The sequence below is a fragment of the Bufo gargarizans genome, chromosome 8, assembly GCF_014858855.1.
Source record: "Bufo gargarizans isolate SCDJY-AF-19 chromosome 8, ASM1485885v1, whole genome shotgun sequence".
Classification (NCBI taxonomy): Eukaryota; Metazoa; Chordata; class Amphibia; order Anura; family Bufonidae; genus Bufo; species Bufo gargarizans.
The window spans coordinates 3,466,425-3,538,513 of record NC_058087.1 but is presented as its reverse complement, the minus strand read 5'-3'; the positions used below and the strand labels follow the sequence as shown (position 1 = coordinate 3,538,513).

The 72,089-nt window shown below is 45.8% G+C and overlaps 1 protein-coding gene across 1 annotated transcript; it reads right to left on the bottom strand.

The window, feature by feature from the left end:
• Positions 1–32,366: 32,366 nt before the first annotated feature.
• MMADHC (metabolism of cobalamin associated D) lies at positions 32,367–67,548 on the bottom strand. The gene is made up of 8 exons (XM_044304879.1): positions 67,440–67,548; positions 64,533–64,574; positions 56,921–57,065; positions 52,357–52,574; positions 50,341–50,449; positions 45,416–45,546; positions 35,053–35,139; positions 32,367–32,841 (listed from the first exon to the last, which is right to left on the bottom strand). The coding sequence occupies exons 2-8, from the start codon at positions 64,539–64,541 to the stop codon at positions 32,647–32,649; spliced, it is 894 nt and encodes a 297-aa protein (XP_044160814.1). The 5' UTR covers positions 64,542–64,574; positions 67,440–67,548; the 3' UTR covers positions 32,367–32,646.
• Between the last annotated feature and the right edge of the window lie 4,541 nt (positions 67,549–72,089).

Genomic DNA, 72,089 nt, shown 5'->3' with positions numbered 1-72,089 from the left:
GGCCAGTTTGCCGTGTTCACCCGCGAACAGATGCGGGCTGCCATCTTAACTCACAAGTCCGGCGAGGCACAGTTAAGTCCTTACCTGTGCCTGTGCTGTGAGCCGGTCTGAAACAAATGCAGTCACCGGGAGCAGGCAGTTCCGAGAACAGCCGCCGGGGGACTTCATCGGGTTGTTCTCGGAACCTCGCCGGACTTGTGATTTAAGATGGCAGCCCGCATGTGTTCGCGGGCGAACACGGCAAACTGGCCATCACTGTTGTGGGGTGCTGTATACTGTGAGGTGCTGTATTCTGTATAGTTTGGGGTGCTGTATTCTGTATACTGTGAGGTGCTGTATATTGTGGATTGCTATACTGCTCTAATGTATACTGTGGGGTGCTGTTTATTATGGGGGTCTGTATACTGTGGGATGCTGTATACTGCGGGGTGCTATACTGCTCTACTGTATACTGTGGGGTGCTGTATATTGTGGGGGGCTGTATACTGTGGGGTGCTATACTGCTCTACTATATACTGTGGGGTGCTGTATACTGTATAGTGTGGGGTGCTGTGTATTGTGGGGGGCTGTATACTGTGGGGTGTAATACTGCTCTACTATATACTGTGGGGTGCTGTATACTGTATAGTGTAGGGTGCTGTATACTGTATAGTGTGGGGTGCTATACTGCGGGTTTCTGTATACTATAGGGTGCTATACTGCATACTGTGGGGTGCTGTATACTATAGGGTGCTATACTGCATACTGTGGGGTGCTGTATACTAGGCCTGCATGATATATCGCAAAAGCAATCGTATCGCGATAATCGTCGATTGCGATATGGCGATTTGGCCGACCCAAAAATGCTGTGATTATTTTTCGCTTTATAAGACACACTGTGCGTCTCATAAAGCGATGGTTGACTTTTTACGTGGCTGACACTGATGTATCACCGGCCGCTATGCTGCACAGCGCGGCCGGCGATACATCAGTTACAGTGCGGGGAGGGGCTGGAGGCAAGTCGCGGCGGGCCCCGCGCACATAACTGTCTTTGTATGCAAAGTCTTTCTTTACTGCTGAAGGTATTACAAAAATTTTAAATAAAATAAACAAAAAATACAAAATAAAAAGTTCACCACTGCGTTTCCTGATGTCAGATCGGCTTAGCTGACCTCCGTGTGATGCAGTTAAAATCACAATAAACCAGTCTTTATACAAAAAGGTGGTCGCGCTGCCGGGTATACGTCCCAGTCCACAAGCTCAAGAGAAGCGGCTATCTTCTTTGACACAACCAGCACACCTGAGTCCCGTGGGTAGTAGCCTTTCCTCAAAGCAACCTTCAATAAAATCGTGATTAACACGCCTTATAAAATCATACAATCAAGTCCATCAGGTCCATCAAATTCAATACCCGACCTAGGTTTCGCTGATAAGGCGATCGCCCCTGAGGAAGCCTTATCGGCGAAACCTAGGTCGGGTATTGAATTTGATGGACCTGATGGACTTGATTGTATGATTTTATAAGGCGTGTTAATCACGATTTTATTGAAGGTTGCTTTGAGGAAAGGCTACTACCCACGGGACTCAGGTGTGCTGGTTGTGTCAAAGAAGATAGCCGCTTCTCTTGAGCTTGTGGACTGGGACGTATACCCGGCAGCGCGACCACCTTTTTGTATAAAAAAAAAATGTCTTTACTGCTGAAACAATCGCTCTCCTATTGAAACTCCTATTGATAAAATCGCCAGCCTCTGTACTCACTATGAATGCACTGCAGCGGGCGGGCCGGCCGGCGCATGACTTCAGTCAGTCGCACTCCTGCTTCATTAATGAAGTGGGAGGAGCGTGACTGACTGACTGACTGAAGTCATGCCCCGGCCGGCCCGCCCGCTGCAGTGCATTCATAGTGAGTACAGAGGCTGGCGATTTCATCCATAGGAGTTTCAATAGGAGAGCGATTGTTTCAGCAGTAAAGAAAGACTTTGCATACAAAGACAGTTATGTGCGTGATTTAGGACACATGAGGGGACATTAATAAAGTAATGCTGTGACACATAGGGCCATGAGGGGGACCAGCATAATATGCTATATGTGTGTCATAGCACATATCCCCCATAACAGTGCATCATCCACAGATCAGCCCCATAACAGTGCATCATCCATAGGTCCCCCATAACAGTGCCATCCAAAGAATCCCTCATAACAGTGCCAACCACAGATCCCCATAACAGTGCCATCTACAGATCCCCATAACAGTGCCATCCACAGAGCCTTCATAACAGTGTCATCCACAGATCCTCCATAACAGTGTCATCAACAGATCCCCCATAACAGTGTCATCCACAGATCCCCCACATAAGTGTCATCCACAGATCCCCCCCATAACAGTGTCATCCACAGATCCCCATAATAGTGTCATCCACAGATCCCCATAACAGTGCCATCCACAGATCCTCCATAACAGTGTCATCAACAGATCCTTCATAACAGTGCCATCCACAGATCCTCCATAACAGTGTCATCAACAGATCTTTCATAACAGTGCCATCCACAGATCCTTCATAAGTGTCATCCAAAGAATCCCTCATAACAGTGCCAACCACAGATCCCCCATAACAGTGCCATCCACAGATCCCCATAACAGTGCCATCCACAGAACCTTCATAACAGTGTCATCAACAGATCCTTCATAACAGTGCCATCCACAGATCCTCCATAACAGTGTCATCAATAGATCCTTCATAACAGTGCATCATCCATAGGTCCCCCATAACTGTGCCATCCAAAGAATCCCTCATAACAGTGCCAACCACAGATCCCCATAACAGTGCCATCCACAGAGCCTTCATAACAGTGTCATCAACAGATCCTTCATAACAGTGCCATCCACAGATCCTCCATAACGGTGTCATCAACAGATCCTTCATAACAGTGCCATCCACAGATCCTTCATAAGTGTCATCCACAGATCCTTCATAACTGTGTCATCCACAGATTCTTCATAACAGTGTCATCCACAGATCCTTCATAACAGTGTCATCCACAGATCCCCATAACAGTCTCATCCACAGATCCCCCATAACAGTCTCATCCACAGATCCCCCCATAACAGTGTCAGCCACAGATCCCCATAACAGTGTCATCCACAGATCCCCCATAACAGTGTCATCCACAGATCCCCCATAACAGTGTCATCCACAGATCCCCACATAAGTGTCATCCACAGATCCCCCCATAACAGTGTCATCCACAGATCCCCATAACAGTGTCATCCACAGATCCCCATAACAGTGCCATCCACAGATCCCCATAACAGTGTCATCCACAGGTCCCCCATAACAGTGCATCATCCATAGGTCCCCCATAACAGTGCATCATCCAAAGAATCCCTCATAACAGTGCCAACCACAGAACCCCATACCAGTGCCATCCACAGATCCCCATAACAGTGTCATCCACAGATCCCCCATAACAGTGTCATCCACAGATCCTTCATAACAGTGTCATCCACAGATCCTTCATAACAGTGTCATCCACAGATCCTTCATAACAGTGCCATCCACAGATCCTTCATAACAGTGCCATCCACAGATCCCCATAACAGTGTCATCCACAGGTCCCCCATAAGAGTGTCATCCACAGATCCCCATAATAGTGTCATCCACAGATCCCCATAACAGTGTCATCCACAGATCCCCATAATAGTGTCATCCACAGATCCCCATAACAGTGTCATCCACAGATCCTTCATAACAGTGTCATCCACAGATCCTTCATAACAGTGCCATCCACAGATCCCCATAACAGTGTCATCCACAGATCCCCCCATAACAGTGTCATCCACAGATCCCCATAATAGTGTCATCCACAGATCCCCATAACAGTGTCATCCACAGATCCCCATAATAGTGTCATCCACAGATCCCCATAACAGTGTCATCCACAGATCCCCATAACAGTGTCATCCACAGATCCCCATAACAGTGTCATCCACAGGTCCCCATAACAGTGTTATCCACAGGTCCCCATAACAGTGTCATCCAAAGAATCCCCCATAACAGTGCCAACCACCGATCTGAGGCAGGATCCTTACCTTGAAAAATATCTCCCCAATATACCTACGATCACATACAGAAGAGCACCTACAATAAAAAGTGTTCTAGCCCCGAGTAAACAGAAAAAACAAACAAAAATTAAAAACATAACTAGAAAGGAACGCGTGGGTAGCTACAAATGCGCCACGAAACGATGCTTGTGTTGTGACATCATCACACACAATAAGACCTCCTTCAGTTCCACAAAAAACGGCACTAGCTTCCCAATAAAATACCATCTAACTTGCAAAAGTAGTTACGTCATATACCTAATCGAATGTGAATGTGGCCTCCAGTATATAGGCCGTACAACACAGGAACTACACTGCAGAGCCAACCAGCATAGGCATAACATCCAAAAACTATCCATCAAACATAGCATCTCCCGACACTGCGCTACCACACGAGACAAAAATAGACATCAACTAACAATCACTCCTATAGACCATATACCACCCAACCCATATAATAGATTCAGCATCCTCCAAAGAAGAGAGGTCTATTGGATTTACCAATTGGATACCCTGAGGCCATATGGACTAAATGAAATGAGCGAAACCATACTTTAATAAGGAAACTATATTTATTACCCCAATATGTGTGACCAAAGTAAGATCATTAACCCTAACGCGTGCGGCTAGAGATGACCCACTGTATATGAGTGTCCACGGATACACATGCCCGTGACGGCCGCCCTGCACCAACATGCATATTTATACCACAATCACCTAGAACAGTGATGGTGAACCTTTTAGAGACCGAGTGCCCAAACTGCAACCCAAAAACCACTTATTTAACGCAAAGTGCCAACACGGCAATGTAACCTGAATACTACAGTCCAGTATAGTATATCCTCCATGTACTTTATCGTTAGCTATAATAGCCTGCCTACATTCAGTGCGCTGCCTGTGCTGTTCATAGTGCTGCCTGCGCTGATGAATGGCAGGAAAAATCTAAGGCATACTGGTACACCATAGATTTTTCCAGGGTGCGGGTGCCCACGGAGAGGGCTCTGAGTGCCACCTCTGGCACCAGTGCCATAGGTTCGCCATCACTGACCTAGAAGGACATGCATATACATATACCACCACCATATATCTATTTATTTAACATACGACCGTATGCGTATATCCATTTATTTATTTATTATTTTTTTAACTCATTCAATTCATTTATTTAACTCATTCAATTCATGTATCCCAATTACTTCTTATTCCCTGTGCATACACGTGCGTACATATTTATGTGTATACAAGCACATAGGAGTAAACTTTTATGTCTTTCCATAATTCCTTTTATCATATATTTATATATATATATCTGTATTTTTATCTTTTACTATATATTTTACTATATTTTATAAATGCAAAAATATCCCTTTGCATTTCTACCCTCAATAAAACTTGCATACCTTACCCCCGCAGTCAAATATGCCGGTTACTAATGTCACAAATACAAGTTAAGGACACTGTCATGTGATCGGGGCTATGAACACCGCCCCCTGTACGTCATTCCCAGCCTCTACGCCCCTTATACGTCACACAAGTACTTAGCAACGAAAGCTACGCAAAGCCAGATAACCCAGCCTCTCCCCTGTCACTAGCCAGTACTCCTCCCATGTCCCGCCCTCCAATCCGTCTGTCCGGCAGTCACTATACTGTCGACCAGCGGATCGAAATGCCTTAGATCGGCACAAAAAACCTCCGGTCAGCACCTCTCGTCTACCAACACTTTTTCCTTACAGACATCGCTGCGTACAATCAGCGCTTAAGTTTCAGTGCCACGACATCACAAACATCTTCCCCCCGCTTTGTAACCCGCCCCATCCCCGCCCTCTATGCTAATCTCCCCTATTCACTGCTCTGAGAACACAGATACCGGCCGTAGGGGAGGTCACAGTAGCTTAGCAACACCAGACTCTTCCACACCCACAAACCCGCCCCCCTCACGCCCCCTATGTCACTGCACATCGCGCCCAAACAGAGTTTATATAGTAAAGCACACCAGAACACATGTTTTATTCCAATAAGTTTTATTGTCCTGATGAAGGGGGCAGTCCGCCCCTGAAACGCGTAGACCTTTGAATAAAAGATTACCTATATGGTAACATTGCAACACGAAGTCTTTCTTCTGCATCAGCGCCGTTTAAATTTGGTCCGACCTTCCTCTTTCAACTAAACCTGCTTTATCTTTTTGACCGTGAGCGACGGAAAAAGAGCATAGACCAAGGCAGCAGATGCAGACCCATCCCCCGCAGACTGGACGGGAATATATTCCAGCAAAGTGAAACATAGGTGTTGTGACTCTTCACAACACTACATGGTAAGCATAATCAGTGTATTTCTGTATTATTGTCTGTAAGGTTCTACACAAGAGGCGCTGCCTCTTTCTGGTTTTTTCTTTTTTATATATAACCACAGATCCCCATAACAGTGCCAACCACAGATCCCCATAACAGTGCCAACCACAGATCCCCATAACAGTGCCATCCACAGATCCCCATAACAGTGCCAACCACAGATCCCCCATAACAGTGCCAACCACAGATCCCCCATAACAGTGTCATCCACAGATCCCCATAACAGTGTCATCCACAGATCCCCCATAACAGTGTCATCCACAGATCCCCATAACAGTGCCAACCACAGATCCCCATAACAGTGCCAACCACAGATCCCCCATAACAGTGCCAACCACAGATCCCCATAACAGTGTCATCCACAGATCCCCATAACAGTGTCATCCACAGATCCCCCATAACAGTGTCATCCACAGATCCTTCATAACAGTGTCATGCACAGATCCTCCATAACAGTGTCATCCACAGATCCCCCATAACAGTGTCATCCACAGATCCCCATAACAGTGCCATCCATAGATCCTCATAACAGTGTCATCCACAGGTCCCCCATAACAGTGTCATCCACAGGTCCCCCATAACAGTGCATCATCCATAGGTCCCCATAACAGTGCATCATCCATAGGTCCCTCATAACAGTGTCATCCAAAGAATCCCTCATAACAGTGCCAACCACAGAACCCCATAACAGTGCCATCCACAGATCCCTATAACAGTGCCAACTACAGATCCCCATAACAGTGTCATCCACAGATCTCCATAATAGTGCCAACCACAGATCCCCCATAACAGTGCCAACCACAGATCCCCCATAACAGTGCCATCCACAGATCCGCATAACAGTGCCATCCACAGATCCCCCATAACAGTGTCATCCACAGATCCCCATAACAGTGTCATCCACAGATCCCCATAACAGTGTCATCCACAGGTCCCCATAACAGTGTTATCCACAGGTCCCCCATAACAGTGTGTCATCAATAGGTCCCCCATAACAGTGTCATCCACAGATCCCCCATAACAGTGCCATCCACAGATCCCCCATAACAGTGCCATCCACAGATCCCCATAACAGTTCCAACCACAGATCCCCATAACAGTGCCAACCACAGGTCCCCATAACAGTGTTATCCACAGGTCCCCCATAACAGTGTGTCATCAATAGGTCCCCCATAACAGTGTCATCCACAGATCCCCCATAACAGTGCCATCCACAGATCCCCCATAACAGTGCCATCCACAGATCCCCATAACAGTGCCAACCACAGATCCCCATAACAGTGCCAACCACAGATCCCCCATAACAATGTCATACCCAGACCACAATTAGTTCAAAATCCACCAAAAGCACACCTACCGGTTCAAAATCATTTTTTTCTTATTTTCCTCCTCAAAAACCTAGGTGCGTGTTATAAAGCAAAAAATACGGTACCTGGGTGACGGGCTCCTGTGACAGCGGCAGTGGCTCATACGGGAAAATCCAAGCAAATAGACCTCTAGCACAATTCCCTTAAAATATTGCATATCTTTATCGCAATTTTTAGGGCCCTAATCGCAATCGCACAAAGTTCCCATATTGTGCAGCCCCACTGTATACTATAGGGTGCTATACTGCATACTGTGGAGTGCTGTATACTATAGGGTGCTATACTGCTTGCATACTGTGGGGTGCTGTATACTATAGGGTTCTATACTACTTGCATACTGTGGGTTGCTGTATACTATAGGGTGCTATACTGCATACTGTGGGGTGCTGGGGTGCACTGTAACACTAGGGTGAGCCGAGCCCTGGTCTCCTTCCTGCAGAGCGGTGCCCACTTCCAGCCTGAGCCCAGCTGCCCAGAGCACTGATCCTGAGCCGCTGGAGTCTTCAGAACTGGAAGTATTTACAGTCATTCACTGGACTCTACCAGCTGTGTGGACTTTTTTTTGTGTGTGTGTTGTGATGGAGGGCGTAATTGCATGCTAGGGTGTGGGAAGGCGGGATTCAGGGGGCCCAAGTAAATTTTTGCCCAGGGTCCAATCAATAGTAAAGACGGCCCTTCAAGACAGGCACAGAAAGCACCAGTCTTGATAAATCTTCCCCACTGACTTTAATGGGTCCGTGGTCCACATTTTGTGTCCACGTATAGGACATGGATCTGTGTGCTTTTTGCATCTAGATATCCATTCCACAAAAAGATAGTTGATGGGTCAGCAATAAAAAATTTGGACGGCACATGGACCACATCCATATTTTGTGGTTCCGCCATTTGCTGACTGCAAAACAGATACGGTCGTGTGCATGAGGCCTAAAGGTAGGCCCTGTGGGGGCTGCTGAGCCTATAAAATTTGGGTTCACCTAATATTGGTTTCACCCCCTTTCTCATGGGCAGTGTGACAGGACTGGAATGTACTTGCTATGCCCAAAACTGGCGTACTGACCTTTGTAAATGACCCCCAATGTATATATATAACATAGTAACATAGTAACATAGTACATAAGGCCGAAAAAAGACATTTGTCCATCCAGTTCGGCCTGTCATCCTGCAAGTTGATCCAGAGGAAGGCAAAAAAACCTGTGAGGTAGAAGCCAATTTTCCTCACTTTAGGGGAATAAAAATTCCTTCCCGACTCCAATCAGGCATCAGAATAACTCCCTGGATCAGCGACCCCTCTCTAGTAGCTATAGCCTGTAATATTATTACGCTCCAGAAATACATCCAGGCCCCTCCTGAATTCCTTTATTGTACTCACCATCACCACCTCCTCAGGCAGAGAGCTCCATAGTCTCACTGCTCTTACCGTAAAGAATCCTCTTCTATGTTTGTGTACAAACCTTCTTTCCTCCAGACGCAGAGGATGTCCCCTCGTCACAGTCACCGTCCTGGGAATGAATAGATGATGGGAGTGATCTCTGTACTGACCCCTGATATATTTATACATATTAATTAGATCTCCCCTCAGTCGTCTTTTTTCTATAGTGAATAACCCTAATTTTGATAATCTTTCAGGGAACTGTAGTTGCCCCATTCCAGTTATTACTTTAGTTGCCCTCCTCTGGACCCTCTCCAGCTCTGCTATGTCTGCTTTGTTCACTGGAGCCCAGAACTGTACACAGTCCTCCATGTGTGGTCTGACTAATGATTTGTAAAGTGGTAGGACTATGTTCTCATCACGGGCATCTATGCCCCTTTTGATGCAACCCATTATCTTATTGGCCTTGGCAGCAGCTGCCTGACACTGTTTTTTGCAGCTTAGTTTGCTGTTTATTAAAATTCCTAGATCTTTTTCCATGTCAGTGTTACCGAGTGTTTTACCATTTAATAAGTACGGGTGACTTGCATTATTCCTTCCCATGTGCATAACTTTACATTTGTCAGTGTTAATCCTCATCTGCCACTTATCTGCCCAAGCCTCCAATCTGTCCAGATCCCTCTGTAGTAGTATACTGTTCACTGTAGTATATATACAGTATACTGCCCTCTGTAGTATATATACAGTATACTGTCCTCTGTAGTATATATAGATACAGTATACTGTCCTCATCAGTGTTAATTACTTTACACAGTTTAGTGTCATCTGCGAAAATTGATATTTTACTATGCAAGCCTTCTACAAGATCATTAATAAATATATTGAAGAGAATAGGGCCCAATACTGACCCCTGTGGTACCCCACTAGTGACAGTGACCCAATCTGAGTATTTACCATTAATAACCACCCTCTGTTTTCTATCATTGAGCCAGTTACTTACCCACATACAGACGTTTTCTCCCAGTCCGAGCATTCTCATTTTATATACCAACCTTTTATGCGGTACAGTGTCAAATGCTTTGGAGAAGTCCAGATACACGACATCCATTGATTCGCCGCTGTCAAGTCTAGAACTTACCTCCTCATAGAAACTGATTAAATTAGTCTGACATGACCGATCCCTCATGAAGCCATGCTGATATGGCGTTATTTGCTTATTTCCGTTGAGATGCTCTAATATAGCATCTCTCAGAAAACCTTCAAACAGTTTACCCACAACAGATGTTAAACTTACCGGCCTATAGTTTCCAGGCTCTGTTTTTGGACCCTTTTTGAATATTGGCACCACATTTGCCATGCGCCAATCCTGTGGGACATTCCCTGTCAGTATAGAATCTGCAAATATTAGAAATAAGGGTCTGGCTATGACATTACTTAATTCCCTTAGGATACGGGGGTGTATGCCATCTGGTCCTGGCGATTTTTAAGTCGCTGTTGCACTTCTTCCTGGGTCAGACAGGGCACTTTTAATGGGGAATTTATTTCAACATTCGGCATGTCATCTGACAGTTTATTTTCCTCAGTGAATACATTGGAGAAAAAAATATTTAACAGCTTTCTCCTCATAGTTCTCTGCGACTCTCCCCTCATTACTCTTTAAAGGGCCGACACCTTCAGATTTATACTTTTTAACATTTATATAATTGAAGAACATTTTAGGGTTAGTTTTACTCTCTTTGGCAATTAATCTCTCGGTCTCTAGTTTGGCCGCTTTTATTTGTTTTTTACATGTTCTATTTTTTTCCTTATAGTTTTTCAGTGCTTCCATGCTACCTTCCTGTTTTAGTGATTTATATGCTTTCTTTTTGTCATTTATTGCTTTCTTTACAGTTCTGTTTATCCACATTGGTTTCTTTTTGTTCCTTAACCTTTTATTCCCATACGGTATGTACCTCTCACAATGAGATTTTAGGATGCTTTTAAAGATTTCCCATTTTGTGGCTGTATTTTTATTTGTGAGGACTTTATCCCATTTAGTTAGGCCTATGGCCTCTCTTAGTTGGCTAAATTTAGCTTTTTTGAAGTTTGGTATTTTTGTTCCTCCCTGTAGAAACGCTCTTTTGAATGATAATTGGAAGGTTATTACTTTGTGGTCACTATTTCCCAGGTGTCCCCCGACCTGCACGTCTGTTGTTCTGTCAGGCCTATTGGTTAATACTAAGTCCAGTATGGCCGTCCCTCTAGTCGGGTCCTGAACCAGTTGGGAGAGGTAATTGTCTTTGGTTATTGCCAAGAACCTGTTTCCTTTATGAGATACACAAGGTTCAGTTTCCCAGTCTATATCTGGGTAGTTGAAGTCCCCATAATAACCACCTCATTATGATTTGCCGCCTCGTCTATCTCGTTTAGTAATAGATTTTCTGTGGACTCTGGTGTATTAGGTGGTTTATAGTAAACTCCTATTAGTAATTTATTATTGTTTTTAGCGCCATGTATCTCTACCCACAGTGACTCCACATGTTCATGTCCCTCACTTATATCTTCCCGGAGTGTGGGCTTTAGACAGGACTTTACATAAAGGCAGACCCCCCCCCCTCTCCGGTTTTGGCGATCCTTTCTAAACAGACTGTAACCCTGTACATTAACTGCCCAGTCATAGCTATCATCCAGCCATGTCTCAGTTATTCCCCCTGTCATAGCTATCATCCAGCCGTGTCTCAGTTATTCCCCCTGTCATAGCTATCATCCAGCAGTGTCTCAGTTATTCCCACTATGTCATAGTCCTCCTCACACATCACTAATTCCAGTTCACCAGTTTTATTAGTCAGGCTTCTGGCATTAGTATACATACATTTGAGAGGTTTATGTATATTTTTTACTCTACACCTTTCCTTCTGAACTGTTCTAGTCCCTCCTTCCATTCCTCCCCCAGTCTCACTACCTTGCCCCCGGTCTCTATCTGCCCTATCTTCCCATTCTATAACATAATTACCCTCCCCCCCAGTCCCTAGTTTAAACACTCCTCCAACCTTCTAGCCATCTTCTTCCCCAACACAGCTGCCCCTTCCCCATTGAGGTGCAGCCCGTCCCTACGATAGAGCCTGTAGCCGACAGAGAAGTCGGCCCAGTTCTCCAGGAACCCAAACCCCTCCTTCCTGCACCAGTTCTTGAGCCACTTGTTAATTTCCCTAATCTCCCGCTGCCTCTCTTGTGTGGCCCGTGGTACAGGTAGTATTTCGGAAAATACTACCTTTGAGGTCCTTGCCCTCAGCTTTTGACCTAAATCCCTGAAATCATTTTTAAGGACTCTCCACCTACCCCTAACTTTGTCATTGGTTCCGATATGGACCATGACCGCTGGATCTTCTCCAGCCCCTCCCAGTAATCTGTCAACCCGATCCGCGATGTGTCGAACTCTAGCGCCAGGAAGACAGCACACTGTTCGGCGATCACGGACAGGACTGGAATGTACCTGCTATGCCAAAAACTGGTGTACTGACCTTTGTAAATGACCCCCAATGTATATATATAACATAATGCTAGACCACCCTTCCCTTAATAGGTGGAAGTCCCAAAGGTGGGCCCTTCATTTATCGACACGCCATTAATGTGTATGATCTGAGTAGCCCCCACCCAAAATAAAAGAGCAGATGCACCCTACTCGGCTCACGAAACCTAACTCTCTTGCCTCCAGAAGAGGAAGTAATATGGTGGAGGAGATTTATTAAAAGTGGCGCAAGTTTTGCTATAAGGCCCCCTCCACCCCTCAGGCCCTGCGTATACAAACAATAGTAAACTAATCTGAGGAGACTGTCTAAACAAGACACTGTCTTTGTTGTCCATAGCAACCAATCACAGCACAGCTTTCATTTTTCAAGAGCAGAGTACGAAATTAAATCTACTCTGTGATTGGTTGCCATGGGCAACAAAGAGTTTTCATACAGCTTCCCACATAATGGTGATGATAATTAACCCTAGCATTGCCTACAGGGGTTTCTTATGTCCAGCACTGCATACAGCGCAGCAGTCTGACAGAATACTCCTCATGCCGCGCTTCAGACATCTGTAAAGATGTGCTCCAGAAAGTCAAGATGCTGTAAAGAGGACACTTTACCTCTAGTGGAGGAATTGTTCCTTCTCCTATCACCTCGTTTATTTAGATTGCTTTAACCCCTTCAGGACTGGGCCAATGTTCATTTTTGCGTATTCATTTTTTTCCTCCCCGCTTTTCAAGAGCCATAACTTTTCAACATTTTGGTTCACATAATTGTGGCAGGCCTCATTGCATTCAGGAGGCCCGAGGACACAGAAAGCAACCAGCTCCCCTAATCTCAGCGCAGGGAAGCCGTTCCAGACCCAGGAATACAGCGCACTGGGCGAAAGGTCTCATAGATGCCGTGGTCACAATTGACTATGGCATCGGAGGCGTTAAATATCCACCATCAGCGATCATACACAATGGGGCACAAATACTTAGACCGGATTTTTACGCTGGTCTTAGTTTCCTCCTCTGTGCTGCCGTTAGATTCATCTAATTTATGATGAGGCGTGCGCATCTGTGGCAGTCCTTGCGCCCTGGCATAAAAACTACGCCAGCCCCTTGCCAGTAGAAAGTTTTATTGTGCCACCATATAATTTGTACCACCACTGAAATCTACGCCAGCCAGGGAGTGGTGTAGATATCAGTATAGGCCCAGACTGTTGGATGCTATGCCTAAATTATGAAGAGGCATGTGTCGACGGTCTATGATAAATCAGGTCCTCTGTCTGTATCTTGGGAGAACCCTTTCAAGCTGGTTGTCTGCTTTTTTTCTGTTGAGGACCTATCCTCAGGATAGGTCATCAATATCAGATCAGCGGGTGTCCGACTCCCGACACCCCCGCTGATCAGCTGTTCGTACGAGCGCTGCCTTCTCTTCTTTGTTTACCTGCTCGTCATCGCAACGGCGAGCAGTGTAATTACAACTATGCCGTCCCATTCACTTCAATAGGACAAATCCCATCTGTTCAAGCAAATAGGACGGAGCCGACCCATATGTGTCACCACCAGACATCTGAGAAGCTCTGACAGACGTTCTTCAGAACCTTCTGCTTGAGGTTATTTTGTTTTGCTTTCGTTTTGTCATCTCGTTAGCCTCTCTCAGCTGTCATGTAGTTGCACTGATTGCATCCCTTTAAATCCCTTCCCATACTACATCAGTTTGCGGTTTATACAACTTCCTGGAGTCTGTACATGCTGGATGCTACAACTGATGCTTCTACAGATAAGTCTTTTCATTGATTTGTGTTTTCCTGTTTGCTTGATCCTAGGTGACCCCGACTCCCTCCGTATTAAGTGTAGGGAGCCGGTGGTCGTGTCCCCTCACTATTATAGGGTGTTCAGGTGTTATACAGTCGAGGCACGAGGGCATGCAATTATCTATCATAAAGATCTTTGCATGGGCTGAGAAGACAGGGAGAGTTTCAGGGCTTAAATAGGGGTCACCCTTTTGTTCCTTAGTTTCGGATCAAGCCAGTCGGATCCTTATTTGTAACTTCTTGTTTTCTGTTACACCATCCGTGACAATATGATGTGAATGGGATGATGTAGTTGTAATTACTCTGCTCCCTGTTGCAGTGTCAATGACAAGCAGGTAAACAGAGCAGACGGGATGAACGCTGCTTTCTCTTCAAACAGCTGATTGGCGGGGTGCCGGGAGTCGGACCCCCACCGATCTGATATGGATGTCCTTTTCCCGAGGAAAGGACATCAATAGAAAAAAGCGTACAACCCCTTTAACTCATGACCATAGAGATGCATAGGTCTCCTTAGGAACACTGTATATTGTGATAGATAATTAAAGGGGTTATTCAACCCCTATAATGATCCCCCCAATGCCAGGGCCCCTCATATAGATAATACTTACCTCCTCGCTCCCTGGCACCCTGGCACTGATGCCCGCACGGCTGCTGCTGCATCTCCCCGTCGCACGGATCAAAACATTCGTCGACTGGGGGAGCAGCCAATAGCAGGCTGCAACGGGGATGAGCCTCCCTAGCAGCGGCGGCCGTGTGGGGCATCAGCAGCGACGTGGGTGCCGGGGAGCGGGATAAGTATAATCTATATGAGGGGTCTGGGCATTGGGTGGGGTGGGGGGTCATTATGGGGTTAGATAACCCCTTTAAAGGGAACCTGTCATCAACTTTATGCTGTCCATACTATCGGCAGAATAAAGTAGACACAGGCGAGTTGATTTCAGCGGTCGGTCATTTATAAGATAAAAGTAAGTGGTTGCCGAGAACCAACATCACAATAATTGCAGACTGGGCCTGGAGAAGAGTCCCGGCCACCTGAGAAGAGTCCTGGTTATTCATGATCTCCTGCTCTCCCGCCCGCCTGCTGATGGCTGACCGGCTTCTACAGAGTTTTCTCCCTTTCTCTCTAGGAGAGAACTGCCAATCATCAGCAGATGGGAGGGAGAGCAGGAGATTAGGAATAACCAGGACTCTTCTCAGGTAGATTTGACTCTTTTCCCGGGTGCAATGATTATGATGCTGGTTCTCAGCAACCACTGACTTTTAGCTGATGAGTGACACACCGCTGAGATCAGCATTTCTGTCACTAATTTATGATGCCCTCAGTGAGGTCACCATAGAGTTGATGACAGGTTTCCTTTATACTGCTGCACAAGGCACTTGTCAAAAGCAAAACCTAAAATAGCGCACAAACTTCTAAAAAAAACAAAAAACAAACCCACGTAATTCTGATGCCTGGAATCCACTGAATTTACTGAACACGACAGACTGTAGATGGGCCTCAGGCAGCGGCCTTGCGTTCTCCAGCTCTGCCCTGCAGTCTCTGGTTTGAGGATTTTGGGGAGGGAGAGAATTTTTACAGGTGCTTATCATAGTGTCCTCCATTCACAGGTCTTTCTTTCTAGGTGTTTGCTTTTAGAAAAAAAAATTTTTAATTCTTAAGTAATGAATTTCTGCGGTCAGGAATGTCACCTCTGATCTGGTGTAGCTCTCACTCTCGACACCTTTTGAACGGCTGCTGTCAGTCCGCACCTCGGCAGCAGTGTAGCCTCCAGGCTGACATAAATTTCGATTGTTTTCACAAATATCTCTTTTTGTTTCAGCCCGATCCTTCACTGTCCTCCACTCACCGTGGCAGGCGACACACTTCACGTGCACAATAAACGCACACAACACTCAGTACACATTGAACAGGCACTTCACAAAAACACCTCATTTACAGCGAGACACTTCACAAAGACTCTGGACACTTTGGAAATACTTCTACCGGCCTTTGGAGAGAGGCGTCCTGCGACATGAAGGCCGCAATGTCAATGGGGTCGTGATGCAGCATGTCACAGCTGCAACATGACAGTCGCAAAGAGTCCAACACTTTCCTATCATGGACCACTATGTGAATTGTGCGCAACAGAAACTTGCCAGTGTTTTTTCAGCTAATTCATTGCTATAAAATAATTGCCCCCACCATTTCCTTCTCCACCGTCTAGAGGAGATACAGCTGTATAATCCTATGAATTTAGAAGCAGGGATGAATGAATGAAAGGTGTCTGGTCCACTTCGCTAGGACACTGAGGGGAGGAAGGGAGCAAACCAGTCGACCTCTGAATGCAGGAGAAGGCAGACCACAAGGATAAACAGCAGGGGGCGCAACCAGGGAGTAAAAAGTAATGTACATCGAAAAAAAAAAAACTATGGGGGTCATTTACTAAGATAAATAAATCCTTGTTTTGGAACTTTTTAACTCTTTCAACGTCCGTGCTACAATATTTTGTCAAATTGGCGTTTTTATGCCTTTCTTGTAACTGGGTAGTTGCCAAATTCAATAACATTTGCTCTAAGGGTAAATGACGTCTGAAATTTACTCCAGTCAGGGACTGGAGTCGATTTCAAACTAGGAGCCTATGCCTAATTTAAGACAAGGCGTTCTTCTCCTTGCAATTAAGGCGCATCGTTCTGCAGCGCGGGGAGCAATCAAGGACTGGTGTAAAACATCAGTCTTTGATAAATGCCCTATTCCCTTTAAGATTGGGTGTATGGATGACATCGGTGTGATGTCCAAGTTGCATCTGTTTTGTGGCCAAGTATAGGACATATTCTTCTTTTTGTGCTCTGGAAGGCACACGGATGATCACAGAAACATTGACAATAATGGGTCTCCATAAAAAATGGATACAACATGGACGTCACACAAATGTCATCTGTATTTTGCGGATCCGCGTTTTGTGGACAGCACAATACATACCGCCTTGTGCATAAGGCCTTAAAAACATCAAGAGTCCAACATTTTGTTTCTAGAGGTTGATTCTTCTTTGTTTCTAATACAGTGAACAGAGCTTAGCCACACCCAGGCCAGTTCTACTAGTTGTGACATCACTGGGCCTGTGGGAAACAAGAGAGAAGGCCACGGCGCTACAGGAGCGCCGCTGCCTTCTCAAACAGCTGATCGGTGGGGTCCCGGTTGTTGGACCCTCGCCGATCAGCTGATGATGATCTATCCAGAGTAGGGCTGCACCGATTAATCGACTTTATTGATAATATTCGATAACGGGATTCATTGTCGACTAATCCCGTTATTGGATAATCGACGATTCGTTGCTATGCGGGCGGTCGGTTTACTTTAAATCAGCGCATCTTTATTTTACCTTACAATGAAGCTCCAGTAACAGGCAGAGCGGGCGGCGGCGTAACGTCACTTACTCACGTGACGCGCCTGCTCCGCCTGTGTCATTCATAAAGTGGGCGGAGCAGGCACGTCACGTGAGTGACGTAACGCCGCCGCCCCCTCTGCCTGTTGCCGGAGCTTCATTGTATTTGATTTTGTAAGGTATTAAAGATCAATTCATAGAGCTGATTTAAAGTTTAAGTAGAAGTTACTGCAGGGTAACGGTTAAGGAATACTCTTTAGATATTGCTGTGAGTGGCGGGGCCGGTGTATTGGGACTCGGGAGACACTGTTATGGGGAGATCTGTGGATGACACATATAGCATAAGATGCTATATGGTGTCATCCACAGATACCCCCCATAGCAGTGTCATCCACAGATCCCCCTCCCCATAACAGTGCCATTCACAGATCCCCCTCCCAATAACAGTGCCATCCACAGATCCCCCTCCCAATAACAGTGCCATCCACAGATCCCCCTCCCAATAACAGTGCCATCCACAGTCCCCCCTCCCATAGCAGTGCACAGATCCCGCTCCCCATAGCAGTGCCATCCACAGTCCTCCCTCCCATAGCAGTGCACAGATCCCCCTCCCCATAGCAGTGTCATCCACAGATCCCCCTCCCCATAACAGTGCCATACACAGATCCCCCTCCCAATAACAGTGCCATCCACAGATCCCCCTCCCAATAACAGTGCCATCCACAGATCCCCCTCCCAATAACAGTGCCATCCACAGTCCCCCCTCCCATAGCAGTGCACAGATCCCGCTCCCCATAGCAGTGCCATCCACAGTCCTCCCTCCCATAGCAGTGCACAGATCCCCCTCCCCATAGCAGTGTCATCCACAGATCCCCTCCATAACAGCGCCATCCACAGATCCCCCATAATAGTGCCATCCACAGATCCCCCTCCCAATAACAGTGCCATCCACAGTCCCCCCTCCCAATAACAGTGCCATCCACAGTCCCCCCTCCCATAGCAGTGCACAGATCCCGCTCCCCATAGCAGTGCCATCCACAGTCCTCCCTCCCATAGCAGTGCACAGATCCCCCTCCCCATAGCAGTGCCATCCACAGATCCCCTCCATAACCGCGCCATCCACAGATCCCCCATAATAGTGTCATCCACAGATCCCCCTCCCAATAACAGTGCCATCCACAGTCCCCCCTCCCATAGCAGTGCACAGATCCCGCTCCCCATAGCAGTGCCATCCACAGTCCTCCCTCCCATAGCAGTGCACAGATCCCCCTCCCCATAACAGCGCCATCCACAGATCCCCCATAATAGTGTCATCCAGAGATCCCCCATAAAAGTGTGTCATCCACAGATCCCCCATAATAGTGTCATCCACAGATCCCCCATAATAGTGTCATCCACAGATCCCCCATAACAGTGTGTCATCCACAGATCCCCCATAATAGTGTCATCCAGAGATCCCCCATAAAAGTGTGTCATCCACAGATCCCCCATAATAGTGTCATCCACAGATCCCCCATAATAGTGTCATCCACAGATCCCCCATAAAAGTTAAACTTGCAAAATCATGCTTGTCTATCCCAAGCACATCCACACCATTGGAATGCCTCTTCTCTGCTACAGGCAACATAGCGTGTAAGAAGAAAGCTAGCCTCAGCCCTGACCATGTGGACATGTTGTCTTTTTTACATTGTAATGCAATTTTTTTTATAATTATGTAACTCCTAAATTTGTTTTAATATGGCCTTTGAACATAATTTTTCAAGTAAAATCGTATAAACCCCTTTTTTTGTCATTTTGGTGTTTTTTCCCGATTAATCGATGAAATTATTGACAACTTATCGATTATTCAAATAATCGTTAGCTGCAGCTCTAAACCAGAGGGAGTTGAAGATTTAGGCTGGGTTCACACTTGAGCGTTGCGCAAACGCGCGTTTTACGCGCGTTTTTGACGCGCATTTTTATGCGCGTTTTTGTAATAGTAAACGCGCGTTTGACGCGCGTTTGTGTGATTCACTACAGTGTCCTATGGCCACAAACGCCCCAAAAGTCGCTCATGTACTTTTTGGAGCGTCGGGCGTTTTACAGCGCGATCGTACGCGCTGTAAAACGCCCAAGTGTGAACCATTCCCAAAGGGAATCATTGGTTTCTCCTTGTTGAGCGTTTTACAGCGCGTAGGAACGCGCTGTAAAACGCTCAGGTGTGAACCCAGCCTTAAACTCAGCACATGCGACCACCTCAGTGAGGTGGACAGAGAAATAAGGAAAAGAACAAACTGCAGGAGGCGCTATACAGATATTTTATTTTATTATTTTATTAACTCATTTTATTAAATTACATGCAATTAAAAAATAATTCAGATCTAGGTGCTGGTTTAAAAACTGTAGAAAATTTTTCGGGGCAAAACCCCTTTAAAAGGCTTTTTCAAGATGACAAAATAGAAAAAATGCTGATCAGGCACTTCATCTTCTTTAGAACTACAACTCCCAGCATGCACATTTACTCAGCTATTCTTGTAACTACCAATTGAAGTGAAAGGAGGATTGTGGGAGTTGTAGTTTCAGCTAGAGTGCCAGAAGTTGCTGATCCCTGCTCTATACTTTAAGGGCTCATGCACACGACCACATTACAGGTCCACATGACCCGAAGACCACCATTACTTGGCCTGGGAAAACCCACAACACTTATTTTTGAGGAATGTACACTCAAAATAAGCTTCAAATCACTGAACTCTCGAAATGTAAATAATTAAAAGGCGACCAAACAAAACGAAATTGACTTTTTCATGAAGAATGGGGCTTTTGAAGTCGTATATTTATCTATGCTTTATTTTAGTGTCCTATTTATTTTACTTTCTGCTTTTCAAACGTGCATTATTAGACGGTCACGGGTTCACAGGGTAAACGTTATTTTTCAGGGTGTGTAAGGCGACGTGACCTTTTGCACAAAAAGTGACATAAGTAAATATTAGCTCTTTAATGGTACTGTGTAAATCCAGTAGTGTAAGCTTTACATAGCGCAAAATGGTGTCACCCTCAGCACCCTGCTATAACCTGTTATAAAGTGGCTACAAAACTGAGTTCTGCTACATTTATTGCAAAGAGGTCGAGACACATATGCTACATGTACGAGATATATTCCTGCAACAGAGTAGAAACCGATTAAAGGGGTTGTATGAGATTACCAAAACAAGTTCCCAAGAAACAGTGTCATTCTTATTGGGCTGGGTCTGGTATTGCAGGTCAAGTGAATCAGCCAGAATAAACCCAACGGACAATGGTGGCTCAACCTATTTTATACCTTCTCAAAAAGTTGCATACTGAACATATACATGGCGAGGGAACGGTCACTTTCGCAAGTTCTGATGTACATCATAGTAATCACACACAATCACATAATAGCGCATTAGTGACAACTTTGGCAAAGAAAAATGATTTCTACATATGTTAGCGGTTACCATTTCAGACCTGGCATTCACTGAACAACCTGCTCCTAGTTTTAGACTGTCCTCATGTGGAATACGTGTTATATCTGTGTGTCCGTGATGCTGCTGTCTTTACTAGCTCTCATATATCACCACAGCTTCATAACTAGCCTTATTTCTCCATTTACAGTGACTTCTCATCTCACTTGTACTGACAATCATTGATGCTGAGGTCTCAGAGTATGATTTCCTCTCCTGCAGTATGCTGTGGGTGCTCTGGTTTCTCTCTACCCCTGTACATAGCTTATGTGATTTTCCCCCTAAGTGTGCTTTCCCCCTTATTTACAGCCTGTGTGAACCACCCTCCTTGGATGCTTTCTCACCTCTCCACACTGTGATCTGCCATGTACAACACCCCCCACTCCCTCGCTGCTCTAACATTGAGAGAATGGAGGGTGAGATCAGAGAGAGAGACATCAGAAGGTGGAGCAGTGCTTTGATTTATATCAGATTCTACAGCACCAGCAGCTAGGTAAGGGATGTCACACACTCTGCAGAAGCTAAAGAGTAGGGAATGTTTAATGAAGGTTCAGAAGGTCATTTATTAAATATGTTAAGCCAGTTTTGTGGATCAAAAAAGTTGCAAGTGATGCCCGGGTGCAACATTTGGTGCATATTTTTAAGACATTCGATCAACCTTGCCACTTTTGAAAGTGGAGTGAAAAGTAAGTCAGGATTTCATATTAGAACACCTTCAGGTCTAATTTTTTTAAAGTCGTATCTCCATGCCTGGTGTATTTCTACAGACATAGGCGTACACCACATTACACTTGCACCAAATATCCAAATATATTATTATTGTGCACTATTATATAGATTTGGTGTAACCAAAGCAACGACAGACTTAAAACTGACACCAAAACCACAGCAAATAATAAATTCCCCACCTACATTTTTTTATTCTACATTTATAATACAAATCAACAATTCAGTGAAAAGTGGCTATAGCCTTAAAATCATGGAGGTTCCTTATAAATGACAGCAAGCAGAGATCTATAAAACTGGGAGGAATTGATACTGAAAGTGTAGTAACCCAGACATGTTATGTCATCTAAATCCAGCAGGGTAGGTAATGGTTTGCAGGGACAGGGGTAATCACCTTGTTCCTTCTCTCTTGGTAGGAGTGGGCTGGTCCTGTATCCTGCCAGAAGGGGGAAGTCTAGTCTAGAGAGTCAGTGCTAGGAGGAGAGGAGACGTGAGAGGTCTTAGTGATAGTGGGGGAGGTGGAAAGCAGCTCGTAGAGCACTAACTCCCAATAACAGTATTTTTTCCCCTGTGAGGAAAGTTCAGGAACAAGATACCCTTCTCTTGCCAGAACTGCAGCCTCAAGTGTAGCCTTGAGATTCCAGACAGCATAGTGATTGGTGAGATACAGCTCTAAAGACACTGCTGCACAGTGAGGGATGAGAGCCAAGCTACCCTTCAGCAAACAATCAATAGACCAGCATCATCTAAGTGCAGAACTGCAGGCACCCAACCTGCCACCATACCTCCTCACCTGGTGCCAGAGAAGAATTGCACTAAAGCCTGCTGCTACTGTAGGTATATCAAGTTCTACTCTGCACATAGTAAAACGACTTTGTTACGTTCAACTCTGGCCCCATTCTTCAGTACTATAACTTTCACTGCACTGATCCCCAGGGAGCGATGGCCTGAGGTAGGACTTTGTGACACTACCACCAACATTATCATCAGGGCCACTACCACTCCCATCCTCTGCACCGCCTCCCCAGCGGGCTTGCTGTACAAGTATATTGAAAAATAGTGTAACTTTCATTCTACAAAGAACAACCTTCATGTGCTGCCCTTCAGGAAAATGTCAGTAGCTGTTTGGATCCTGGGATAACACAGTCACAGCCCAGTGGCCGGCTGAAATGTAAAAATCACAAATCTGTTTCATGTCCTGAGAAAGGAAATGCGGATAGGATTATGGGGCTGGAATTACAGACAGCTCTGGGCTAATCTGCTCACTTTATAACTTTCTACAAATTGCCATTCTGTAATTCATTTGGTGCAAAAAAAACAAAAAAAACCATCAACTTCCTTGTAGGAGAAACAGAGATGACCTTGAAGATGACGGCACCGGAGGCCAAGGAGAAGAAAACTAGACATTATCATAAAAGCGTAAAGCAATATACAGTAACGTGCAGTATACTGTTGTCAACGACGAGTAGCAAATGCAAACTTTTTTCCACTTTAATGAAGTTGCAGAAATGCTTAGTTATACTGGTTTCTATGAAATATGTGTGACAACCTGTATGGCCGCTCAGTGCATTACCTGACACAATCTCCAGATAAGGCTACTTTCAAACTTGCGGCAGAGGATTCCGTCGCCGGAACTGCCTGCCGATTCCGTCAAAACACATGCAAACTAATGCAATTGTCAGACGGATCAGGATCCTGATCCGTATGACAAATGCATTGAAATGCCGGATCCGTCTCTCCGGACCAAAAGCGGATCCAGCATTTATTTTTTTCGAATTTTTTACAGTCTGAGAATGCGCAGACCGCAATGCCGGATCCGTTTTGCCGGAACACTCGGGGCCGGATCCGGCATTAATGCATGTCAATGGGAAAAAATGCCGGAATTTTGGACGGAGACAAAACCGGTATTATCTCTGTCCTGAAAAGTCAAAAAGACTGAACTGAAGACGTCCTGATGCTTTCTGAACAGATCGCTCTCCATTCAGAATGCATGGGGATAAAACTGATCAGTTCTTTTCCAGTATAGAGCCCCTAGGACGCGGTGTCTGGAAACGAGCAGCGATGTTTTACTCATATAACACCTTAAGGGCTCATTCACACGATGGTGTCTGACCCGCGCCTCTGCTGCGGACTGCAAATTGCTGTCCGCAATGTACAGGCACTAGCCGTATGAATCCCATATTGCGGCGCGGATGCATTGACTTGAATGGGTCTGCAATCTGCCATATATGTAAAAAGACAGAACATGTTCTATCTTTTGCGGCGCCTCCGTTCTGCACCGCGGCGTATCACATCGGTGATACAGGATTCACACGGATGGTGTTTATATATTGCGGACCTGTTGTTTGCACAGTCATGTGAATGAGCTCTTAAACGTACACTAAGCACGAAAAATGGACAAAAAAAAAAAGTTAAATATATCCCAGTACTTCCTCTCTTCATCTCCTCCTTTTCCTTGGTACTATTCGGTTTCATATAGGGCAGCATGGTGGCTCAGTGGTTAATACTGGTGCCTTGGGGGGGGGGTTCCAGTTCTGGATTCTGGATTCTAACATTTGCATGGAGTTTGCACTGTTTCTGTGCGTTTCCTCCAGGTACTCGTTTTCTCCCATACACCAAAATACATACTGATAGGGACTCTATATATTGTGAGCTCCACTGTGGACAGAGGGTGATAACAATGAATGTGAAGCGCTGCGGAATATGTTGGTGCAATATAAGCAAGACAAATAAATACTATTACAGTTCTAAAATGAGGAAGTATATAAAGAAATATATCTTACGAGGTAATTTATGTCCCCCCCTCCAGCTCCTCACTGTTTGTCATACGCTGTAGGACAAGTGGTTGGAGCAGGAGACTCCCTGCCTGTGTACTGTTTGCAGTAGGACAATAAGATAAAGTGCAGGGCACGGCAACGACCATGGGATCTCTTTAAGAGGGTAAAAGTTACTTGTTTTGTCGTGACGCCAGTTGCAATGAAGCAACAAGGGGACAAGGGCTCCTTTTAGTAATACTGTAGGTGGTGGTACCCAGTGTGGGAATGCCAGAGTGGTGTAGGGTGACCTAAAATGTCCCCCAATGGTATTGCACGTGTCACGGTGCTCCTACCTGGATACGCTGGACCCCAGGTGTTGTCGTCAGAAGCAAAGCAAATAGGAGGAATAGTTGAGGGATTTAAAGAAATGATTGAGTCCAGACCTTGTATATAGTTGAACAGCAACTTTACTTGAATAAACTTTTCTCCAAACGATTTGCAGGCTTTGTCTTGGTTTCCAGCAGGCTTTGGCATTAACTGTGGCAGGCAAACTCCTTTCTGCTACGTCAGTTGCTCTCTGGCTCTGCTGTGCTGAAAGGATTAAATAGGAATCTTTTTCTTTCCTTTCTGCGGTACTTAACTTTTGTAATCTGGTCTGTCTCTAGCTTTATCCAGGGGACTTTACTTCCTGGCTTTAGAGGCTCCAAGCTTTGGCCTCCATGTCCAGCAGAGCTGAAGGTGCTCTGGCTGGCTTGGACACAGCCTTCCCCTAGCAGAGGGTAAGCTAGACTCCCTCCTTAGAGAGCGCTAGAATGGAAAGAAGGGTTCCATTCTAGCTAAAATAGCTCTGCCATTTATGCTGCCATCTGCTGGAGAACCAGGCACATTACACTTAACATAACAGTTACATGGAAATGGGAATACAAATTTTGCAGGCCTTGGAAATTAATACAAGGGATGACATTAGGTTAACCGTAGGAGATAGTGGGGAGGTGTAGAAGTGGTAATGCACCTCTGGGGCGTTACAAAAGTCCCATCCCTCAATTGGTCTCCAGGCAAACATGAAGCAGAGTAACCCATGTGTTCTCTGCAGGATTTCTACAAGACTATTTTAGGATCATGCAGAAAACGCTACAGACCAGCAGTGAGGACAACTATATTTTTGCTTACTTTTAGCATTTGGTTCTAGATTTAGTGGAAAATCTACCCAGCGATGCAATGATACACGAGATGGGGTAACCGTTTGGAAATGGACAACCTGGAGGACAATTTTGACAGCCCCAGTGGGCACTAGAATGGAGTGATACTGATCATCATCCAGTGATCAGAAAGAGAAAGATCACATTTTACTACTTGACAGAAGACACTTAATGAGACTGTCCAGGAAAAAAACTGGCTGCTTTCTTCCAGGAACAGCTCCACACCTGTTCACAGGTTGTGTGTAGTATTACAGCTTAGCCCCTTTTACTTAAATGGAGCTGAGCTGCAATACCAGACACAACCTGTGGACAGGTGAGGAGTTGTTCCTGGAAGAAAGCACCAGCAGCCATGCCTTTCTGATCCTGAACAATCCCTTTAACAGAACGAACACAAAACATAATAGCCAGTTGTTGTTCAGATGCTACAGCACAAGAGACAACCAGTATGGCGGTACACTCTGTTGTCAGAGTTTAAAAGAATAAAAAAGTCACCAAAATGGAATAGAAAAATGATAATATCTTTATAAGAAAAAAAAAAAAAAAAAAAAAAAATGTTGGTTATAGGTGTATGTAAATTACCTGGTTTGGCCACATTGGGCAGAACTGGATGGACACCCCATCATAAATTCTGTTAGTTGTGAAGGAGTGAAGAGGTAAGACCAGTGCAGGTATAACATACAGGGAGGCCAACCTCTATTACTTTAACATAAAGAAAAGATCAATAACACAAGTGGAAAATCTGATTACACCAGCATGTCAGTCTAATCTGAAAATAAGGCTATCTCCGTAACACAGGGCGGGCCGTTCCTGCCAGGGGTAACTATGCTGAACAAGATCCTCCTTTCTCTATTTGAGCTTTTTACCAGAGGCTTAAATTTCCTCCAAGCTTCAGCCTCTAAGAATTGCAGTTTTGTTGGAAATGTTAAATCCAATAAGAGCCTCTGAGAACGGCTGAAATAAGTAATCAGTATGAATCTATTGTCATCGGTAATCTGCCCTCAACTAACTTCACGGATGTATCGGAGTTAAGTAAAATGTATGAAAAGTAATTGTTTGGTTTTGTAACTTTCCACCCCCCATTGTCTGCTTTTCACTATTGATGATGAGGGTCCAACCCCCGATCAGCTGTTTGAAGAGAAAGCAGCGCTGCCTTCTCTGCTCTGTTTACCTGCTCGCCGCAGCAATTGCAGGTGTGATTACAAGCATGGCGTCCCCATTCACTTCTATGGGATGGCTCCTTCCTATGCACTTGAACAGACTGTCCATACTTACTATGGCTGGCGGCAGTGAGGAGGGCTTAGGCAGGCTCCTGGGTATCATCCCAATGGGTCTATGGCCAGTCTTTGGAGTGTTTGTGACTTTTTAAACACATTTTATGAAAATCTTTGGGGTAAGTGAAGCTTTGAAAAAAATAGCAAATCGGCCATTTTGATGTTTTTGTTTTTTTCGGTTACGCCATTCACCGTATGGGATAAATATTTTTATATTTTAATAGTTCAGGCATTTTGGGGCACAATGATGCCCATGATCATTGTGTCTTTATTTATTATTATTTGAATTTTGGGGAAAGAGGGGTGGTTTCAATTTTTGTATTTATTTATATTTTTAAAAACTTTTTTAGCCCACATAGCAAGCTACAATATGCGATACTTTGATTTCTTTTAACTTAGACTGTAGTTCTATAGAATTACAGTCTAAGCTCCATTTGCGGTTATCCTATAGAAGCCTGCCAACTGCACTGAGCTACAGCTTTAATACGCTAAGTTTCTTCAGAGAGACCCAGCGCTTCAGAAAGAAGGAACGCCTTCCCCGATCAGCGAATGGGGGTGCCAGTCCTAACCCAAAAGCGTGCGCTTCTTTTTTTTTTTTTAAACATTAAGATGCCGTAGTCACGCTTGACCACGGCATCTACAGGGTTATATGTATGCGATCAACACTATTGCCGGTCGCAGGCCAATGCCGTTTTGAAACGAGCGAGCTGGCTCCATATTTAAAACCCCTACTTCCGTCATATAAGTATGCCAACAGTACTCAAGGGGTTAAAAACAGTCAGTTGTCAGGAAAGTCACAGTTAATCTAGGCACAATGTCTTGTAGGGCTCGCTCAGCTGAATGTAAGGCTACCTTTCACTTAGCGATACATTGCATCATTCTGGAGACACTTTGAATCCATATGCAAATGTGATGCATAACGGGGGAAACGTATTAAGACCACGTTTTGTACGCCAGTCTAAATCTGTCTGGCACTGGTGAGAGATCCTCCACCATTGAGAGGCTCACGTTTATTAATAATTATACTGCTCCTCGGGCCGCCCTTGAGCCAGATTTTAGGCATAATTTACGCCCTGGTGTAAATCTTAACAAATTAAACTTTTTGAAAAAGTGGTGAGCAAAGCGTGAAACCCTGCAAAACCTGTACATTTTTGTGCAGCAAAGTGGCGAACAAAGGATGATAAACGCGGCAATTTGCCAACCTTAGCAATGTAGGGCACATGGCCTGATACATTTGGCACAACTTGCAAGTCAAGTTAGACACTTTCATCTTCCTCCCATGGACTCACGGATGGCATAAGATTACACCAATATTTTGCAGCAAAAACTGGGGCACCGTGCACGCAATAAATTTAGGGCATTTTAGGCTTATCCACACATTTTTGATTGATTGCTGTACACTCTGGAATTCCCGCAGAACCTCAACCACAGAGGCGCCTACACGCAAAGGTAAACAGGGCAAAAATAACAATAAAGCTATTTAAGAGGGAAATAAGCGGATCAGGCCGACTAAAACGAGTCCTCAGAAATTACAGGATTGTTTCAAAGTGGCCCAATATGAATAAAACATACTTCAGCTGTTCAAGCCGACGTTAGATCTTCTGCGAGACCTCACCTGTCGTGGGTCAGTTCATCTGAAATTACAAAGCACCCGATTTAGGGCATTACTGCCGGGACATCTTGTGTTGAATGACACTTCAATTATGAAGGAAAAATAAAAGGGACTGGAAATCAAGATGGCAGACAAGAAAGGCCGCACTCTTTCAGGTGGACGACCTTTAACCTTGTCTTATAAGATTCCTTTTTATAGCAGACTATACATTCAGAGGGAAGATAATGGCTCCTTTACAGCTCACAGGCTCCTGAATGACGCCGGCTGCACTGCCGTGTTCTTATCTCAAAGCACTGTATGAATAGATATTATTTGGAGCGGCTCCCCAGTGTGTGCGCGAGATTGGCTGGATAAATACTGAACTGGTTAAGTTAGTTTATGTGATCTTAACTCAACAGGTTAAGTTAGGTTATGTGATCTCCGAAATAATCCAATGTGTAGATCTGTGATAGAGAACACATAGAACGTGATTAAAGGGGTTGTCCAATGAAAAATATTCAGCAGTTTTCAAACCAGCACCTGGATCTGAATACTTTTGTAATTGCTTGTAATTAAAAATTTAGTATAGCCACTGAGCTATTCAATCTGCTTAACGCCATCTCTCATTTATCTGTCCACCTTGCTCAGGTTGCTGAGACACGCCCCCTGAGCTGTGATAGAGAGAGCTGAGACACGCCTCCTGAGCTGTGATAGAGAGAGAGCTGAGACACGCCTCCTGAGCTGTGATAGAGAGCTGAGACACGCCCCCTGAGCTGTGATAGAGAGAGCTGAGACACGCCTCCTGAGCTGTGATAGAGAGAGAGCTGAGACACGCCTCCTGAGCTGTGATAGCGAGAGAGAGCTGAGACACGCCTCCTGAGCTGTGATAGAGAGCTGAGACACGCCCCCTGAGCTGTGATAGAGAGCTGAGACACGCCTCCTGAGCTGTGATAGAGAGCTGAGACACGCCTCCTGAGCTGTGATAGAGAGAGCTGAGACACGCCCCCTGAGCTGTGATAGAGAGAGAGCTGAGACACGCCTCCTGAGCTGTGATAGAGAGAGAGCTGAGACACGCCTCCTGAGCTGTGATAGAGAGAGCTGAGACACGCCTCCTGAGCTGTGATAGAGAGAGAGAGCTGAGACACGCCCCCTGAGCTGTGATAGAGAGAGCTGAGACACGCCCCCTGAGCTGTGATAGAGAGAGCTGAGACACGCCTCCTGAGCTGTGATAGAGAGAGCTGCAGCAGAAATGAGCTGCAATTGGAGCAATGAATGGTGAGATCTTTGGATCCATGCGAGTTAGGCTACTTTCACACTAGCGTTCGCTGGTCCGCTCGTGAGCTCCGTTTGAAGGAGCTCACGAGCGGACCCGAACGCTTCCGTCCAGCCCTGATGCAGTCTGAATGGATGCGGATCCGCTCAGACTGCATCAGTCTGGCGGCATTCAGCCTCCGCACGGACAGGCGGACAGCTGAACGCTGCTTGCAGCGTTCGGGTGTCCGCCTGGCCGTGCGGATCCGTCCAGACTTACAATGTAAGTCAATGGGGACGGATCTGTTTGAAGATGCCACAATATGGCTCAATCTTCAAGCGGATCCGTCCCCCATTGACTTTACATTGAAAGTCTGGACGGATCCGTACGAGGCTATTTTCACACTTAGCTTTTATATGCTAATATAATGCAGACGGATCCGTTCTGAACGGAGCCTCCGTCTGCATTATTATGGGCGGATCCGTTCAGAACGGATCCGATCGAACGCTAGTGTGAAAGTAGCCTTAGAGTGCTGGTTCTAGAAAGAGATTGTCATGATGTCCGATTTTCATTTTTTACATACATAATGGGATAACGCCTTTAACCATTAGTTCACAAATACAACAGTTCTTCATAAAAAAAAAAATAAAAAAAAATGGGAATAAATAGGATGAAAATTAAGTCTCGCTGCCAGTGACCTTTCTTGGCTATTGTTGGAACTTCCACAGAAGTGAATGGCGAGAGACGTGCATGCTCGGCTATCTTTCCATTTACTGCAGCTGCAAGAAGGGGGCCCTGTTTAGGGATGAGCGAATCGACTTCGGATGAAACATCTGAAGTCGATTTGCATAAAACTTTGTTCTAATACTGTACGGAGCAGGCGCTCCGTAAATTCTGTTATGTTTTTCTTGTATTTTACTCTTTAATTTCTAATTACCCTTTTTTTGCTCCTGTTGTGAATGCGATTGCTGCTGTTATGCCAAAATTTCCCCACTGAGGGACAATAAAGGGATTTTCTCCTCCTTCTTCACATCTGCGGCACATAGATCCGGCCACCTGATTCAGCAGACAATGCTGGGAATTGACCAGACACAAACCGCAGCCTGCATTTTGTGTCCAGCTGATTCTCTGCATTTTGTGCTGGAATACAGATCTCCGCTAGACTCGATTATACTTAAAAGGGGTTGTCAGGCATTTTGTTTGTATCCGGCTGTGCCAGATCCGGAGAATTCTCTGATGGAATTCATGCTGCAGATTTTAAACTAGCCTTAGGCCTCATGAACATGAACGTATTTTCTTTCCAGGTTCATTAAGTTTGTTATGCAGACCGCAAAATACATACGGCCGTGTGCATGAGGCCTTAGCGTTTCCTTACGATGTCCTAGATGTTCTGAGTGAGTGAGGAATAGGGAGCAGAATCTCCTACCTCCATGTGTGGTCTATGGGCAGACATGATTTCAGCTAGTCTTTATCCACCAGTTCAGAGACGACTGAAGATTTTTGAGATGGAGCCTGCAGAGGGGAAAACTTCTAAAAAAAAAAAAAAAAAAAAAAATAGCAAATCTAAGTCAAATAAATGAGTGATAGCACTCGAATTCCCATGTATTGTAAAGGGCAAAATCGACAAGATAATGAGTCATGCCGCAAACTTAAACTCTGCACGTCAATTGACACTGCAGATTTTTTCCGCATCGCTTGGTTAAGCTTTGCCAAAATCTTATCCACTTTGCTGGTACTGTATAACGCTGCGGATTTTGCCAGTGTATTGGCCGTGTGTGAACTTACCCTTACATAAAAAGCGTCACCTAGATCTTTTTTTATAATTAAAAATATTACAGGGGCAGCAATCTTACCCGAGCAGCTGAACCATGGACCATAGGAACCCGTAGAATGGCGAAAACACTGAGTTCCATTGGACAGTGTTGTGGGCATGCTCTGTGACCTGTGTAGAGGTCATTGTACAAGGAGGGGGAGAAGATGAGCTATGACCATCACCTATAGTGTGAATAATGGATTGTGTGTGTGCGCGTGTATCTATTTATTTATATGTATGCCCATTATTGTAATCCTGCTGGTGATGAAATAAGATGATTGCTGAGAAATAATCTCTACAGAACAGAAAGTCTCAGCCTATGATGAAGAGTGAAAACTGGAAGCTTTCAAGATTTTTTTTTTAATACAGATAGTATCACAGAAAATAAATTTAACATAAAAAACGCATAAAAACAATCTAACGCATTAATAATAAATCATGAACAATAAGAAAAAAAAAGAAAAAATATGAATAATTTGTAAAATAACTTTTATTAAAGATGTCATTCTTTGAGGTCGTGAATCCATTCACAATGGCCATAGACGTTACACGGAAAAGATTGAGCCGTCACAGTTTACAATGATCATCATTTGGCGGGTGATCCTGCTTCTCATAAATAATCCGTAGGCTTAGGTTATATAAATACACTTGCACAGTTTGTCCTCTGAAGTAATGTCTTCCCCCCCTTTTCAAGTGTCAGGAAGATAAAGCTTCAAGTATAGAGGTAATGACTGGGGAGTAAAAACTCTGCATTAGATTTCCCCCAACTTCTTCATGATGGCGCTTTCGGCCGGAGCATTGGTGAATATGCTTCCCACGACGACGTGTGTTCCCCAGACACTATGGCGGATCACTTTACAGCAGCCCAAGTCCTCGACTCGAAATCCAAGGTGTCGATAACGTTCGTCGGTTTCGTAGAGCGTGTTATTTGTGTAAGGTCCAAAGTACTAATGAAAACAAGAACATGTAGAGACGTAATGCCTAAGAGAGTCGCAGATTTTCTCAGATACTATAAACAATGCAAGCTAAGGTTCTCATTGGTGAAAGAGCACAAATATTACTAATATATGGCATAAATAACAATCCCTTAACCACCTGACAGTTGGGAAAAGCACTTAACAATTCAGCAGCCCGAGCAGAGCTTGGGCAGCAGGGTGAAGGCTGCTTTAGCTACTCATATCTCAGGAATGGTAGCAGCTAGAGATATGGGCCTGGTCTCTTTTGAAAGCAATCAAGCTTTCAAACAAGACCCGAATCACAGCATTATCTTCACTTCATCGGGAGAAATCGAATCAGGAGTGAAATCAGTGAAACCCGCTTTTACTTTCAGGTGCATTCACTGCAATCCTGAACTAAAGAAAAAATAAAAAAAAGTTCTGACTGCTGGAACACAGAGGGGGAAAAGGCTACTGGCAATTATACTGCATCCTGAGAATCTATCAGAACGCAGGCCACTTGTAAAGTCAGCGATAATAATATATTACGGAACGGCAAAGTCAACCTGTCATAGCATTTCTGGATATTGCTATGAGGGAGAGAAGCTGAGCTCTGTGATATATTTATATGACTAGGAGCAGGATTTCTGAGTAAAAAAAGTGGAGTAAATGGACAAGACTCCCAGGAGAGACAGAAAGAGTCCTGCACACTTCACCCACACAGAGTATAATTGACAGCCTTCTGTGTACACACTTAAACAGTGTCAATCACTATTGGGCCAATTTATCAAACTGGTGTAAAGTAGAACTGGCTTAGTTGCCTATGGCAACCAATCAGATTCCACTTTCCAAAGGAGCTGCCAAAAATTAAAAGGTGGAATCTGATTGGTTGCTATGGGCAACTAAGCCAGTTCTACCTTACACCAGTTTGATAAATTACCCCATATGTGTATATCGGCTTAAAGGTGTTTTCTGTGATATTTTACCGGACTACCCAACCTCTGGCTGGAAGCAGTAGTGCCGCGGCCTTCTCCAGCTTTTCCTATACCATGTGATGTGTTCATCGGTCACAGGACCTAGGAGCAGCTCAGCCTCACAGAAGTGAATTGGGCTGAGCGCGATACTAAGCACAGCCACTATGTACGGTGCTTGGCGAGCACGGAGGATGCTGTGGCACTACAGTGAGCACCGGTGCCTTCTCAAACAGCTGATCTTGGGGGTCCAGGGGGTCAGACTCCCACCGATTTGATACGGAGGACCTAACCAGAGGATGGGTCCTCGGCTAAAATATCTTGGAAAAACCTGTTGATCAGGATTCTCACTGTCTCTACTACGAGTCCTGCCAGGATTTACTTTAAGGCTACTTTCACACCTGCGTTAGGTGCGGATCCGTCTGGTATCTGCACAGACGGATCCGTTTGCATTAATTTTTAAAAAAAAGTCCTGACTTACATTGAAAGTCAATAGGGGGCGGATCCGTTTTCAATTGCACCATATTGTGTCAGTGAAAACGGATCCACCCCCATTGACTTACATTGCAAGTCAGGACGGATCCGTTTGGCTCCGCATCGCCAGGCGGACACCAAAACACTGAAAGCAGCGTTTTGGTGTCCGCCTCCAGAGTGGAATGGAGGTGGAACGAAGCCAAACTGATGCATTCTGAACGGATCCTTATCCATTCAGAATGCATTTGGGCTGACTGATCCGTTTTGAACCGTTTGTGAGATCCCTGAAACAGATCTCACAAACGGAATTCAAAACGCCAGTGTGAAAGTAGCCTAAGCCTGCTTCAAATCATATAAACCTATACATCAAAGATTATCACCTGACAGGTTCACCATAAAGGGAGGGCGTCTTGCTGATGTGATCAGCGCTCTTCCTGCTGGGAGGTTAATGCTGAACCAATCAAGTGTGCTGCTCCACTGCTGCTCCTTTCCCCTCTGACAGCACACAGTAATGGACAGCGGCTGCAGCTGCATCTACCCCCTCCTCCCTTTCTTTCTTACAGCAACAAAAGTGAAACTCACTTAGGATAAAACCACATACAGCTCGACAGCTGCTCATTTGGTTTAGTAAGAATAACCAAAGACTAATTTTTTTTATGCTTTGTAGACATAATAAAGGCCATACGTGACTGTAGGTGGGGGCAATGTGACGGGCAGAGTCCGAGGCGCCAGGCAATCTGTGCCTACAGCTGTAAACTCCAGAGGCGTTCTCACTTACCGCCAGTCCTGATGATGGGTCAATGAAGTCTGACCAGTATCCTTCAGATCTTAGGGCATAGCAAATTTCCTTGGCGCCATTAATAAACTAGAAAAAGGGGAGGGGAGAAATAGAACAAAATCAATGAACCGTCATGACTTAGGCTGGGTTCACACCTGAGCGTTTTACAGCGCGTTCCTACGCGCTGTAAAACGCTCAACAAGGAGAAACCAATGATTCCCTATGGGAATGGTTCACACTTGGGCGTTTTACAGCGCGTACGATCGCGCTGTAAAACGCCCGACGCTCCAAAAAGTACATGAGCGACTTTTGGGGCGTTTGTGGCCATAGGACACTGTAGTGAATCACACAAACGCGCGTCAAACGCGCGTTTACTATTACAAAAACGCGCATAAAAATGTGCGTCAAAAACGCGCGTTTGCGCAACGCTCAAGTGTGAACCCAGCCTTAAGGCAAAAGCAAACTTTATTTGAAGCAGGATGCTAGCGCCCCGGAGGGGAAGCCGTGTAGAAAGCATAAAATAAATATCACCTAAAACGGCAGGTAATGATATGTAAAGCCACTGACACGATTACAACTAATCATACAACATGTAGTCAAACTTCAGCTTTGGAAACGTTCCCAGGTTTGTGGTTTTACTTGGAGGGAGATAGACGATGAAAAACGGTGTTAAGCTTGTGTGTTAAGTGACAGACTATCTTACATGGGTCAGATGAGCCTAAGGGGCCAAAGAAACATCACTCCTCATGTAAAAGAAAGGTTTGCCTCGCCCATCTGACTTGTGCGCCTACAGCCCCTATGCAGACCAATGCGTCTCCATGGGAGCAAACTCTTTGTAGTCTGAATGAGAATTAGGGAAAGAAAGGATCACTTCAGGATCATACAGCACTGGGTTTATCGTGTGTTACCATGAAATCGCACCGCTCTGCATGGGAGCTGCATACACAAAATGAGAAGATTAACCATTTATGTTTACAAGGATTTTGAAGCACGAACAATAAAAAAGTGGTTGCAACGGAAGGGATCTCAGGAGTCCACTTTAACCCCTTCCCACATGAACACATACATGTCCGTGATGGTGATCACATGGGGCACAGGATGAGCACCCACGCCATCACCCACTAGACTACGGTGGTGATTGTCTACTGCCCTCCAGTACTAAATCTCTGATCCTGGTTGTTTAACCTCTTCTGCGCCGTGACCAGTACAGGCTCCGTCACCTCACCACCAGCCGTGGCACTGTGATTCCAGGGACTGAATATTTCATACAGTCCGTAAAAAAGGTCCCCGGGTATCCTGTTAGAAACACTTTAATAGCTGCCACGCTTCACTTCCATGCTAGCAGCATGCCCCTGTTAGGGGATTCCTTAGGTATGCCCCATTAGATGCCTAGGAATGTGACATGACCAGGCCGTAATGTAAAAGCATAAAGACAAATTACATTACATTTAAATACTAACTGCCTCCTTTGCTGGCCTTATTCATTTTTCCAAATCACATTATGCAATGGTCGTTTCCAGGGGTTGCGACCACCCTGCAATCCAGCAGTGGTGGTCGTGTTTGAACATTATAGGAAAAAGCGCCGGTCTATGCATGTTCCCACAGTCCTGGCCATCAGGGGGACGTGCCTTTTCCTATAGTGTGCAAGCATGACCACTGCTGCTGGATTGCAGGATGGCCGTAACCATGGATACAAGCAGTGTATTATATGGTGGAAAAATGAATCCAGCCAGCAAAGGAGGCAATATGGACAATCACAATACATTAGTAAGTGCCTTGTATTAACAATTCTCTACATGATAAATGCCATTTGCTGAAGTGAGCCAAGATTGTCTTGGTTATGAAAGAGTTAACAGAAGCTGGTATTTTGGAGAATAATTAACGGGAGAACCTGCCCTCATGTATTATCTTACAGCCGCTCTCTAGATCTGTGTCGACAGTCACTTAATAAAGACATCAACTCATGTGATGCGAGTGCGGCGGGTTCAGCGCTATTGTAACGTAACCTCATTATTTAGTAAAGCCTCCGCTCTCACAAAGACACAGAAGCTCTGGCAACCCTCTCCGCAGAGCTTACATCTGACAAGCAGACACCATCACGGCGGTCAGATTGGAGTTGACAGGGAGGTGACGAGCTGAGAAATATGACAATTAATGCATAATTAGACCACATTACAACTGCAAAATGCAACAGACCAGAACAAGCCCCCGAGACGAGTCGCCACCGAAACAAAAGGGGCCTGATCTAAGGATTTCATCTTCATGCCGATGCTGCAAATGTTTCCTAGCAGAATAGTTCAGACGTCCAGAGCGAAAGGAAACGGAGCCGTATAAAGACCAGTTGATGGGTCCGCATGTGGACTATATGAGCGGCCTTCACCATATTATGCTATGTGACCAATAGTCAAATGTATCAAGAAACATCTCGCAACTGGACGGTCAAGCCCCTCCAGATCATAGGGAGCCCCACCAGGCAAACCAAAACACACGTGATGCATGGAGATATACCTGCAAGAATAATATTGGAATTTTTTTTTATTGTTGCAGACGTATATTCATTCACAATCACTCATCACGCCCTTTTACTTGTTCACTTGCACTAAGCACGCATCACGTATCACTGTTCTCTACTGTATGAGAACTGTGTTCTTGTTTAAACCCTGTTCTTTCTTTGCTTTTCACTGCGTTGTGCAACATTCAGACTTTTTTCCGGTTTGATGCATATAATAGAGATTATATATATGGTATATATCTATATATCACTCACTCACACACGAAATGTGTCAGCTCATTCCCCTTGGAAGAAGCCATAGGTAAACACGTCTCATGATTTATAAGAAGTTGGACATATTTATATAGGATATTATACTGTGTTGCAATTACAACTTCTATGTATGTGATACGGAGCCCTCTTGTTATATGTGAGCCACTGTTTTTACTATTTTTATGCAATATGAAATAAAGTTTGATCTTTTATATTAGGATAATTTTTGGGTATTTATGTAGACTATATACCGTATTTTTCGCTCTATAAGTCGCCAAAGCGGGAGGAAAATGTCCTATGGGGCGAATACTAATCAGCACTTCTATTATGGAAGCCCTCATTAGTACAGGAGGACCAGGGAGTGGTGAATGCTGCAGGCTCTGTACTCACCGCTTCCTGGTCTTCTCCTGCAGGCTTCTCACACTGTACTGTGCCCTGTGCACAGCGTAAGGACATCAGCGCTCTGTGACCTCACGCTGTGCAACGCTGGGTCACAGCACAGCGCAGCAGGAAGACCAAGAAGAGTGTTGGATCTCATGGGGGGGTCTGATCTAAGGTCTGATTGGGGGGTCATTCACATTGGGGTCTGATCTGAGGTTTGAATGGAGTCTTATTAACATTGGAGGTCTGATTTGGGCTCTGAGCGGAGGTCCGATTAACCTCTTCAGGACACATGACGTACCGGTACGTCATGTGTTGTTCCGATCACTGCCGCCCGGCTGGCAGTGATCGGAACAAGGTGCCTGCTCAAATCATTGAGCAGGCACCTAGGCTAAATGCGCGGGGGGTCCCGTGACCCCCCATGTCGGCGATCGCAACAAACCGCAGGTCAATTCAGACCTGCGGTTTGATGCGCTTTTTGCAGTTTCTGAAACTTTATAATGTCCAAAATATATATGTTTTTCCTCCCCCTGCACCCCTGAATGATATTATGTGGGTGGGTGGTGCAGGGGGAGGGTTGCGGGCGGTGCGGGAGGCGGGATTGCGATCCGCCGCCCGCCTCCCATTGAATAATCGTTGGTGTACAGTGGGTATACCAGGGTGCCAGCAAATTGCTGGCACCCTGGTATAAAGGGCTGACATCGTTGATGCGATGTCAGCCGTTTAACCCTTTCCATACAGCGGTCCGTACGGACCGCTGTATGGAAAAGGTTAGCAGCGCAGGGAGCTCCCTCCCTCTCCGATCGGGGGGCACAGCAGCCCCCCGATGGAGAGGGAGAGAGGCCCCCAGGCAGCCCCCCGAAGCCCCGTCCTCACCCTTCCCAGTCTGCAAAGTTGTGGCAGACGGGAAAGGTTCCCATGGCAACAGGACGCCTTCTCAGGCGTCCTGCTGTCCATGGTGCTGAACAGATCTATGCTAAAGACATAGATCGGTTCAGTGTAATTAAAATACAGTACTATATATTGTACTGTACTGTATTATACAGACATCAGACCCACTGGATCTTCAAGAACCAAGTAGGTCTGGGTAAAAAAAAAAAAAAGTAAAAAAAAAAACATTTATCACTGATTAAAAATGAAAAAAATAAAATTCCCTACACATGTTTGGTATCGCCGTGTCCGTAACGACCTGATCTATAAAACGGTCATGTTACTTTACCCGAACGGTGAACGCCATAAAAATAAAAAATTAAAAACTATGATGAAATTGAAATTTTGCCCACCTTACTTCCCAAAAAAAAGTAATAAAAGTGATTAAAAAAGTCGCATGTACGCCAAAATTGTAACAATCAAACCGGCATCTCATCCCGCAAAAAATGAGACCCTACTTAAGATAATTGCCCAAAAACAAAAAAATATATGGCTCTTAGACTATGGAAACACTAAAACAATTTTTTTTGTTTCAAAAATGAAATCAGTGTAAAACTTATATAAATTTTAAAAAAAAGTACACATATTAGGTATCGCCGCGTCCGTATCGACCGGCTCTATAAAAATATCACATGACCTAACCCCTCAGGTGACCACCGTAAAAAAAATTAAATAAAAACTGTAAAAAGCAATTTTTTGTCATCTTACGTCACAAAAAGTGTAATAGCAAGCGATCAAAAAGTCATATGCACCCCAAAATAGTGCCAATCAAACCGTCATCTCATCCCTGCAAAAAATGAGACCCTACTTAAAGGGGTTGTCCAGGTTCAGAGCTGAACCTGGACATCCCTCCATTTTCACCCCCGCAGCCCCCCTGACATGAGCATCGGAGCAGTTCATGCTCCGATGCTCTCCTTTGCCCTGCGCTAAATCGCGCAGGGCAAAGGCATTTTTCTGAGTTCCGGTGACGTACCGGGGCTCTCTATGGGGCTGACAGGCAGCCCGGTGACGTCACCGGCACTGATGGGCGGGATTTGGCTCTGCCAGTAAAACGGCTAGGGCAGAGCTAAAGCCCGCCCCTCAGAGCCGGTGACGTCACCGAACACACTGCTGGGCGGAAGTTACCGCCCGGCAGTGTGTTATTGTAAACACAAGAGCCTGTGCCCTGCGCGATCTAGCGCAGGGCACGGGAGCGCATCGGAGCATGAAATGCTCCGATGCCAGGCTCAGGAGGGCTGCCGGGGTGAAAATAAGGGTATGTCCGGGTTCAGCTCTGAACCCGGACAACCCCTTTAAGGGCTCTTTCACACCTGCGTTCTTGTCTTCCGGCATAGAGTTCCGTCGTCTGGGCTCTATGCCGGAAGAATCCTGATCAGTTTTATCCTAATGCATTCTGAATGGAGTGAAATCCGTTCAGGATGCATCAGGATGTCTTCAGTTCGGGAACGGAACGTTTTTTGGCCGGAGAAAATACTGCAGCATGCTGAGCTTTTTGCTCCGGCCAAAAATCCTGAAGACTTGCCGCAAGGCCGGATCCGGAATTAATGCCCATTGAAAGGCATTGATCCGGATCCGGCCTTAAGCTAAACGTCGTTTTGGCGCATTGCCGGATCCGACGTTTAGCTTTTTCTGAATGGTTACCATGGCTGCCGGGACGCTAAAGTCCTGGCAGCCATGGTAAAGTGTAGCGGGGAGCAGCATACTTACCGTCTGTGCGGCTCTCGGGGCGCTCCAGAGTGACGTCAGGGCGCCCCACGCACATGGATGACGTGATCACATGGCACGTCATCCATGCGCATGGGGCGCACTGACGTCACTCTGGAGCGCCCCGGGAGCCGCGCGGACTGTAAGTATGCCGCTCCCCCGCTCCCCACTACTACTATGGCAACCAGGACTTTAATAGCGTCCTGGCTGCCATAGTAACACTGAATGCATTTTGAAGACGGATCCGTCTTCAAATGCTTTCAGTACACTTGCGTTTTTCCGGATCCGGCGTGTAATTCCGGCAAGTGGAGTACACCTGCTCTATAAAATTACCACATGACCTAACCTGTCAGATGAATGTTGTAAATAATAAAAAAATAAAAATAAATAAAACGGGTGCCAAAAAGGTATTTCTTGTTACCTTGCCGCACAAAAAGTGTAATATAGAGCAACCAAAAATCATATGTACCCTAAACTAGTACCAACAAAACTGCCACACTATCCCGTAGTTTCTAAAATGGGGTCACTTTTATGGAGTTTCTACTCTAGGGGTGCATCAGGGGGGCTTCAAATGGGACATGGTGTCAAAAAACCAGTCCAGCAAAATCTGCCTTCCAAAAACCGTATCGCATTCCTTTCCTTCTGCGCCCTGCCGTGAGCCCGTACAGCAGTTTACGACCACATATGAGGTGTTTCTGTAAACTACAGAATTAGGGCCATAAATAATGAGTTTTGTTTGGCTGTTAACCCTTGCTTTGTAACTGGAAAAAAAATATTAAAATGGAAAATCTGCTAAAAATGTGAAATTTGGAAATTGTATCTCTATTTTCCATTAAATCTTGTGCAACACCTAAAGGGTTAACAACGTATGTAAAATCAGTTTTGAATACCTTGAGGGGTGTAGTTTCTTAGATGGGGTCACTTTTATGGAGTTTCTACTCTAGGGGGGCATCAGGGGGGCTTCAAATGGGACATGGTGTCAAAAAACCAGTCCAGCAAAACCTGCCTTCCAAAAACCAAACGGCGCACCTTTCACTCTACGCCCCGCTGTGTGCCCGTACAGTAGTTTACGGCCACATATGGGGTGTTTCTGTAAACGGCAGAGTCAGGGCAATAAAGATACAGTCTTGTTTGGCTGTTAACCCTTGCTTTGTTAGTGGAAAAAATGGGTTAAAATGGAAAATTAGGCAAAAAATGAAATTCTCAAATTTCATCCCCATTTGCCAATAACTCTTGTGCAACACCTAAAGGGTTAACGAAGTTTGTAAAATCAGTTTTGAATACCTTGAGGGGTGTAGTTTATAGAATGGGGTCATTTTTGGGTGGTTTCTATTATGTAAGCCTCGCAAAGGGACTTCAGAGCTGTAGTGGTCCCTAAAAATTGGATTTCTGAAAAATTTCAAGATTTGCTTCTAAACTTCTAAGCCTTGTAACATCCCCAAAAAATAAAATATCATTCCCAAAATAATTCAAACATGAAGTAGACATATGGGGAATGTAAAGTCATCACAATTTTTAGGGGTATTACTATGTATTACAGAAGTAGAGAAACTGAAACTTTGAAATTTGCAAATTTTTCAAAATTTTGGGTAAATTAGGTATTATTTTGTGCAAGAAAAAAAAAAAATTTGACTTCATTTTACCAGTGTCATGAAGTACAATATGTGACGAAAAAACTATCTCAGAACGGCCTGGATAAGTCAAAGCGTTTTAAAGTTATCAGCACTTAAAGTGACAGTGGTCAGATTTGCAAAAAATGGCCAAGTCCTTAAGGTGAAATAAGGCTGTGTCCCTATGGGGTTAAAAAAAAATAAAAAAAAATAAAAATTATATATATATATATATATTTTTATTATTATTTTTTTTCTCCTCTGAAACCTAGGTGCGTCTTATGGGCAGGTGCAGCTTATAGGTCAAAAAAAAAATACAGTACTTTAGAGTGAAAATCATGGAACACGATCATGATTGCCATTTTTGTTAAAGGTTAAATTCATATGACAATTATAATTTATTGATGGACTTTTATAAATTTTTGAAAAGGTGGGGGGGGGGGAATGGGGAGAAGCATAGAAAGAAAAATTCCACTTTTTTTTATGCCATGCAGTTGAAATATCATTCAATATTTTATTATACCCTTCATTATGACTAGAAATTAATTTTCTATTTACTATTCGGAAAAATACTATATTTTTTAAAAATAAAAAAAAATGCTTTATTTTTTATTTTTGGGGGAGAGGTAGACTTTTTTTTTTTAAACTTCATTGATCTTAAAAGAGATTCTGCAGTTTGTTTAAACATGTCATTGCTGCCTGGTGGAGACCACAGAGCCATCTTTCTGGGGGCTGCAGGGGATCTGAAAGTTTGTTATTATATGTTACTTCAACCCACAATACAGCTTACTTACACATAATGGTCGACATACCGCTGAAGTGAACAGAAGAATCAGAGTTTTCACTGATCATAGCCGTTTAACCCCTTAAATGCTGTTATTAACAGCAACCACAGCATCTATGGATTTTGACTAAAATGATGATAAGCCATCAGTATTGAACTTCCAGAAAAACCCTTTTCTGAAGAAGAGGTAAAATTAAAGGGGTTCTGCAGTTTGTTTTAACTGATGATCTATCCTCTGGATAGATCATCAGCATCTGACCGGAGGGGGTCCGACACCCGGGACCCCCGCCAATCAGCTGTTCGAGAAGGCAGCGGCGCACCAGCAGCGCCGCGGCCTTATCACTGTTTACCGCAGGCCCAGTGACGACACCATTCAAGTGAACAGAGCTTAGCCGCGCCCAGGCCAGTTGATACTAGTCGTGACGTCACTGGGCCTGTGGTAAACAGTGAGAAGGCCGTGGAGCTGCTGGAGCGCCGCTGCCTCCTCAAACAGCTGATCGGCGGGGGTCCCGGGTGTCGGACCCCCGCCGGTCAGATGCTGATGATCTATCCAGAGGATAGATCATCAGTTAAAACAAAGCAGGTGTAATTACATCTCAGCCGTCCCAATCACTTCTATGGGACGGCTCCTTCCTATTCAAGTGAATACTACAGAGCCGTCCCACTGAAGTGAATGGGACAGCTTACTTGTAATTACACCTGCAGTTGTGACGACGAGCAGGTAAACAATGAGGAGAAGGCTGCTTTCTCTTTAACCCTTTCGCTACCAGCGCCGTAAATGTATGGTGCTGGTAGCGCTGTGCAAGCATGACGCCCGCTCGCGCAGCAGGAGTCATGGCCGGCAAGTCTCTACCGTTTCAAACAGCAGAGACCTGCAGCTAATTACCGCAACCGGCAATAATGGCGATCGCGGTAATTAAATGCCGTGATCAAGTGAGATCACGGCACCTGAATGCGCAAAAACCCTTGAAGCTCACGCTTCTGGGCTTAGTACTGAAGCCCCGTGTGGCCAATCGGGAATTCAGTACCTGTGCTGAACGTGCGGAGTCTCTATGAAGAAGAAATTCAGAGCATTAATGCTGCATTTCTTATTTTGGCCACCAGATGGCAGGCCAACATAAGAAATGAGCAAAATGCTAAGAAAATTGTCATTTTTTAAATCCCTTATAGGTCCAAAAAAATAAATAATCATTTATAAGAATTTATGACCCTTAAAATGATAAAAAAAAAAAAAAAAAAAAAAAAAAAGAAAGAGGATAAAAATATAAAAGTTAAAATCCATATAATAATAATAATAATAAAAAAAAATATATATAGCTAAATAATAAATATAAACATCCTGGGTATCACTTCGACCAAAAACGGCCATAATATTAAAATAAAAAAATCCTATATGGCGAATGGCGTAACGGAAAAAAAGGGTCAAAATGGATGATTTGCAATTTTTTCATTGCTTCTCTTACTCAAAAAAAATTGAAATAAAAATGTGATCCAAAAGTCATGCACACTCCAAAATGGTATCACTAAAAACTATGAACTGTCCCGCAAAAGCCCCTAAACAGCTCAGACATAAGTATAAAAAAGTTATGGGGGTCAGTTTAAATTAATTTTTACACTAGTTACACATAAAAAACCTATACATATGGGGTATCGTTGTAATCGTACTGACCCAAAGCATGAAGGGCATGGGTCAGTTCTGCTGCAAACAGAACGCCATGGGAACAAAACCCGTAAAACGGTGGAGGGATTGCGTTTTTTTTTCCCCAATTCCACCCCATTTGGATTTTTTTTCCCCGCTTCCCACTACATTTTATGCCATAATTAATGGTGGCATTAGAAAGTACAACTTGTCCAGCAAAAAATAAGCCCTCATACAGCTCTGTGACTGGAAATATGAAAAAAGTTATGGCTTACGCAAAATAGGGAAGAAAAATGAAAAAACGCAAAAAACAAAAAAAACACAAACAACTCTGGTAGCCAAAGGGTTAAACAGCTGATCGGTGGGGGTGCCGGGAGTCAGACCCGCGCTGATCTGATATTGATGACCTATCCCGAGGATAGGTCCTCAATATAAATAAAGCGGACAACCCATTTAACTGTTTTTACATTAATTGTGCACCTTTTAACTTCACAAGCGTGATTCTTACGATGTCAGCAAGAAACCAGTGCGAACATATGAGAAACACCGACCTTCTCCAACATAGATTCTCTTTCATTCTCGACGTCCTCACTCCACGTGGTCATGTCATTCTCGGTTCTTTGGGTGACTGTTAAAACCATTAAGTTGCTGCCAACAACCTCAGGGAACATGGACGCAAAATCTGGAATATACAGTAGAAGAGGTAGTAAGATGCGGAGACATCGCTAATAAATAAATACTTATGGACCAGAGAAATAAAGTAACAGTGGCCTTGTACCTCCGTCTGTAAGAAAACCCCACAAATAAATCAAAGGGTGGGTGAGCAAGTCACCAACATGGGGTGTGTGTGTGCTGGATGGAAATTTCACATATTTTTGGCATCCATTCCATGTGATCAATGCGAAATCACGGAGGCTGGTCGCACGCAGATCTGCCCTGTTCATTGGTTCTAATGTTGTACAAATCCTCGGCATCTGAAACTGCAGATCCGCTGCAGAAATCTCACATTGAGCTTTGGATTTCTGCCACATATTTTTAGCTTGAAAAATCCCTCGCTTGCACATACCCCAATGTTGGACCTCTCTCTCTCCGTTTGCATAGACACACAGCTGAGGTTCACCTGATTAAGGCCTCATGCACACGAATGATGTTTGTTTCCGTGTCCGTTCCGTTATTTTTGCGGACAGGATTCGGGCCCATTTATTTCAATGGGTCCGCAAAAAATGCAGACAGCACACTGTGTGCTATCCGCATCAGTATGTCTGTACCGTAGCCCCGCAAATAAATAAATGAAATAGAACATGTCCTATTCTTGCCTGTTTTAGGCATTGTTACAATGGATCCGCAAAAAAAAAAAAAAAAAAAAAAAAAAAAGCATACGGTTGTCATCGTTTTTTTTTGCGGATCCACAATTTGCGGATCACAAAACACATACGGTCGTGTGCATGTAGACTAAAACAGATTTTCTCTTGTTGATGCAAGACTCAATTCCCAAGTTATGATATTGCTTAATTCTTAATAAGCAAATGAGGCCTTTGGTGCAATGAGGGCATCACCATTGCTCTTGTTGCATCCAAGCCCTGTCCCTTTCTGTGGCCAGCCCCTCCCGCTCTGCCTAGCCACTGACTGGCTCTGTCAATCAAAGGAGTGGAGCTCGGGTGCAGCAAGAAACACGTCACCTTTAACATATGCCCTAAATTAAACACATTCAGCCAAGAAATGTGGAAGACTGGGTTGATGTTTTCTACTGCACATAATTGTATGAACTTCTGTGGAATACATGCTGTATGCTAATGTTATATTAACATATAGATTTTAAATTCTGTATGTATAGAACATCCCGTATATTAAACATAACCTGCAGGTTCCCCAGTTCACCACTAGAGGGAACCATCAAAACATAAAACCCCCATTACTGAAGAAAACGTTTTTTTTCCCTGTTTTTTTTTTACTTTACTCATAAAGGATTACTGAAATGTCTGAATAATTCTCAGAATGATTTTTAATCTCTCTTTAAACCTGCAATAATGAGAATCTTCTAGTTAGTGTAGCAGTGAAGGACTGATCAACTGCGATGAGTATGAAAGGGGATGGTCCACAAAGCACATTTATCGCCCATCCACAGGAGATATTCAAGTACAGTCAGTCAGTCCCGTAGATAGGGTGCACGCACGACCACTACTTTAGGCCTCATGCACACAGTCTCCATGATCACTAGAACGGGGGTCTGGAGAAGTCTGAAGAAGGCCTCATGCACACAACTTTATGCGTTTTGTGGGCTGCAAACCACAAATACCACCTGCTTGCTTGCCAACATTTTCTCTCCCCTTTCTGTAGATATGTCAAAATCTCCTATCGCTTGTCTGCAAAATGACAAGTATAGGATGTTTTTTTTTTTTTTTTGCGGGACAGCGGCACAAATATATGGATGCGGACAGCACACGGTGTGCCGTCTGCATTTTTTACAGCCCCATTGAAATAAATGGGTCCGCATGCGATTTGCAAAAAATACGGAATAGGTTCATTGTGTTTTCATTGTTCCTTTGGAGTATGTGCCTATAGAGCTCCTAGCACACACAGCAAGTGTAGACATAGGGTCCCACTCAGCCACTGTTGGTTTGGTACAAGTCATTCCATTATTCTTTGAACTGTAAAAACATGGAAGCCTATCGGCGATGTGGTGTCTATACAGTCACATACATTGGAGGGATCCCTAAGTGTTACGAGTGTTCGGCTGACAACCATCACATGCGGATGATCAGCTTTAGGCTACATGCACACGAACGTTGCTTGTTTCCGTGTCCGTTACGTTTTTTTTTTTGTGGATAGGATGTGGACCCATTCATTTCAATAGGTCTGCAAAAAATGCCATGTGCTGTCTGCATGAATAGGTCCGTTCCGTAGCCCCGCAAAAAAAAAAAAAAAAAAAAAAAAAAAAAATTAGAACATGTCCTATTCTTGTCCGTCTTAGGCATTGTTACAATGGATCTGCAATAATATAAAAAAAAAAAAAAAGCATATGGCATCGTTTTTTTTTGAGCGGATCTGCAATTTGCGGACCGCAACACACATACGGTTGTGTGCATGTAGCCTTACGCCCCATGCACACGGCCGTCGTTTTGGTGCACATCCGAGCCGCAGTTTTGCGGCTCGGATGCGGACCCATTCACTTCAATGGGGCCACAAAAGATGCGGACAGCACTCAGTGTGCTGTCCGTATCCGTTGCTCCGTTCCGTGGTCTGCAAACAAAAAAAAACAAAAAAACCTGTCCTATTCTTGTCCACGCTTTGCGGACAAGAATAGGCAGTTATATTAAAGGCTGTTCGTGCCGTTCTGCAAATTGCGGAACGCACACGGACGCCATCCGTGTTTTGCGGATCCGAAGACCGCAAAACACACAACAGTCGAGTGCATGAGGCCTTACTCTGACATCTACAGCAGTGAAAGAGGAATTCCAGAATTTACAGCAAGAGCAATAACATTCTGATAAGCCGGCCAACAGCTACACCGCAGATACTAGGAATTGCAATCTTATCATCTATGTCAGGCATCCTCAAACTGCAGCCCTCCAGCTGTTGTAAAACTACAACTCCCACAATGCCCTGCTGTAGGCTGATACCTGTAGGCTGTTCAGGCATGCTGGGAGTTGTAGTTTTGCAACAGCTGGAGGGCCGCAGTTTGAAGATGCCTGATCTATGTGAATACATTTTATTTTGCTTTATCAGAAACTTGGAATGTATTTATCTACTGATTTTACTGTGAAAAGTCAATCAACCAGCAGAAATTCTGTAATATAAACAACTAAAAAAATTGTTGAAGATGTAGCCAATTTTCCTTACACGTTCTTCACTGTGGTTCAGCCCCCGCATGTGAACTTCAGCCACGGATATGTAATCACGTGCACCACTGCAGCCAATTACTGGCCTAGATAGAATATACACATTGCAGCCAATGACTGGCCTAGATAGAATATACACATTGCAGCCAATGACTGGCTGCAGCAGTGAAGTATCCCTCCCCCACAGGCAGCACATGATTGTAGTAATGTGCCACTTGGGGACACATCGCCGCTGCAGTGGTGCATGGGTCCCCCGTTCGTGCTGGAAGTTTACACGCGGAGACCAAAACACATTGACGACAGCAGTGGACCCTCAGAGCCAAAATAGAGCATTGGGGAGCAGGTAAATTGGACAAACCCTTAGGCCTCTTTCACACGGGCGTCAGTTTTTTTGCCCGGATAAGAGGCGGGTGCGTTGTGGGAAAATGCGCAATTTTTCAGCGCGAGTGCAAAACATTGTAATGCGTTTTGCACTCACGTGAGAAAAATCGCGCATGTTTGGTACCCAAACCCGAACTTCTTCACAAGTTCGGGCTTGGGATTGATGTTCTGAAGATTGTATTATTTCCCCTTATAACATGGTTATAAGGGAAAATAATAGCATTCTGAATACAGAATGCTTAGTATAATAGTGCTGGAGGGGTTAAAAAATAAAATAAAAAAAACAGTTAACTCACCTTATCCTCTTGATCGCGTAGTTCCCGGTCTCTTCTTTACAAGCTGTGGGCTAAATTACCTGTGGTGACGTCAGATTACATGCTCCAATCACATGGTCCATCACCGTGGTGATGGAGCATGTGATCTGACGTCATCAAAGGTCCTTTACCTGTATTTAATGCTCACCACAGGTCCTGCTCAACAAAGGATACAGAAGGAGATCCCGGGCTTCGCGATCAAGTGGACTAAGGTGAGTTAAATTATTATTTTTAACCCCTCCAGCGCTGTTTTACTATGCATTCTGTATTCAGAATGCTATTATTTTCCCTTATAACCATGTTATAAGGGAAAATAATAATGATCGGGTCTCCATCCCGATCGTCTCCTAGCAACCGTGCGTGAAAATCGCACCGCATCCGCACTTGCTTGCGGATGCTATGCGAATTTTAACGCACCCCATTCACTTCTATGGGGCCTGCGTGGCGTGAAAAATCGCACAAAATAGAACATGCTGCGATTTTCACTCAACGCACAAGTGATGCGTGAAAATCACCTTTCATGTGCACAGCCCCATAGAAATGAATGGGTCCGGATTCAGTGCGGGTGCAATATGTTCACCACACGCATCGCACCAGCACGGAAAACTCGCCCGTGTGAAAGGGGCCTTAAAGTAGTTTCCAATTTAATGTTGCCCTTTACCCTCATCGTTCAGCAATTAGACAGGTTATAAATGTACGATAAGGGTGGGTAATGCACTAAAATCCTCATAATAACGGAGGGGTCCCAAGTACCTATTCCCAGTTGGTAAGTGGTCTACAGTTGCACAGCTGCTGTGCGGAGATTCATGGAGTGTCAGAAACCACTCACAATTGGCTGCTCAGAACACAAGTGATGCTACCTCTCCGGCTGCCGTTTGGGCCACAACTACAGGCTACCCGACATCCCTCATGTGTGACATCATTCTTCTATATTTTTGGTACCTCTTTTCAGTAGCTCTGGACAGGACTGCAGGGCACACTCTACTTTTGCATTTTCAAAGTAGGTCCCCATGCTGTTTACCTCCTGCGGCTGAAGAGACTCTTCATTTCCCTGAAACAAAAATGCAATAAATTATATCATTTTTATTTTTAAAATTTTTATGACAAATGATGTAAAATATTTTTTCAGGGCGAAAATAAGAACAGTTCTTTCGGGTTGACCTCAAGAAAAAAAAAATAATAATAAAAATAAAATAATCTAAATGTAATATAGCCATGGCAGCAAACTAATGTCCACTGTGTTAGGCCGCAGGCACACAAACGTTGTTTGTTTCAGTGTACCGAAAACGGTTCCGTAAGCACGAAGTCTTAATCTGTTTAAATTGACGATAAGGGTGAAGCAGTAAGGGAATGAAAAGAAAAAGGAGTTAAAATGAGGAAGGGTGATATTTATCAAAACTAGTGCACAGCAAAATTGACTTGGCTGCCACCAGCAACCAATCAGATGGATCCTTTCATTTTCCAAAATTCCAGTTCTGAAAAATGAGAGGTGGAATGTGATTGGCTGCTATGGATAACTAAGGCTACTTTCACACTAGCGTTCGGGGGCTCCGCTTGTGAGTTCCGTTTGAAGGGGCTCACGAGCGGACCCGAACGCTTCCGTCCAGCCCTAATGCATTCTGAGTGGATGCGGATCCGCTCAGAATGCATCAGTCTGGCAGCGTTTGGCCTCCACTCCGCTCGTGCGGAGGCAAACGGATCCGTCCAGACTTACAATGTAAGTCAATGGGGACGGATCCGTTTGAAGATGCCACAATATGGCTCAATCTTCAAACGGATCCGTCCCCCACTGACTTTCAATGTAAAGTCTGGACGGATCCGTCTGAGGCTACTTTGACACTTAGAATTTTTTTTACAATATAATGCAGACGGATCCGTACTGAACGGAGCCACTGTCTGCATTATATGAGCGGATCCGCTCTGAACGCAAGTGTGAAAGTAGCCTAAGCCAGTTTCCCTTTGCATCAGTTTTGAGGAATCTCCCCCTATGTGTATATCTAGGTTTGCATGGAGTTTGTATGTTATCCCCGTGGGTTTCCTCCGGGTTCTTCCACACTCCAAAGACGTACTGATAGGGATCTTAGATTGTGAGCCCCATTGGGGACAGTGTGACGCTAATGTCTGTAAAGCGCTGCGGAATATAGTAGCGCTATATAAGTGCATAAAATTAAATATTAAATGTAAAATATTTTAAAAAACTAGGGATATTACAACATTAAATTACCGACGATGAAGTCTGGTTTTATCTCTTAGGTCTTCTTCACGTACATTTTTTTCCAGTATTTTTAAAATGCTTGTTATAAAAGCTTTGAACTGTAAGGGGGAGATTTACGACCTCCCCAAGCCTGGTTTTTGGAGTTGAAAAAGTCGCAAAACCGGGTGTTGCGACTTTTTAAACACCATTGCAACTAAATCTAGTCAAAACTGGTGTTTTTATGCTGCCCTTGCCATTTTCCAAAAAGGGGGCATGGTAGTTGGACCGACACATTTATCTTCATTTACGCTGGTGACGTAAACGACCACTGAAATCTATGCTAGCTACGAACTGGAGTAGATTTCAGTTTGGTGCATAGACTGCTGGAGAAGGTATTTAATTTATCGGTCTGTGCGTCGTGATAAATTAAATGCCTCCTATGAAGACTGGTATAGCACACGCCACAGGTCTTGTGTTGTTTGACCTGCGTTTTTATTTTATTACTGGTGTATTTTTTTAAGTTTTATACAGAAGCCAAATCGGCAAAATGGCAGAAAAAAAAACAAAAAAAAATACTTTATCCGGAGCCTGCTTTGTTTTAAGAAATGCACTTTAATATCTTGTCAAAGTGTTTTTGCACATGACCCCCCACATAAAAGCATGCACAGAAACGCCACAAAAAGTTGGCATTTTTTTGGTGTGTGAAGCCAGCCATACTGATCATTGGTTGGTGTATCAGGTCCAAGCTGAATGATTAGCTTTACCTGAAACTCGTTGACAAACTGCGCCATTACAAACTCGTGTCTCTCGCCGGCAGCAGGTTCGGACAGGAGATCCGGTAAATTTTTCTGCACTTGAACTTTCCTCCGATTGTTCATTCCATTCACATGAGCATCAAAGCCAACATTTCCGGGGAGCTGAAAGCGCTGGTCCTGGGGACCGAACGGTCCCATTACTTCATCAGGCCAAACTGTCCGGGGTACTGGAGAGAAAGACAAACCCAAGTAATTGCATCACTTCACAGACTTACAGCTCTGCAGATAACAGGTGATTCCCAGTGATCTAGGCATCGTCTGCCAGCCTGAATGATCCCTGCGCTGATCTTTTTGCCTCATGTAGACAACCACTTGTTAAAAGCGAGTTTGGCTTCTCTCACCCCCAGCATTCAGCTGTGATCGTCGGGAGATCCTCTTCTAGCACATATTTCTAGTTAGGCTACTTTCACACTAACGTTTTTCTTTTCCGGTGTTGAGTTCCGTCACAGAAGCTTAATACCGGAAAAGAACTGATCAGTTTTATCCTAATACATTCTGAATGGAGAGCGATCCGTCCAGGATGCATCAGTTCAGTCCCTCTTACGTTTTATAGCCGAAGAAAATACCGCGGCATGCTTCAGTTTTCTCTCCGGCCCAAAAACCTAAACACTTGCCGGAATGCCGGATACAGCATTAATTTCCATAAAAATGTATTAGTGCCGCATTGATGGATCCGTTCTTCCGGTCTGCACAGACCTTTAAATCTTAAAAAAAAGATATATACCGGATCCGTTTTTCCGGATGACACCAGAGAGACGGATCTGTTATTTCAACGCATTTGTGAGACTGATCCGCATCTGACAAATGCCATCCATTTGCGTCCAGTTTGCCGAAATCATCTGACGCAAGTGCGAAAGTACCCTAAGGCCTCATGCACATGGCCGTTGTTTTGGTACGCATCCGAGCCGCAGTTTTGGTGGCTCGGATGCGGACCCATTCACTTTAATGGGACCAGCAAAACATCCCGTGGTCCGCAAAAAAAATAAAACCTGCCTATTCTTGTCCGCGTTTTGCAGACAGTAGGCAGTTATATTAATGGCTGTCCGTGCTGTTCCGCAAATTGCGGAACGCACACGGACGCCATCAGTGTTTTGCGGATCCGCAGTTTGCAGACCACAAAACACACAACGGTCGTGTGCATGAGGCCTAAAGCATATAGACAGGGGTTGTGGTCTTGAGATCACCCTTTTCAGGGACCTTACGCACATATTTTCACTGGCCTTTTTATTTAGGGCACCTGCTTTTTATGCGTTTTTTTTTTGCCAGGGCTTTTTTTTTTCTTTTTTGCAAACACTGCATTTATCAGGACTATTACTCCACTATTGTGGTGTAAAAAAGTAGCAAATAATGGTGCACAGCATAATTGTCCCATAAATTGCAACTTCTTGAGCTTCTCTCCACTTTTCTCAAGTGAAAAGGGATCGGGCTTAGGGCTCATTAAGACAACCGTATCTGTTTTGCGGTCCGCAAAACACCGATCCTGGCCGTTTGAGTTTTGTGGAACGGCACAGCTAGCCCTATGACAGAAATGCCTATGCTAGTCTGCAAAAACTGACAAGAAAAGGACATGTTCTATCTTTTTTGCGGGGGGCGGAATGGAAGTATGGATGCGGACAGCGCACAGTGAAACGAACGGGGTCAGCATCTGTTCTGCAAAATTGCGGAATGGATGCAGATACTAATACACGGTCATCTGATTGCAGCTGCCTGCCGGATAGCTGGTGTAGATTTGAGTTTCACAGAGGTGCAAAGATGAGCCTCATTTGTTAGTAGGCATCTGCCGCTTAATAAATTAGGCGCACTGCACGCTGGTGCACAAGGGATCAAGAATGACGTATGGCAGTGTGCTTGCGGTTCTGGGTCAACTCAAGACAGCATGAAAATACTGACAGGTTCCTTTTCAGGTCCTAAACAGGTCAGACCAGGAGGGGTTAAGTCTCAAACTTTATCATATTTTATGTGCCAATCACATCTCAAGCTCCACTGGTTCCTATCCATCCACACGTAAAACCACATCTACAATTCAATGCAGCAAAACAAAACACCGTATAGGATCTCATCTAAAGCGCTGACAGATTTGAAATAGCCATTTACAGAATTCTGACGTCTGCTATGAATGGGAATAGAGAACATGACCTACAACACTTCTGACAACTTAGGCTACTTTCACACTAGCGTTCGGCTGTCCGCTTGTGAGTTCCGTTTGAAGGGGCTCACGAGCGGACCTGAACGCTTCCGTCCAGCCCTAATGCATTCTGAGTGGACGCGGATCCGCTCAGAATGCATCAGTCTGGCGGCGTTCAGCCTCCGCTCCGCTCAGCTCAGCAGGCGGACACCTGAACGCTGCTTGCAGCGTTCGGGTGTCCGCCTGGCCGTGCGGAGGCAAGCGGATCCGTCCAGACTTACAATGTAAGTCAATGGGGACGGATCCGTTTGAAGATGACACACTATGGCTCAATCTTCAAACGGATCCGTCCCCCATTGACTTTCAATGTAAAAGTAATTTTTTGACAATATATTAGGGCTGCAACGATTAATCGATGTAATCGATTATATTCGATAACTGGATTCGTTGTCGACGAATCCAGTTATCGAATAATCGCCGATTCGTTGCTATGCGGGCGGGCGGTCGCTGCATCTTTATTTGACCTTTTTACAATGACGCTCCTGTAACAGCCAGGCAGAGCGGACGGCGGCGTAACGTCACTCACTCACGTGACACGCCTGCTCCGCCTCCTTCATTCATGAGGTGGGCGGAGCAGGTGCGTCACGTGAGTGACGTTACGCCGCCGTCCGCTCTGCCTGGCTGTTACAGGAGCGTCATTGTAAAAAGGTAAAATAAAGATGCAGACGTGATTAGTCCGACTTATAAGCATCGGGGCCGGGGCTGTTATGGGGAGGGGGGAGGATCTGTCTATGGCACTGCTATGGGGAGGGGGGTCTGTGTATAGCACTGCTATGGGGAGGAGGGGGGGGGGGGTCTGTGTATGGCACTGCTATGGGAAGGGGGATCTGTGCACTGTTATGAGGAAAGGGATCTGTGCACTGTTATGTCCATAACTGCGCCGCCCACAGATCCCCCTCTCCATAACTGCGCCGCCCACAGATCCCCCTCTCCATAACTGCGCCGCCCACAGATCCCCCTCTCCATAACTGCGCCGCCCACAGATCCCCCTCTCCATAACTGCGCCGCCCACAGATCCCCCTCTCCATAACTGCGCCGCCCACAGATCCCCCTCTCCATAACTGCGCCGCCCACAGATCCCCCTCTCCATAACTGCGCCGCCCACAGATCCCCCTCTCCATAACTGCGCCGCCCACAGATCCCCCTCTCCATAACTGCGCCGCCCACAGATCCCCCTCTCCATAACTGCGCCGCCCACAGATCCCCCTCTCCATAACTGCGCCGCCCACAGATCCCCCTCTCCATAACTGCGCCGCCCACAGATCCCCCTCTCCATAACTGCGCCGCCCACAGATCCCCCTCTCCATAACTGCGCCGCCCACAGATCCCTCCATACTCCCCCCTCTCCATAACTGCGCCGCCCACAGATCCCCCTCTCCATAACTGCGCCGCCCACAGATCCCCCTCTCCATAACTGCGCCGCCCACAGATCCCCCTCTCCATAACTGCGCCGCCCACAGATCCCCCTCTCCATAACTGCGCCGCCCACAGATCCCCCTCTCCATAACTGCGCCGCCCACAGATCCCCCTCTCCATAACTGCGCCGCCCACAGATCCCCCTCTCCATAACTGCGCCGTCCACAGATCCCCCTCTCCATAACTGCGCCGTCCACAGATCCCCCTCTCCATAACTGCGCCGTCCACAGATCCCCCATAATAGTGTCGTCCACAGATCCCCCATAATAGTGTCGTCCACAGATCCCCCATAATAGTGTCGTCCACAGATCCCCCATAATAGTGTCGTCCACAGATCCCCCATAATAGTGTCGTCCACAGATCCCCCATAATAGTGTCGTCCACAGATCCCCCATAATAGTGTCGTCCACAGATCCCCCATAATAGTGTCGTCCACAGATCCCCCATAATAGTGTCGTCCACAGATCCCCCATAATAGTGTCGTCCACAGATCCCCCATAATAGTGTCGTCCACAGATCCTCCATAATAGTGTCGTCCACAGATCCCCCATAATAGTGTCGTCCACAGATCCTCCATAATAGTGTCGTCCACAGATCCCCCATAATAGTGTCGTCCACAGATCCTCCATAATAGTGTCGTCCACAGATCCCCCATAATAGTGTCGTCCACAATTTGTTTTAATATGGCCTTTGAACATATTTTTTCAAGTAAGATCATATAAACCTCTCTGTTTTGCCGATTAATCGATTAATCGTAGAAATTAATCGGCAACTAATCAATTATTCAAATAATCGTTAGCTGCAGCCCTAATGCAGACGGATCCGTTCTGAACGTTAGTGTGAAAGTAGCCTAAGCTGACATACTGTGCACTACACATGGTTCTATCTGTATAGAACACTGTATTGCCTTACATATGTCCGGCGGTGCAGCAGCGATGTAAGGTTCATCGGAGCCTGAGGATCCGGCAGCAGAAAAAGCTCGAGTTCCCCTCACCCGCCTTATGAGGGAGCAGAACCCTGGGAGGTAGGTGACAAGTCTGGCTCTGCTACAAAGGGCCTGGAAAACAGAAATAAGGAACTCATTATTTACAGTAGAAAAGGGTTTTTTTCTGCACTCATTCAGAAAGTTATAAGGGCGAACTCGCACACACTCATTACAGACATTTCAGTTCCTGAGGCTGAGCGTTTTACAGCACGTTCCTACGCGCTGTAAAACGCCCGACGCCCCAAGAAGTACATGAGCTTCTTTGGGGCGTCTTGTCGCGCGTTCCCGTACATAGACTTTCGGGCGACAATGGGCGTTCGCTTGTCTCTGTATGTGCGATTGCAAACGCCCGTACAATCGCGCATACAGAGCGCTCCATCGCGAACGCTCAGGTGTGAACCCAGCCCTAGAGTACGTTCACATCAGTGTTAGAAATCAGTCAGGCTGTATCTGCCATACATTGTCCATATTGCCTCCTTTGCTGGCTTGATTCACTTTTTCATGGGTTACGACCACCCTGCAATCCAGCAGCAGCGGTGGTTGTGCTTGCATGGTATAAGAACCAGTCTATGTGCAATCCCGGCCACCAGAGATGCCACGGGTTTTTTCCTACAGTGTGCAAGCACGACCACCGCCGCTGGAGCGGTCGTAACCCCTGGAAACCAGCAGTGTATAATGTGATGGAAAAATGAATCCATCCAGCAAAGGAGGCAATAATTGGATTTTTTGTACTCACCGTAAAATCCTTTTCTCGTAGTAGGCATTGGGGGACACAGCACCATGGGTATATGTCCAACTACCACTAGGAGGCACTAGACACAAAAAGTGTTGGCTCCTCCCAGGTGGGCTATACCCTCTCCACAGGCACGAGGCTATTCAGTTTGTACCAAAAGCAGTAGGAGAGAGAAGAAAAGCAAGGAACCAACAACTCCCGTACCGGGAAAGATCAAGAGACCAGCCCGGAGAAGCGGAAGAAAAAACATAGGGAGGGATCTGTGTCCCCCAATGCCTACTACGAGAAAAGGATTTTACGGTGAGTACAAAAAATCCAATTTTCTCGTGCATGGCATTGGGGGACACAGCACCATGGGACGTCCCAAAGCAGTCCCTGAGGGAGGGAAAAGAAGAGACGCGCCACCGGTTGGGCATACAGGTGCAGGAGAACCATGTGACCCAACGGGAAAAAACACGAGATGGGCAAGAGGTTCCATAACAAGGAAGAAACCTCAGAAGAAGCAGGGAAGACTGCCAGCACCCCAGGACAAATGACTGGAAGAAAATCCCAAATGCAAGAAGGTGGCAAAAGGAAACAGAGCGCAGCCAAGGGCTGGAGAAAAAATTAGGACAGCACCGCGTGGTGAAACTACCCAACGCTCTACATTGTTCCAGACCCAAAAAAACCTGTGGCCATCCCCTGAAAGGCCAGGGGAGAAAAGAAACAGGGAAGCACTGAAAACCAAACGAGTGGGGGAGCCATAGCAAGGCTCACATGTGAAGGGAGGGGACTCCCCTCACCGCAAGGCCAGGAAAGAAGCTAAGCGCCCCATGTAAAGGTGAAAACCCAAGGCTGCTAGAGGAAACCGCCAACCCTGGAGAAGGAGGGGGTTGTAGGTAAAAAACCAGGAAAAGAACGATAGCTCCTGCGTCCCCAAAAACAGGAGACGAGGCGCAAGCCTCCGAAAACAAGATATCACCGTGAAGCGTAAGACCAGAGGAAACACTGGGCATGTGAAGTAGCATGGAAAAAAGAAGCCAGATACAGGCCAGGCAACCTCGGCAGGACACACTGGACTGAGAGACATGGGAGTAGAAGGAGAGCACTCCAAAAAACCTAAAGAGGAAAGGTCCTACAACAGGAGGAGGTCCCTCCCGAAGGAGACCATACGGTGGAACTGCAAACCGCAGCACTAAACCACTCAATACCAGGTACTTGACGTGGGAGGCTGGAAAAAGAGACACAAATCCCAAGAGGACCTCAAATGAACAGGGACAGGGACTCCAGAAAGGAGTACCCAGTATGGGCTCACAAGGAACCAGAAGCTGAACCACCAGAAGACAACGCAAGCCAGAATATCCAGGAAAGGCGAAAAGAAACCACCATAGGGGAAGGGGCATAGGCCATGGACAACTAGCCGTACCAAGAATATTGACCAGCAAACCTTAAACATTGTCCCAGAGAGGGCAAGTACAGCAGCTCGGGATGTACCACAAAACGACAGACATCCATATGCATAAGGAATGCAGAAGTCGCCATGAAAAAACCGGGGTAGCCTACATAGAAATGTAGAAACCAGCTGCGACCGGCATACAGAAAACTTCCAGGGGGGAGAAAGCACCAGACAGGTGCAGACGACGGCAAGGTCCAAGAGGACTGCCCCTCCGCCATGTAGCACAACTAAGCAGAAAATACAAGGGAATACCGAAAACACCTGGACCCAAAAGGAACTACGGGGCCCTGTCCGATACCAGAGCAAGCAGCTGAAAATTCAGACAGGTGTGTGTGGCGCTCAGAGGTCCTGTCCTTGACCCATCAGGGAGGACGTCCAGCAATGATAAAAGCCGTGGACCCAGAAGGATTCCGTGTGGCGGACATCCAGCGATGACAGAAAACCGCAGCCGCGGCCGATGCCACCAGCTACGTGTCCAAACAAGGTAGAAGATCCAGTGGAGATCCTTGTACTTCACCAGGAATGGGCCGCTCAGCAATTAGGAAACAACGCGAGTACTCCCCTATAACATGGGGTAACGCGGAGCACAGCATACCGTAGTACCGTAAAGAGAAGGCAAGAGCAACTACAGCACGAAGGCCAACAACCACCTGGCCACGGAGTAGGGAGCGTGGTTGAATGAGGACCACCCGCCGGATCAGACAGATCAGTCATATACTGGAGCTACCAGAAGTAGCAGTAGACCGACAAGGTGGGGGTTGGGCTGGCCCACACCTGCCAGACATGGAAACCATGCACACGCTGAACGAAGGGGGCCTGGTGCAGACAGTGCCTTGAGAGGTAGAAGGAGACCAATGAGCGCGACAGTAAAGGAGTGGCAGATGTATGGAAGAACCAAATGGATGGAACCAACATCCGCAGCACAGATTAGAACCCGTGGGCAGAAAACACCCAGTGATACAGAAACTGTCTGAGCTACAGACCGCACCACAGGGCCCAGCGCTTGGGGTACTACAAACACACGCCTAAAATATGGGCAAAGTGGCTGCATGTTGCCAACTAAGGAGAGTGGAAACATAGCCACAGCATCTGGGAATGAGACAGCATACGGAGGGTACAGGTACACAACCTGTAAGGTAGAAATATGGCTGTGTTAGAGGAACTACATTTAAGATCGAAGCAATGTGGCCGCATGGTGCACCCTAGACCCAGAGAGGTGCAACAGCAACCGCGTTAACAATGGAACCCAGTAGGGCCGCACGGTACCACAAAGAACAAGACAGGTGCACACCACAATCAGGTAGGTGCAATGGCAACAGAAACAGGGCCGCATAGCACACCCTAGAAGCCAGACAGGTTGAACGGCTGCAGCATCGGAGACGGTTCAGGGACTCTACCCATGAAGGGAGTAAGATGGCCGTTTGGTGCACACTATGATGAGGTAGGTGCAATGGCCACGGCAATAGGAGGAGGCCTCAATATCTCGTCCTGTAAGGAGAGAAAATGCCACATGGAACACCATAAAGCCGGACAGGAGGAACGGCTACCGCATCCGGAGATGGCTCAGGTACTCCACCTGTTAAGGGATCAAGGCGGCAGGGAACAGACAGGTAACTGAACCGGACAGGGGCAATTCTACGGCAATTGAAAGTGGCCTCTATATTCCGCCCGTAGGGAGAAATGTTGCCGCATGGAACACAACAGAGCCCGCCAGAGGTATCGGCTACAACACCGGTGATGGCGTAGGTACTCTACCTGTGAAGGAAGCAAATTGGCTGGGAACAGACAGGCGCAATTGCAGCGGCAATTAAAGGCAGCCTGTATATCTCGCCAGGAAGGGAGAAATAGTGTCGCATGGAACACCATAGCGCCAAGCCAGGGGAATCGGCTACAGCATCAGGAGATGGTGTAGGTACTCCACCTATGACAGGAGCAAAGTGGCTGGGAACAGACAGGTGCAATTGCAACGGCAATTGAAGCGACCTGTATATCTCACCCGGAAGGGAGAAATAGTGCTGTATGGAACACCATAGAGCCAGCCAGGAGTAATGGCTCCTGTAGGTACACTACCTAAGAAAAGGGGCAAGGCGGCTGTACAATTGCTCTGAACTCACCAACCTACAGGAGGCGATAGCCGAGCTAACCGCTTGCCCAGAACAGGAACTCCCTGTAATGAGGTAGAGTGGCGAACACCAACACCAGGATGGGAACCCCACGGAAACACTCTCAAATGTGTAGAGGATAACCCCTGGTATAGGGGAACCAGGAAGGCTTGTCAGGGACAGCCTATGGCAGTGGTGCAGGAACCCCCCTGTTAAGGAGAAGGCGTACGTATCAGACACCGGGTAGGTGACTCAGTATGCTAAACACGGGGACGGCTGCCTTACCTGTGCGGTTGAATACCTGTGCGGTCAGGGGAGCACCATCCGAAAATCCACTAGAGGGGATACCAACCCTGTTTAGGTAGGAGAGGTTCCTCCGTGCACGTAGTCTTGACCTCCCAGAGGGCTTCTATATGGAGGAAGACCGCCTGATGCTCTGTTCCGAGGGAATCGGTGCAGAGGTGTCCCCAGAGGCAACGGATGGGGTGACAGGAAGGATTCGTCACCAGCCTCAGGCCTGTCCTGGGGGGGATCCGAGGATGCCGAGGAGGGGTGGGACCCCGTTGAGACCACCCGAGGGTGTACTGTGAGCTACCCCTCGCCGAACCCGGGTGCAGGTACCCCTAACTGAGCATGCCCCATCTGCAGGGAGGACCCTGGGAGGGCAGAGGTGGCCGCAATTTGGGTTGGTAGCGTTCCAGCGACACTGCCAGGGAGAGTCGCACGGAGGGACCCATTCATGGGGAACCTACACAAAAAGATTGTTCAGGGAAAACAATGGGATCTGGGAAGAGGTACTGCACACCAGCAGGGACAGGATGACCACATGGCAGCCATTGTAGACAGCGGACGCACGTGAAAACACGTGGCGACCGAGGAGCTGTTGGGAGAAGAGATGCTCAAAAAGCAGCCAGCAGAGGCTGTCTATCCTGACCCGGACGCAGTGTTCCCCCAAAGAGGTGCAGCAGCAGCTGTTCCCCAAAAAAGAGGTGGTCAGTAGGGCTGCAGGGGACATGAAGCAATCGAGGGGTTAACCACCCCCTCCAACAGAAAAAACATGTTAGCCCAGGAAAGGGTGAGGAGATAGCTCCTCCCGAGGGCCGGGCGGGGCTCAGAAAAGCCCGGGAAGCAAGGGGGAGGGGCCGGGAAGATTGCGGCCTAGCAGGCCCAAAAGCCGGGGCCTCGATTTATGAGGTGGCCGGGAATGGAGCAAGGGGGGCGGGGCGAACCGCGGCCGACAGAGGGCCCACCGAACCATAAAAATAGGTGAGTAGGGTAGGGGGGGAGAAGCGACACCTGGGGATAGGCAGATCAGGGCAAACAGAGCACCTGGGAGCCGGGGACAGGCCATAGAAGATGAGGCCTAGTCCCGGCAGAAGCCGGGGACTAAAGTAGCGGGGAAGCCAGGGAGAGACTGTGGCCAGGGAGGAGAGAAAAGACCAACCGAGGGGGAAAAGAAGGGAGGAAAAAAATGAATATAACCCCCCCAGGAGGGGGAGGGGGTTGGCTAGGAGGAACGAAGAGGCTCCCCAGGACCCCCAGCTAAGGTGGATCCCATCCCCCTGGCCACAGAAGGGAACCTAACCCTGGGGCAGGGACACAGGGACAGGGGAGTATACTCACCATCCGATATACTCACCATCCGATGTCTTCGGGCGCAGCACGGTCACCCCTTCGGCAGACTCAACACGGGAACCGTGGGAATGCCGGCAAGCCACTGCGGATGCAGTCCGTGGGGACTGGGTGACCGGCGATGGTACCGAAGTACGCGCCCGCAGGGGGGGCAACTAAAGTGGAACACGATGGAGCCCCAGCCTGCAGCAGGTATAACGGTGGAAAAAAAAAAAAACGACCTGCGGAAGAGAGAAAAAAAGAATAAAAATAAACAGCAGAACCTGCAAAAAAGCAGGACAGGTCTGCCTCCTACGGACACTAGACTAAAACTGAATAGCCTCGTGCCTGTGGAGAGGGTATAGCCCACCTGGGAGGAGCCAACACTTTTTGTGTCTAGTGCCTCCTAGTGGTAGTTGGACATATACCCATGGTGCTGTGTCCCCCAATGCCATGCACGAGAAATGGAGAATCACAATACATTAGTAAGTGCCTTGTACTCACTTTCTCTACATGATAAATGCCATTTACTGAAGAGAGAAAATCCGTATCAGAAATACCAGTGATCGATACCAGCGCTACGCTGACACTAGTGGCAAGACACTGTGTTCACGTCTCCATCGGGCTCTGCATTTTCCATAGGGGATCAATGGCTGTAGACGTCCACAAGCCTCCACTAGCTTCCAGTATAGAGCAATATCTCCCTCTGATATAATGGGAAACCTGTGGTTCCTGCACGGTATATTTGCTTACTAATTCAAATTTTACGAAAACAACACTTACGGCCTTTTTTATGAAAAATTCCTAGTATGTTATGGGGGTTATTAAGGCCACTGTGACAGTTTTCTGTGCAATCTGTCAAATCCTCAACATTTTACAGTACACGCAAAGCAGATGAAATTAAAAAATAAAATAAATAAATACATTCTGCAGAGTAAATTGACCTGCAAGGTAGATTTTAAAGGGGTTGTGCACCTTTGTGGGGAGGGGGGCAGACCACCCTACTTAGGCAGACCTGTGAAGGGAAGCATACTCATCTGCTTCCCGGCGCTGGCTCCCAGAATGTAAACTTCGATGCGGCTGCAGCCAGTAAACTTTGATGCTCCCCATTTGACATGATGCAAGGGGAGTAGATCAACGATGCGGCCAGCGATTGGCTGTAGCTGCGTCAAAACGGAGGTTCTGGAGCGCAGCGGAGCAGCCAGCGACAGATGGAGCAGAGAGCCAGCACCAGGAAAAAGTATGTGTCCCTTCACAGGTCTGACAAAGGCCCCCACCATCACCACCACCAAAGGTGCACCACCCCTTTAAAGGATCAGCATGTCATGCATTGCAAAGGGTGAAATCTGCAGCATAGTCTAAGGTGAAATCCACAGCAGAAAACCGCTCTGTGTGGCTGCACCCTAATGGTGCATATCAGAAAGTCCTCTGTTTTCTTCCTATTTCTCAGCTTTCGTGAATTTAGGGCAACCTGTAAGTGGACTTCGAGCTGTTGTGTAACTAGAACACCCAACAATTACCCACAGTTCACTGTCTGGGAGTTGTAGTCGCACAACAGACAGAGAGCCACGGGATGCAGACTACTACCCAGACGCCACCGCCTGTGCAGCCTCCCGGCAAATAACGAGGGTGGGTTCCAGTGATAATCGGTTACTCACAGTAGCCATTCTATTAGGGACTTCCTTAATATTTTCCTTTACCTAAAAGAGAAAAAAATAAAATATAGCATAAGAAAGTGACGGCATCACAGATCTGCCATGTGTGAATACACCCTAATGGTTAATACCATATGGATCAACAGTTTAGGTCCAACACCAGATGCTGAGATCTGCACTAATGACTGAAGGCAGCCTGCTAGAAGAAGAACCCCCAAAAAATTAACTGCAGGAAATATTCAAAAATGTAAAAAAATAAAATAAAAATTACTCACCTGTTATATCCCCCGCAGCTCCAGCACTGATGCTCTGATGGCCCCTGGTGGCGTTACTGCCTGAGGCTGCACTACTGATATCAGGCGACACTGATGTCCCCACATAGATACAAAAATAATCTGCGGCGTATACATGTGAACATACCCTAACAGTGTAGACCTGAACATAGCCTTAATAGGGTTCCTTCTGCAGCATTTGCTTAGTGTTCTGCAACCACCACACAGTTTAATAGAACACTCTGAAATTTCTGCAAATATGCTGCGTGTGAACACACCCCAAGGCCTCGTTCACACTTCAGTGTTTGGTCAGTGATTTCCATCAGTGATTTGTGAGCCAAAACCAGAAGTGGAGCCTCCACACACATGAGGTAGAAGGGAAAGATCTGCTCCTGTTCTGTGTTTAGAGTTGCACCTGGTTTTGGCTCACAAATCACTGATGGAAATCACTGACCAAACACTGAAGTGTGAACGAGGCCTAAGGCCTCATTCACAAGTCTGTGACACGACAGGGTTTAACCTGTGAAGGTTCTGCTGTTGGTCCGTGTGTTATCCATTTGCTTTATGCACTGCTGGGCTGAAAAGCAGATCTCCAGAGCTTCTCCTGCCAAGTGTCAGGGGTTTTTCACTACACCACAGACTTCAATAGGCACGTGTGGAGAACGTGGATCCGTGAGTCACTGACGTGTGAACATGGCCTAACTCTGCACACAGCTCCATTCCTCCCGTCTTCCTTCTTCTGTATCATGGAATGTGGTTGTGCCCGTCTGCGTTGGCATTTTGGAGAGGTGGCGCTGTATACTGGTCGTATATGGAGAGGACCCCTGCAGTTTGCCCCCTCTGCCATTACTGTTTCACTCTCTGATTCAAGGCAATCCCATAGAAGCACGAGTAACGGCACTGATACACATAACCTTCATCGTTACTAAGAGCTGTCGTCTAAGCCGTCTTGGGTCATTTCCTAATGAATGACCTCACTCAATCAAAATACTATATGTACTGTATTTTCGCTCTATAAGACGCCCCCCAAAAGTGGGGAACAGCAGTGCGTGGATCTTATAAAGAGAATACAAATGAGCGTTTCCATTATAGAAGTGCTCATTACTCCACAGGAGGTGCTGGGAGCGGCGAGTGTAGCGCTGCTATTACTCACTGCTCCCCAGGCGCCGTGCTGTGTCCTGACAGCGTATAGCATCAGGCCGTAGTGCACACTATGACCTGATGCTGTGCGGCGTCAGGTCACAGTGCAGCGCTGTAAAAGAGTGCAATGGATCTGCCAAGTGGCCACGCCGTCCGGAGAAGGAGGAAAGTTATTTTATTAAATTTTCTTTCTGTCATCTGATGTCTGATAAGTTTTGGGGTCTGATGAAAAATATTTTTTCCTATTTTCCTCCATGATGCGTCTTATAAAGCAAAAAATATGGTATATTGATTAAGTCAAAATGGAGGGGAGAAAACATTAAAGGGGTTGTCTCATCATGGACAATGGGGGCATATCGCTTGGATATGCCCCCATTGTCTTATAGGTGCGGGTCCCACCTCTGGGACCTGCACCTATATCGAGAACAGAGCCCCGCAAGGTGGTGGCTGGAGGACTCCGGTCTGGCCACCACCGAGCCGGCTCCCCATAGCAGTGAATAGGAGCGCACCGCGCATGCGCTGCCCCCGCTCCCATTCATTTCTATGGGGCCGGCTATTGAGAGACCACCCTGGGCACTTGAGAGGGCTCAGAACATAATCTTATAAGTTCATTTTCGGCAAAAAGAAAAGTCCGTTTTCTACAACAAAGGTACCGTTTTTATGTTCTGGGTGGATCACATAACCCTATTTTAACGGTCTAACATGCTAAAATGTGGTGACAGACTCCCTTTAAAGGGAACCTGTCACCAGGATTTTGTGTATAGGGTTGAGGACATGGGTTGCTAGATGGCCGCTAGCACATCCGCAATACCCAGTCCCCATAGCTCTGTGTGCTTTTATTGTGTAAAAAACATGATTTGATACATATCCAAATTAACCTGAGAGGAGTCCTGTCCCTGAGATGAGTGAACGCACAGGACTCATCTCAGGTTAATTTGCATATGTATCAAATCGTGTTTTTTTACACAATAAAAGCACACAGAGCTATGGGGACTGGGTATTGCGGATGTGCTAGCGGCCATCTAGCAACCCATGTCCTCAGCTCTATACACAAAATCCCGCTGATATTGGGGTGACAGTGGAAATATTATATTAGAAAAGTTTTTCTTTTTTTTTTTTTACATTTCCAAGGGTATTTTTGCAATTCATATTCCGCAGAGGATGTGTTACGCAATCTCACATACGGGAAATTAACTTTCATCCATTTTAAATGTTTCAAATCTACCGCTGACCGTTCCCCGGTCGCCTCTGCCACTGACTGGCTCCCAAAGACACACGTCGAGGCCACTTAGCAGCAAAACACACTGAGAAATTTTAAGGGTGATTATAATGTTTAATGATTTTAATAGAAACAATCCCTTTAATGGGTGTAATATAAAGAGGCCGCGCCCACACCTTATATAACATCATATGGCAGACTTATAAACACAGGCCTGTGCGCACTCTGTCCCATTAACAGGAAGCATTCATGTCACGTGTGGCCCCTGAGCTCACGTACCTGTCCGCCTCTCAGGGCCACTCTGGGTAGCAGGTCGCCCACCAGCCGTGTCCTCTGCTGTGCCAAGCTCCGTCCGCCACGCTCGTCCTCTGATTGGTTAGGATCATCCCGCCCCTCTGTGAATCCTAACCTCTCCGACGATTGGCTGAAAACACGGAAGCCCTCACTGTATCGGGATTTGATTGGATGTTAGTTTGGACTGACACCTCTCTAAACCAATAAGCGCTCGGAGCACAACCCATGCGACAATGTCCATAGCGATGACAACGCTTGCCAGTACTAAACATGGCGGCCGGCTCACAATAAGAAATTCTATAGGACGGCAGCTTTATTGTGCGGTAGCGCATGTGATATTTGAAGCCGTTTTTAACTATGAAATTAAAGAATAGCTTCTTCTGTTTGACCTTATGCACTGGAAACAAAATGGAAGAAAGGGCAAGTGCTAATGAGGCTGAAAGAACTGCAGCAAAACTTCTATAAAGACCAATGTGATTTTTTTTTTCTTTATAGAAGTTTATGGTTTGATAAATGGAAAAAGCGTGAGGGGATTAGTCCTTATGGCGGACACAGGCGTAATTTAAGCAGGGGGTGTGGTGACTTACTGGTTGATTACTGGTTACAGTCTCACGCGGGGCATTGAGTGTATGGTTACAGCAGTCTCTTACAGAGGTCACAATGTAAGGGTATGTTCACACAGGAAGAATGCTTGTGACAAAATCTGATAATTATTTTGCCTGAGAAACCCGCGGGTGTACACCCTGATTCGCCCCACACAACAGGGCTGATAAGTGTGTGGCCGCCCGCTGTGTAAACCGGGGTGAGATAGCGCAGAACGCTTCTTTTCTCAGCCTCACCGCCTCCCTTTGAATTTTTTTTTTTTAGCCGTTTCTACAGACTGGTTCAGATTAAGGCTAGGGCTACGCAGCGACGTGTGTCGTGCAACAGAAAAAGAGTACGGCTACATATCGCGTGACATTTTTTGTAATGGCAGTAAATGGTGTCGCAATGTGACCTACTGCGATGTGACAGTCACAAGAAAACGGAGGGATGGATTTTTTGTGGCTGTCATGTTCAGGGGCGGACTGGCCATAGACCCTACAGGGAAATTTCCCAGTGGGCTGATGCCCAAGGGCCGCCCCAGTCCTCCTTACGGCCGCCAGCCTGCTACATAACGGTTCGATGCTGTCAGTATTAATTAATGCTAGCAGCATCAGGCACTTATGCACCTGGCCAGTGGCCGCGGGTGCCCTCCTGAATTCAACTGTACCCCTGTCCTCAGTATGGTGATAGGGCAGTATCTGGTATCTGGTTCCGCTGGGGCGGTACTACAGTATTGATGGCCCCGCCTACATGTGCTGCCCCACCTCACAACATGGGCCCACTAGTAGCTCCCAGTCCACCCCTGGTCACGTCGCAGTTGCAGCATGTCACATTGCGACACTATTGAATGTCATTACAAGAAATGTTGCACGACACAAGTCTCCGTACCCTAAAAAGCGCTGTGTACACTAGCCCTTAGGGTATGCTCAGCTGCTATAACTGCACATTGGAAAAATCCACAGAATCCATGGAAGAAATACTATATGGAACCTGGACCTCAGATTTCTGCTGCAGTTTTGCAGTCTGCATTCAATAGGGGGGTCATTCATCCAAGGGTGCTCCTTGATAGCCCCTGCGCTACCCGAGGGAGCGCTTTATTCATGATGAGGTGCAGGCTTTGTAATAAATTAGATGCACCTCCAGTAGTCCGTGTGTCTACCTGAGCACATGGGCAATTCATTGGCGAAAAAGGGGTCTTGTGACTAAAGACAGCCGGCCGGCGCATGCGCGTTATGAAAAGCTGTTCCACTGCCCATAATGGGCAGAGCAGTGCGCAGGTGCAGGCCAGTTCCCAGCCCGCCGTCCTCTGGTGCCACTCGTGACGTCCGCCGGCTGGAGGTGTGTTTTTCTGGGCACATCGCCCAGTAACGCCGCCCCTGGGCACCTTCAGAAGATCATTTGCATAAGTTTACAAAGTGTTTTTTTTCATGATCTGGACGAGGGACACAGAAGAGAAAGGTACGATTGTAATGAGGGTCAAAGAGTCTATAACCTGATCTGAGCGGTCCTAAAACGCTCAGATCAGGTGAAAGACTCCCTTTAAAGGGCTTCTGCCCCCCCCCCCCCCCATTGTGCAATTTTCATTAGCCGACATTAGCTATTTGCTAATGTCAGCTGAGTGCAATCATACAAGTCCTACCTTTGTCTGTGGCTTATTTCTTGTAAAAATCATACTTTTATCATATGCAAATTTCTTCACTACCTGCAAGCTGGGCGTGTACTTGCTGGTAGCCGCCGCATCTGCCGCTTCTAGACACGCCCCATCTCCTCTTGATAGACAGGGCCAGCGAGCGCTCTCCTCCTCCCGCTGGCCCCGTCTGCTGCTGAATTTCCGCGCATGCGCTATAACATTTCATGTGCAGACAGGGCCAGCGGGAGGAGGAGAGCGCTCGCTGGCCCTGTCTATCAAGTGGAGGGAGGGGGCGAGTTTATAGTCCGAGGATGCAGCGGCTACCAGCAAGTAATCGCCCAACTTGCTGGTAGTGAAGTAATAAGCATATTATAAAAGTACGATTTTTGAAGAAATTACAGCACAGAGAGAGGTAAGAGTAATATATATATGGACTCAACTGACATTAGCAAATAGCTAATGTCCGATACTGAAAATTGCTAAATGGGGGGTGACAGAAGCCCTTTAAGGCCCTGTGCTGCGTACAGTAAATTGCTGTCCGCAATGCACGGGCACTGACCGTGGGGCAGCTGCATGCGGATCCTGGACTCATTCACTTGAATGGGGTCCGCGATCCGCATCCTACAGTCCGCACCGCAAAAAAGTAGTGCATGCACTACTTTTTAGCGGTGCTTCCATAGTGCTTCCGATCCGTGCCTCCGCGCCGCGTCTCCTGGATTGCAGACCCTGCGATCTGTGATGCGGGATGCACACAGCCGGTGCCCGTGTATTGCGGACCCACTGTATACGGGTTGCAATACGGCCCGGCAACGGCCGTGTGCATGAGCCCTTAATCAGTGTCCACAGTGGTGCTCCAATGAAGCCTCCTCAGGCTCCTGGGAAGTTTCACTGCAGAGTTTCATCCTATGTATTGCAAAAGGCCATGGTCACTAGTGATGAGCGGGAGGTGCCATATTCGATTTCGCGATATTTCGCGAATATTCGAATGAATATTCGTGTTATATTCGTCGAAATCGAATATTCGTAATTATTCCAATTATCGCGAATAATATACGAATAAAATTTTTCGCGTATTGCGATTATTTATCTTTGATAGTATAAGGCAACGTTCCTATGCTAATTGACAATGGCTAGGCTAATATGTGTATTTTACGAAATTTCGTAATATTGCTCTAACTTCGTCTTATCGAAATTTCGTAATATTGCTCTAACTTCGTCTTTTAGAATATTCGTAATATTCTAATAGACGAAGTTAGAGCAATATTAAGAACATTTGCAAAAGCCGAAATTGCGATGCGAGTAATATAATACGAAATAATCGCATGAAGATTTCAATTTAGCATTGCTTTATTCCATATTCTAGCCTAGTATGGAATATAGCAGTGCTAAGTTGAAATCTTCATGCGATTATTTCGTATTATATTATTCGCATCGCAATTTCGACTTTTTCAAATGTTCTTATTATTGCTCTAACTTCGTCTTTTAGAATATTCGTAATATTCTGAAAGACGAAGTTAAAGCAATATTACGAATATTCTAAAAGACGAAGTTAGAGCAATATTACGAAATTTCGTAAAATACACATATAGATTGTAATTTAGCTTATATACTGCTATAATCCCTTTTTTTTCCTCTAAGTTTTTTTTTGCCTCTTCTGAACTTAAGTTTTGTAAAATATGTACACTATTAAAAAATATTACTATAGCAGTATATTAGCTTAAATACAATCTATGTGTATTTTACGAAATTTCGTAATATTGCTCTAACTTCGTCTTTTCGAAATTTCGTAATATTGCTTTAACTTCGTCTTTCAGAATATTACGAAATTTCGAAAAGACGAAGTTAGAGCAATAATAAGAACATTTGAAAAAGTCGAAATTGCGATGCGAATAATATAATACGAAATAATCGCATGAAGATTTCAACTTAGCACTGCTATATTCCATATTCTAGCCTAGTATGGAATGTAGCAGTGCTAAGTTGAAATCTTCATGCGATTATTTCGTATTATATTACTCGCATCGCAATTTCGGCTTTTGCGAAATTTCGTAAAATACACATATAGATTAGATTGTAATTTAGCTAATATTGAATATAGCAGTAAGTTGAAAACGCCACTGACTGGAGCAGCCAGGAAGCCAGGAATCCAAAGGACAGGTAAGAACAACTTTAGGGAAGTGGGAAAGGAAAAAATTATAATAATAAAAAAATAAAAATAAAAGACGAATATTCGAATTCGCGAATATATAGAACGATATTCTAAATATTCGCGAAATCTCGAAATTGCGATATTCGAGAAAAAAATTCGCGATTCGAATATTCGCGCTCAACACTAATGGTCACAAGGAGCATTTTCCATGTGGATTTTAGCATGTTTTCTGCATCAAAATCCAATCTCTATGGATTTAAAAATCTTCATT

Bases quoted from the DNA above. Each gene is read 5' to 3' on its own strand.
- MMADHC (XM_044304879.1), bottom strand. The intron at 35,140-45,415 runs GTCGGTGTTTCT...CCCTTTTTCTAG, and splicing joins GAGAATCTATGTTGGAGAAG to TTTATTAATGGCGCCAAGGA. The intron at 32,842-35,052 runs GTAAGTGAGAAC...TGTTTTCATTAG, and splicing joins ACCCATCATCAGGACTGGCG to TACTTTGGACCTTACACAAA.